This window comes from Lynx canadensis, chromosome D1 (genome assembly GCF_007474595.2).
Source record: "Lynx canadensis isolate LIC74 chromosome D1, mLynCan4.pri.v2, whole genome shotgun sequence".
NCBI lineage: Eukaryota > Metazoa > Chordata > Mammalia > Carnivora > Felidae > Lynx > Lynx canadensis.
The window spans coordinates 113,282,111-113,350,698 of record NC_044312.2 but is presented as its reverse complement, the minus strand read 5'-3'; the positions used below and the strand labels follow the sequence as shown (position 1 = coordinate 113,350,698).

The following is a 68,588-nucleotide window of genomic DNA, read 5'->3' as shown; positions in this document are numbered from 1 at the left end:
CGTGCGTGCTGAGACGTAACAGGCAGTTTGCTGTTTGCTGGGAACACCGGCCAACAGGGGGAACGGGGGGGCATGCTCCCTGCCTGCTGTCACTTCAGGTCCAGGCGGGGAAGGTCTGAAACAGACAGACCCTAATACGTGGTACATGATAAACAAAACATAACATTCCGTAAGGAAACAGGTGACAGGGAAGGGAACAAAAGGGGTCGGGGGCTCCGCAGAGGCGTCTCTAAGAAGGGAAAGGGGAGACTGCGGTTTGTACCGGTGATGAGGGGCGGGCGGGGGCGGGGGGTGCAGGGCTTGAGCAGGGAGGGTGTTTTCTGGGCCAAGGGGATGACGTTGGAGGCACACCTGGGGCCGCGCTCCGGGCACCGTTGCCATCCTGGGCAACCGAACTATTGCAGCAGGTGGAGGCCGGGGCGCCTGGCTGTGCTGGGCACAGGGGATCGGTTGGGGGTCGTTGTCGGAGACAGAGCCCAAGTCTGCTCATGGGGCTCAGCTGAGATTCCGGCCACGGGGGAGAGGGGCTGGTGACATGCGCCTAGTGGTCACGGTGGAGGGAAGGGGACAAGTGTGGGGATGCTCTGGGGCGGTGGGTGCAGGGGACTTGGAACCAAGGAACCTGGAGAAAGCGGGAACAGCTGGTCAACACCCCGCTTGGGCCTGGATTTCAGTTCCCCGAGCCAGACACGGCTTTCTTCTGATGCGGTCGTGTGATCCCGGCTTTCCAGGGAGGCGAGGCTGGGGAAACTGAGGCTGAGGGGGAGGCAGATTTGGGGGCAGTCAGCCCTCATCTGGGGGATGGGAGGGATGGGCGGGGTCGGAGGGGGCCAGAACCTTGGACACAGGGAGGGCGGGGGACCCGGGTCGCTGCTCTGCCTCCCGTCCCGCTCCCAGGGGGTTTCCCATGGGCACTGGGGAAGGGGGGGGTCACGGGGAGAGGAGGCGGCTGTGACGCGGTGGCCGCGAGAGCACATGCGGGTGTGGTTGGCCAGAAGAACGCGGCTTTGTGGCGGGGCCGACCCTGCGGCTGGCAGGGGCCCCCTCCCTTTATGCCTCTGTCTCACTCGGCAGGGCCGGAGGAGGGTCTTCAGGGACCCCGGGCGCCGTCTCCTGTCGAGGTGCAGAGCGAGGATGTAGACGGCCGGGTGAGCCGCAAGGGCCACATGGACAGCAGCCCCAGGACGTCAGGGGCCAGGCTCAGGGAGCTCGCGGCCGCCAGGAGACAGAGGCCTGCTGCGTTGGAGAAGCCAGCGAGCGTGTCCAGCACCACGGCCGCGTGGGCACGTAGCGCCAGGGTGTTGTCCGGCCGGGCGAGAGCCTCGCTGCCCAGGCCCGGGCCGTCGGCGACAGCCAGGTGCGGGAAGTGGGGGCCGCTCTGGACGTGGGGGCGGAGAAGCCGGCAGGCCACGCTGCTGCCCACCATCCCGCACGCGGCCACCGGCGCCTGGACGGAGAGGACCGCCTCCGGGTACAGGGCCCCCTGGCTCCCCGCCTCATTTGCCGCGCGCGGACGGCGGTCTTGGCCTCCCTGTGCGGAATCCACGTCCCAGGCGGAGCTGGTCCAGGGAGGGCCGGGCACACCCCGAGGAAACGAAGGTTTGCTACCTTCGCGAGCCTGGCACCTGCTGAGGGCCCTCCGCCCGTCGGTCACTCTCGGGGAGCTCTGGGGCCCCTGAAGGGGCCTCCTGGGGTCCCGAGGAAGACACACGCCTGAGCCCTGGGCCGCGTGTGCACCAGAGTGTGCACGGACAGGGAAGCCCCACCCGGCTCAGGACTGCCCACTGGGGGTCTCTGTTGGCTCTCTCGGGGAGGGTGGGCCATTTGTCTCGGCCTGTCTGGTCCTTCCCTGCGTGGAGTTCTGAACATCCCACATCCTGGGAGCCCCTACGGCCCCGGGAAAACCCGGACCCCGGCCACCCTGCTGGAAACCGAGGAGGGGGTCAGTGTTTCCTCCGGAAGCCGACGTCTGGGCTGGACCAGGTGGTCTGATCCAGGCTGAGGGTGTGGCAGTCGATAACCCGGGGGAGGAGCTGCCTGCTTCCTGCCTCAGGGTCCCCATCTGCCTACAGGTTGCTGTCACGGGCCGACCTGCGCCCCTCAAACTCATGTTGAAGTCCCAACACCCAGCACTTCAGAATGTGACCATATCCGGAGACGGGGACTTCACAGAGGTGATCGGGGTAACACGGGGTCACCGGGGTGGGCTCTGATCCCACGTGACCGGGGTCCTTAGAAGGAGAGGGGATCGGGACACAGACACGCACAGAGGGACGGCCCCGTGAGGACACAGCGGGAGGACGGCCATCCACACGCAAGGAGAGGGGCCTCGGGAGGCCCGGCCCTGCCCACGCCTGGACCTCGGGCCCCAGGATGGGGACAGTGAGTCTCTGCAGTGTGAGCCCCGTGTGTGGAACTGTGTTAGCAGAGCCTCAGCAAGCTGATACGGTTACGAAGTCACCTGCGGTCTCAGAATACTGAGAGCTTCCTGGTTCTTTCCAAGCCGCAGAGACCTTGTTTCTGGATCCCTGAAGCTTCTGGAATGACTCCCGAGAGCAGATAAAAGCCTGTGATATGCCTACAATTACCCCACGGGCGGCCCTGAGGGCTGCAGTCACACACGGTGCCCCGCTGGGGTCTCAGGAGGACCGGAGGGCCCTGCCCCAGATCGGCTCCGCGTTTGAAACTCCCCCCACCCGATCTCGCCGGGATTACAAAGTCCCCTCGGGTCAGTGGCCCTGCTTGTGATGCAACTGTCTGACCCCCACACCCCCCATCCCGCCCTGCTGCCGACTGTCTGACCCTCCCCCCCCGCCCCCCACTACCTGCCCCGACTGCCAACGTCCACCTCAGGGTCTGCCTTAATGAACCGAGTCTTAAAATCTGACCGCCAACAGGGGCGCCTGGGGGGCTCAGTCGGTTGAGCGTCCGACTTCGGCTCAGGTCACGATCTCAGTCTGTGGGTTCGAGCCCCGCGTCGGGCTCTGAGCTGATGGCTCAGAGCCTGGAGCCTGCTTCCAATTCTGTGTCTCCCTCTCTCTCTGCCCCTCCCCCACGCTCTCTCTCTCTCTCTCTCTCTCAAAAATAAAAATAAACATTAAACAAAAAAAGAAATAAACGTGGGCATAGGAGTTAAGCTGTTGAGTCAGAAGAACCAAGGAGGTCCAAGGTCAGCCCTGGGTATCCTGCTACTCTCACACCGCTTCTAAGGGACCCCTCCCGTCCTGTCGCTCTTCAGCCCCCCCCCCCCCCCCGGCACCAATCCTGAGGTTGGACGTTGCAGGAAAATACACCCCTGGGTTAAGAAGGCGTGAGATGAAAGGAGGCGGCTCCCTCTTTCCGGTTACCTGGGCCGTCTTCTCGAGGAGCTGGTGCCGCAGAGGCCAGGATCCCCGGAGGCCAAAGTCCCGCCGGGGGTCAGGGAGTGCAGGAGGCACCTCCGCTTTGGACGGCGTCCTGCCAGGGAGTGACCAAGTCCCCTGGGCCCCTTGGGTCTTCCCGCGTGGAGGCCACTTGCAAATCCGGAGCCAGGCCTTTATCTGAGACTTCCTATGTCTGCATCTCGTGACCCCCCGCCCCCCGGCCTGCCTGGCTCTGGGGCACTCCGTTCCCGGTGGCAGCCTCGGAGCAGAGGAGGGGCTCCGGGAGAAGCCGACGTCCATCCCGCGTCCACCTCCAGACGGGGGTCCGGCCGGGCCCCCCCCCAGCCAACGCGGGTCGGGAGGGAACCGTATGGCCTTCCAGCGGCTCCCACGCGCTCCTGTCCTAACTGCCGTGGGCACGATGTGGACGTCCCCGCAGGTCTGAGACCCTCACGCCGGATTCCCTGAGGCCGGGCCGAGTCCCCGGCGCTTTGCTGGGCCAGACGGTCTCAGTTCTGTTCTGCGGCCGCTGAGCCCTTACAGGCCGCGAGTAAAAGGCATCGTGCTCTCTTCCATTCATTTCCATGGGTCGATCAACTGGCTCGTTAATTTCAAGCAAGTCTCTTGGAGTCCACAGAGGCCATTCCAAGGGCACTTTCAGCGTTCGCTCGGCCGACGGCCCCGCGGGCACTTGGGTGTCGCGCCCGGCTTGCACAGCTGCCCTTTGCCGCAGGGGTGAATCCAGGCCTCGGGCTGCGTCACGCACGGTCAGGCTTGTCACTTGGTGGAGGGAGCTGGGGGCCACCCCTGTACGGGGTCCGGCTCCAAACAGAAGAGGCGGCAGGCTCTGCACACGAGGCCCTTCTTCCAGATGCCCAGCTTGGTGCCGTGGCGGGGACGCGGGCGCAGGACATGTGTGAATACGGTGACTTTAGCGCCCCTCCATCTAACCCGAGGGAGAGTCGCCTGCGGCTCTTTGGAAACCACCTACGAAGGAAGTTTAACCCAGAACCATCCTTTCAAAAAATGCGTCTGCCGTCTCTGCGTTGCTCGCTTTGGGCAGAAGCCCACGGAACGTCCGGACACGGTGGGTGGGTGATGAAGGAGGGATCCTGGGGTCAGAGAAGAGTCTGCTCTCCATCAGACGGTGCATCCCGAGCATCTGCAGAAGGGCCGTCACGCGTCCCCGTCACGCCTGCCCGTCCCCGTGGCTGGCTCTCTTCCTACGGAGCCCAGTGTGAGGACCGACTGTGTGTTCGTCGGCTCCCAATGCAGTGACACCACCCGCACCGGGGCTCGCGCGACAGTGACTCATTCTCCCCCAGCGCCGGAGGCCGGAGCCCGAGGTCCAGGCGTGGGCAGGCCCAGCCCTCCCGAGGCCTCTCACCCGGTGCGTGCAGAAGGGCTGCGCGTGGGGGAGATTTTCAGCAGAAGGAGCTCGGATCGGGGCGAATGCACAGGGTACGAGCGTCTGACAACAAGCATCGATCGGGCGTCCCCGGGGCATCCTGCGCGGACACGCCTACTCGCTTCTCTTCGCCACCGTTGGAGAAAAGGTTGAAATCTCAGGGGGCTGCTGTGCTCTTGGGTCTGAGACCTTTCTTCCTTACCTGCAAGGCAACGGGTGCTATGCATTTCTGTTTTCATGTGGGGACATCCCACAAATACTGTTCTCTGTTTTCATGTCTGTCCTGTTCAAAATACTTTCTAAATTCTCTGTTGATTTCTTCTGGGACACACGTACTGTTGAGACGTGTGCTGTTTCGTTCCCAAACACGGGGGGATTTTCTGGGGTGTCTTAGGTCTAGGGAGTTTGTAACTTGTCCTCCGCTTTGGAAACCTTTCCTTTTTGTCTCCCCCGCCCTGGCCTCATTCGGGGACTTGGCGGGGGGAGGGCGGTGTATATCAGTCCACCCACTTCCTTCAGTGCATTGATGCCCTTCTTACTTTTTCCAAGGTGAGTTCTTCTCTGCCCTTTCCTCAGGTTTGCTAGCTTTGCTTCTGCAGCATCTGATCGGCCATCAACCCCGGTCCTTTGCGTCTCACACATTGCCATTTTCATCTGCACCTTAAAAAAAAAATTTTTTTTTAATGATTCTTTATTTTTAAGAGAGACAGAGTGCGAGCAGGGGAGGGGCAGAGAGAGAGGGAGACACAGAACCCGAAGCGGGCTCCGGGCTCCGAGCCGTCAGCACAGAGCCCGACGCGGGGCTCGAACTCACGAACCGCGAGATCGTGACCTGAGCCGAAGTCGGACGCTCAACCGACGGAGCCTCCCAGGCGCCCCTGCACTGGGTTTTTTTTTAACTGTTGAGTTTTGAGAGTTCTGAATTCCAGGCACAAGGCCTTTGTTAGGCACGTGTCTTGCGGGCAAGCGTGGGATCTAGTTGACCGGCTTGCCCTTGGATGGATTGTGCTTTGGTGTTGAGTCCAAAATCGCTCACAGAGCCCTCGGTCCCCCGGATTTCTCCTCTGCTTCTCTCCTAAGAGATTTACAGTTTTTCCTTTAAAGTCTTTGATACATTTGGAGCTATTTTTTTAATCTAAGGTATGAGGTGGAGGCTAGTTTTTATTAATTTTTTGCCTACGGAGGTCTACTGGTTCCGGGGCCATTGGCTGAAAACACTGCAGGAAGTCAGTTGGACATACTTGTGGGTCTCTCACTGTCCTGGGAGCTATATCTATACGCTTCGCCCTCTAAGCAGCTGCCCTGAGGCTCACAATATGCATTTTCACCTCCACAAACCTGCTGTGAGCTCATAGCATACACTTTCCCCGCATTGTAAAAACCTCAGGGCAGCAAATCCCACACCTGGAGGAAAAGGAGTGAGACAACACATCCTTACGAGCCTTCTCTTATCCCAGCAACCTTGACAAGTGCCCCCAGTGCCCAGGAACGCGTGCGCACTTTCCCGTGGCCCCCGGGCTCCCTCGGCAGCCTCCCCGAGGATGTAACCGCGGGGACCCCCCCCTCCCCCATCTGCCTGTGCCCTCAGGGCGCTGCTGTCCTGCTTGATGCTCAGGGGCCGTCCCCTCTCACCTGTGTCTACCCCCAGTGGCTCTCATGGCCCGTGGCCTGGCTTTCCACCCCGCCGCGGTGTTTCCTCTCTCGAAGCTTCTTGATTTTTGCATCGTATTTAAGGAGGATGTCTTCCGACAGGAAACAGGCGAAGACGACCTCTTACGTCGTCGTTTTCTACCGTTCCGTGGTGCGGACACGGACGTTTATACTCTATCTGGATTGGTTTCCGAAGATGATGTGTCTTCCTTCCTTATTGTCTGTCTTCCTTCCTTATTGTCTGTTTCGATAGTGAGTGCTCACAGCCACAATTAATACAGACCCACCTAGTCCCATCTTTCTGCAGCGCAGTTTGTCAGGAACCAATACACTTTGCTGTTTTAAGGGAAGTCTTTATAGATTTGGAGCAAAAAAACCTTTGTTGCTTATTTGCACTATAAATATATTCTTGAGGTGCCTGGCTCGCGCAGTAGGAAGAGCGTGTCACTCTTGATCTTGGGGTCGTTGAGTTCGAGCCCCATGTTGGGTATAGAGCTTACTTAAAAAAAAAAACAACTAGGGGCGCCTGGGTGGCTCAGTCGGTTAAGCGTCTGACTTCGGCTCGGGTCACGATCTCACGGTTCACGGGTTCGAGCCCCGCGTTGGGCTCTGTGCCGACGGCGCGGAGCCTGGAGCCCGCTTCCGATTCTGTGTCTCCGTCTCTCTCTGCCCCTCCCTGCTCACCTCTGTCTCTGTCTCCGAACTCAACTAAACATTAAAAAAATAAAACTCAAATAAAAATTAAAAGACTCAAAAAAAGTATATTCTGGAACTACACAGTTTAGGGTTTCAGTTCATTCGTTGCGTCTTTGGTTGAAATGAAGCCTGCCCTTGACAATATTCAAATCCATCCACGCTTTTCTTCTCTTCTTAGGGTTTTTATATCTCGTGGAGGGCACCACGCCCTCCCCAGCGTTAGAGCTATGTCGTCATATATTTAGCTCTCAGTTCCTCTTGGAACTGAGTTCTGTGTATGGGGGAGAGGAGAGCCGTGTTGGGGTTTTCTCTGTGGAAGCCCAGAGTCCTGGTGCCAGGTACACAGAGCGTGTCCTTTCTGCACACTTGTTCTGTGAGGGAGTCCCGTTCAGCACTGGCCGTCCTCTGCATTGACCAGGTTTTCTATGCTTGTGAATAAACCATGCTGTCCAGGTTTCTGGAGCTTTACCCAGAGCTCTTTGAGAGGGCCTTAATTATGTCTGACCACCTGCATTTCCATATACATTTTTAAAGAGCTTTTCAAGGAGGGACATGATGTTTTGTGCAGAAGTACACAGAATCGGTTTGGGGAGAACTGGTACTTTGATGATAGGATTCAGTCTTCCCAATCACAGGACACTTCTGGTGGAAATCCTTCTAAGCACTTAATGTTTCTGAGGCGGTTGTAAATTTAGAGCTCTTAAAAATTTGCTTTCTTTCAGGGGAAGATACAGCAATAAAAGAGTTTCATGTGGCTGTCAGACTTGCTGAACTCTTGATAATTTTAAGATTTACCAGTTCCTTCTTCGGGGTACACTTAACCGTATCGTCAACAGTTTGTCCCATCCGGATTTTTTATAACTTTATTTGTTTTTTTTTTTTTTTTAATTTTTTTTCAACGTTTATTTATTTTTGGGACAGAGAGAGACAGAGCATGAATGGGGGAGGGGCAGAGAGAGAGGGAGACACAGAATCGGAAACAGGCTCCAGGCTCTGAGCCATCAGCCCAGAGCCCGACGCGGGGCTCGAACTCCCGGACTGCGAGATGGTGACCTGGATGAAATCGGACGCTTAACCGACTGCGCCACCCAGGCGCCCCTAACTTTATTTGTTTTAAAGCCTCCGCCCTGATTGGGCTCCCGGCACACTGTTAACCAGCAGCGGTGAGGGAATTCTGGGCTCGTAACCCACATTCAAGGGACCGGCTCTGGTTCGCACTTACTCTGCTCCAAGCTTTGTCTCCAGGAAGTGGGGGCGTGAAGTATTTACCGGGGAAGTGAGTGCAGTCAGCTGTCACAATGGAAGTCACCTCCCTTCCCGAGTTGCTGAGTTCCTCCCAGCCCGGGAGCCCTTCAAGAGGATGCTTGGTCTCCCGGAAGAGACGCCCTGCCCGCCACCCAGAGACATCTCTCCCTCTTCTCCGGGGGAGACACTGAAAATAGGAATGACTTTCCTCTTGAACGTTCGGAAACACTTAAAAAATTTTTTTTAATGCTTAGTTTTGAGAGAGAGACAGACAGACAGAGGGGACTCCCCCAGGGGACGGCTCTGTCTGGAGGTTAGCCCCATCTCTCCGCCTTCGTTACCGTCTTAACGAAGGTCAGGATGACTTTTTTCTTCGCCACTTCTGTTTGTCTCTTATACATTCCCCGGGAAGAATCACATCGCCACGTTCAGAGGTCCATTGGTTTTGCTGTGAGTATTCTGTTTTCCTAGCTACGCGCACCTGTTGCCTTCAAGGTCCACTTCGTGGCCTCCGCCTTGGGGCAGTTCATCACAGCAGCCACGGCGTGCAAGTGCCACGGTCTCCCCATCCCTCCGGAGTAGACGCCACCGCCCTTTCCGTCTCGGGACCGGGTAAACCAGACGGTCGGCAGAAAACACGCTGTGACGCGTACCACCGGAGAGCGTTGTTTCGGCTGCGGAGGGCAGTAAGAGCCTAAACGCACTGCGTGTTCGCTGCAGCCCTGTTCACAATGGCCAACACGTGGAAACAGCCTCAGTGGCCATCAGCGGGGCAAATGTGTAAGGAAGATGAGGGGCATACGCGAAACGGAAGCTTCTTCAGCCGTGAGGACGCAGGAAGTCTTGCCATTGTTGACAACCCGGATGGACCTTGAGGGCATCGTGCTGCGTGAAATCAGCCAGACAGACCCACACGATGACGCTTCTGTTTGGAATCTGAAAAAAAGATGAGCTCGCAGACACAGAAAGCAGAACGGGGGTGGGGTGGGGGGCCAGGGAGCACAAACTCGTTAGGATGTGAGCGAGTCCTGGAGACCTGAGGCACAGTGCGTCGATTCGAGTCAGCAACGCCCTATGGCACGCTTCGGGGGGGCTGCGAGACTAGGTCTTACACCACGGAGCTGCTAACGAGCGGATGGTACCCGTGAACAAGATCAAGTACTTGACAAATCTGAGAAGAAAAGTTTAGGTCCGGTCCACACCTCACACCATCCCCTAGCGAAAAATCCAAATGGATCAAATACCTAAGTGCTTAACAATGAAGCCATGCAAATATCATGATGAAAAAATATAGGTTAGTTTCTACATTGTCTTACGCATGTCAGACTTGCATAAATACAAGTCAAAACACACAAGCCATAAGTAAAGGTTGATAAATTCAAATATATCAAAATGCTCTGTATGGGCAACAGTAGTCATAGTAATGACAGGGGCACCTGGGTGGCTCAATCGGTGAGGTGACCGACTTCGGCGCAGGTCATGATCTCACATTTCGTGAGTTCGAGCCCCGCGTCGGGCTCTGTGCTGACAGCTCGGAGCCTGGAGCCTGCTTCGGATTCTGGGTCTCCCTCTCTCTCTGCCCCTGCCCTGCTCACACTCTGTCTCTCTCTCTCTCAAAAAAAAAAAAAAAAAAAACATGAAAAAAATTATAAGAACTAATAACAAAAAGCAAAGTCCAGTGAAGAATGAAGGCGGTACACGTTACTCACACTTCCGGCAACAGACAAAGAACTAATCCCCTCGAGTGTAAGGAGTTAATGGAAATGGGAAAGTGAGGACCTTCCAGGGACAGCCTCGGGGGCATTTCTCGCCCTGTCGCCTCCGCCAGGGTCTCCTCCACATACTCGTGAAATGTCAGCATCGCAGAATACACAGTGACAGACTGTGGGATTTGGGAATAAAGAGACAGCCCCCTGGTTTTTTGTTGTTTTTTTTTTGTTTTTTTTAAATTTTTTTTTCAACATTTATTTATTTTTGGGACAGAGAGAGACAGAGCATGAACGGGGGAGGGGCAAAGAGAGAGGGAGACACAAAATCGGAAACAGGCTCCAGGCTCTGAGCCATCAGCCCAGAGCCCGACGCGGGGCTTGAACTCACGGACCGCGAGATCGTGACCTGGCTGAAGTCGGACGCTTAACCGACTGCGCCACCCAGGCGCCCCAACAGCCCCCTGTTTTAACACAAGGTTTTAGCCCATCTTCCTTGCTTCGGACAAGTGCAAATTTGCGTAAGCACACGTAGGAATCAAACAGTATTACAAATGTGTGGATAAATTACACCCGAGAGGAGAGATCATGTGCTATCTTATCATCAAGGAGGACAGAACCCATCAGACAAACGCAAACCCAACGTTAATAAAAACGTTTTGTCGGTCCTGTGATTTGCTCACCGTGGAAAAAAAAAGATGCAGAGAGCCAGGGTTTATTATTTTTTTTTCTTAAATCTTTTTTTAACGTTTATTTATTTTTGAGACAGAGAAAAACAGAGCATGAATGGGAGAGGGTCAGAGAGAGGGAGACACAGAATCTGAAACAGGCTCCAGGCCCTGAGCCGTCAACACAGAGCCCGACGTGGGGCTCGAACTCACGGACCGCGAGATCGTGACCTGAACCGAAGTCGGACGCTTCACCGACGGAGCCCCCCAGGAGCCCCGAGAGCCAGGGTTTAAAACAAGGAACCAGTACAGAGAAAACAACACCCTGGAACGTCAGCTCCAGCCTTTACAGGTGCACCTGAATGGACACAGTTAAACGCGTTAAGGCTGAAATAAAGTGTACGTAATGACCCATCTTGTAAATAAAATCCCACGAGCTCACAAGGTTGATTCATCTTCACAGCAATCTTGCGTTATCAGGTGCCCGCCGCACCCTCCCCTCGGAGCATAGGCAGCGGAGCGGCGGCGTGATTACCCCCGGGGGCCACACGGCCTCGAAGGGCAGAGCCAGAGTTGGAACGAGGTCAGTCTGGCTCCAAAGCCCCGCATGCAGGGGCGCCATCTGGACAGAGAACCGGGGCGGGGGGGGGGGGGGGGCGTGGATGAGCCAAGCCTCGCGTCAGGGGCGACAGAAAGGAAGTCTGTGGAAGGACCGAGCCTGGCCCTTGGGAGACGGACGGAGCCGCGGTGCCTTTGCCCGTGATGCTTGGGGTCTGCAGGTGCCGGGAAGCCTCGCGGCCCCAGGACACTGGCGCTGCGGCCCGGTCCGATGAGCGTGGCGGGCGGGAGGGAAGCGGCCCCCCCACAACCGGCCGCCACCAGCAGCAGCACGGGCTTGTTCTGCAGGCCCACGGAAGCCGCACTCGGCGGTGACACTGTCTACGTGCTGCAGCAGCCGTGGGGGCAGAAAGGGCCGGGTTTGTGCGTGCGCCTTGCGGAGCACCCAGCTCGGAGCGGGGACGTCATTTGCTCTGCGGGAGGGGGGTCCCCATGCCGAGCTGAGCCGGTGTCTCCAGAGGGTCTGTGCCAGCTGCCCCTCTGTCCCGGGGCACCTCGGCCTCGTCTGCTAACGCCCACCGGAGAGGTTCCTTCCCCACTCCTCCCCGATGCTCCCCAGGACGAGCTGAGGACGGGGCTGGCCCTGCCGTTCACCATGGAGGGTGAGGCCAGGAGGGGCCGGAGACACAGAGGCCGCCCGTGGGGAGGAACGTGGTGGCCGAGGCCTGGGTCACGGGGAGACCCTGGCGGGCTCCCGCCGCCAGGACGGCACAGGATTGTAACGGGCCGGACCGAGAAAGAGACACCACAGGAGACGCCGAGAGCCTTTAGGAATACGGCGCATGCCTTTAAGTCTTTAAGCGAGTCGGACAGAGTGAAGTCGCGATGCTCAAGCGAAGGGACAGGGCCCAGACACCGACAGCCATGTGCCTCAGGCAGAGACCCCTGGACCCGACTGGGAAGAAGACACCCACGCAGCCAAGGGCCGCCAGGAGGCCCAGACACGACGCGAGGGAGAAGGGACACGCGTCAGGCAGGGAGTCGGGTGTGGAAACATGAGTCTGTGCTGAGTCACCACGGCCGTCGTGCAGGGAGGGAGGGGCACGGCAGCAGCGGCCACGCTCCAGGAGGGGATGTCACTCGGGTCGGGGCTCTCACAGCACGGCGGGCCAGCCAGGGGGCAGCGGGCAGGAGGGCCCGAGGCGGGAGGCAGCGCGGCTCCAGGGGGTGGTCCCCACACAGGCCGCTCTCTCCCCACCGCGTCCCTTAGCACGTCCGCACATCCACCCGTCCCGCTCTGAGACACGAATCCACGGACCCGGAGTCTCGGACGTCCCTCGTGAGCCGGCCAGGCCCCGAGAACCAGCTCTGATAACCCTACGTGTCCCACCGTGGGGCCAGAACACCGTGCGCATGTCAGGCAAGGCTGCTCGAGGAGTGACAACCCCCGGGCTCCTTCCTCCACCGGGCGCCTCACTTGGAGTGTGGTTGTCCAGCCGTCCATGACCCCCTCGGGCCCGGAGGTCTGGACAGAGGGCCAGGGAGCAGAACCGTCACCTCTCTAGATAGTAAAGCCCCTTCCTGTGCTGTCCTCAGGAGGGGTCGTGCCTGCAGAGACCGCGTGTGGTTGAGGGCCCAGAGCACGGCCGGCTTCCCCTGCGGAGGGACCATCATGGCAGGTGGCCCTGAGAGGGACCCATGGACGTGGTTTCAGAAGACAGCGAGGCAGCTGCCGGGGACAGGACAGCAAGAGGGCAGGGGCTGAGGGAGGGGTCGGACGTAAGGGGCAGTGGTGCCCCTTACATGCTCAGCAGGTGGGGAAACTGAGGCTCCGGGGGCTGGGGGGCTTCTCGGACACCCGAGCTGAGATCAAGATTCAGGCTCCTCCCGGGGCGCCCGGGGGGCTCCGTCGGTTCAGTGTCCGACTTTGGCTCGGATCGTGATCTCGAGGTTCGTGGGTTCCAGCCTTGCGTTGGGCTCTGTGCTGACAGCTCGGAGCCTGGAGCCCCCTTCGGGTTCGGTGTCTCCCTCTCTCGCCCTGCCCCTCCCCTGCTTGTGCTCCATCTTCCTCTCTCAAATATAAATAAACATTAAAAAAGGGTTTAAAAAAGATTGAGGCTCCTCCTCTGGTGAGATGCTGTCCCCCACCCCAGCCAACCTCCACGGCCACGGGCAGGTGCACCCCGTTTTTGAGGTTTTCTCCTCCTCCCACCTCCCCCGTTACAAAGACCTTAACACACCTACGTCTCCCTTACAAACGAGAGCAAAATACCCTGAGACCAAATGCCACAGTTCAAACATGTGTGGGACTCACCTGGCTCGACGTCTTCGAGATTTCATTAAGGAACAGCGTGTGTAACAGCAAGACGGGGACATGTCCCTAAGCGTGGCCTCAGACGGCCGCGATGCGTCCTCCCGGCTGAGAGTTCCGTGTGTAACGTCGGGAGGAAATGATGTTGAGAAAGACATGTGAGCGAGAACTCAGAACTCAGAGGCGAATGCGTGTTCACACACTCCGCCTTCTCCAGGATGTGCGTTTCCTGGCCCACGGTGACGTGATTGTCACCAGCGTGCCCCCAAGAGCACTCGCTGACCCTGATCCTGGGTTTGATGAATGGGGGACGTCCTGGGGGACGGGGGTGAGACAGAGACAGAGAGGAAACGAGAGAGAAACCCATACGGGGAGACAGAGAAAGAGAGAATGAGAATGAAAACCCAGAAGGACCATAAGACTCAGCAGCTTCTCTGTGGGGTATTTATCCAGAGGAAATGGAAATCCCCACCCAAAGGGATGTCAGTGTCTCTGTGTCCCTGAAGCACTATTCACGACAGCCAAGGCACAGGAGCGACCCAGGGGTCCACCGACGGACGAGCAGTTAAAGATGCTGCATACACACAACGGAGTAGTACTCAGCCCTAGCGAGAATGAGATCTTAGCAGAGCCCAGACAGAGCAAGACAAACTCCGTACGATGTCACTTACACGTGGAATCTGCCCCCACAAACGTCAGGAGACGTGAACGGACTCACACAGACAGGGAACACCCTGGTGGTTACCGGGGGCGGGAGGGGCTGGCGGTGGGCAAAACGGCGGAGGGGACCGACAGGTGCAAACTCCCAGTTACAAAAGAAATAAGCCGAGGGGCGCCCGGGGGGCTCAGTCGGTGGAGCGTCCGACTTCGGCTCAAGTCATGATCTCACGGTCTGTGAGTTTGAGCCCCCCGTCAGGGTCTCTGCTGACGGCTCGGAGCCTGGAGCCTGCTTCGGATTCTGTGTCTCCCTCTGTCTACCCCTTCCCCGCTCAGGCTCTGTCTCTCTCTGTCTCTCAAAGATGAATAAACGTTAAAAAAAAAAAAAAAAGAAAAAAAGAAGTCGCAGGGATGCACGGAGCCCCACAGGGAAGGAAGTCATTAATATTCCAGGAACTTAAAGGGACGGATGGCAACCATCCTTATCGAGGGGCTCATTCTGTCACGTATAAAAATACTGAGTCACTCTCATGCACACCTGACATTAACAGGACATCGTATGTCAGTTACACTTCAATATTTATTTGCTTATTTATTTATTTATTTATTTATTTAATGTTTTTTTCTTTTTTGAGAGAGAGAGAGAGAGATAGAGAGACAGAGCTCGAGCAGGGGAGGGACAGAGAGAGAGGGAGACAGAATCCGAAGCAGGCTCCAGGCTCCGAGCCGTCAGCACAGAGCGTGACGCGGGGCTCGAACCCACGAACTGTGAGATCGTGACCTGAGCTGAAGTCAGATGTTCAACCGACTGAGCCACCCAGAGGCCCCTCCTCTTCAATTTTTAAAAAATAAACAGAGACAGAGAGTGTGAGTTCTGGTGACCCGTACAGGCCAACGTTCCTTGAGAGGCAGAGCTGACCTCACTGAAAACTTTGGCCCGAGACCACCTACAAAACATATTCTTGACTAGCCTCTCGTCCCGCGAGTGACTGTGTTTGTCGGGGGTGGGTCTCCTTTTGCTCAGATGGGCTCGGAGAAAGCACACGTATGCCGCCAGCCCTCCCGAGGGGCGGGGTGGACGCCAGGAAGCCAGGCTGAGCGCCGTGGACGGGCCCCTGGGCTCCGGAGCCCTGCCTTCCTGGTCAGGCTGTCTGCACGATTTAGGGGACTGACCACACGGCCCCCGCCCCTTGGGCCCTCACGCTTTATCACAACGTTACGTCTCTTTGTCCCGGGGAAGAACTCTCAGATTAGGTTTTAGGAACTTAGATTAGATTAGATTTAGGAACTTAGATTTTAAAATACTGATGAACTTCTGCTGGGTGCCACGCAATGAAGGGGTGCCGGGGTTTCAAAGTCGAGCCCCGCCCTAGAGAGCCTGGTAGGGGACACACAGGGACGATGCAGTTTTAATAGCATACGAGGGTGCTTTCCAAACTACAGGTTACAACCCGTTGGGGGATCACGGAATCAACTTATTGGAACAAGGACAGCCTTAGAAAACAATGGAAAACAAGAGAAAAGTAACGGACTTTGAGGCAGTGAGTGTAACTATCTGAGTGCGATGGAGAAATGTAGGAAGGGGCTGGGGAGGGGGGACAGTATGTGGCTGAGGTGTCCCACACCTGCTTTAAAGTGCTGGTGGTCAGATTTTTTTTTTTTAATTTTTAATGTTTTATTTTGAAGACAGAGAGAGACAGAGCACGAGTGGGTCTGGGGCAGAGACACAGGGAGACACAGAATCGGAAGCAGGCTCTGGGCTCCGAGCCGTCAGTACAGAGCCCGACGCGGGGCTCGAACTCACGAGCTGCGAGATCGCGACCTGAGCCGAAGTCGGATGCTCAACTGACTGAGCCCCCCAGGCGCCCCCGTTGGTGGTCAGATTTTAAGATTCGGTTCTTTAAGGCAGACCCTGAGGTGGATGTTATGCACCACCCAGACCCCTCCCGGGATGAAGCACTGTCTCCCTGACCGGCCGTCAGCCCCTTACACACAGACCCAGCTGGAGAGGGCGCCGCCCCAAGGTCATGCCCGTCTCCAGGCGGCCTGCATGTGACCCCGGGGGCAAAGTCTGGCCTTCCTGCTCCAATCAAGGCACCGCTGAGGGGGCCACCCAGCTTCTGAGCTGCCTGTAGCTGTGGCCTCCGTGGAGACTGCAGAATATTCCAGCCCTCCTGCTTGCCCTCCCCTTCCCTCCCCTCCCTCTCCTTCCCCAGGAGCACCCCCTGAGGAACTTCCTACACGCTGCCCTTCTCTCACAGAGCCTGCTTCCCCAGGGACCCCAGGCGGCCACGGCTGGTACCAGGGCTGTGGCAGGGAGCCAATGCTGGGACAGGGTTTGGAGCAGGGTCGCCCGCTGCCTGCCGGCCAGACTGCAGCGTAATCGGGAGACCTCCCGGCAGTGGGTGGGACCCTGGACAGGATGGATTGTTGGTGCAGCGTGTCAGGTGTCTGAGAAATGGGGGGGGGGGGGGGGGGGCGGGGCAGAATCTGTACACAGTGTGGCCGGGGGGCTGTTTCTATCCAGTCATATTTGCGAAAGGCTGAGGGATAAACCCGCAATTAAATCCACAATCCACTTAAAGGAAGCATTGAAAGCCGAGCAGCCAAAGCTAGTTGGTGAGTGGAAGGCCCTCCCCTCTGCAGCCCGGGGCACAGAAGTGGGGGTCTCAGACCCAGGACCTTTGGCATCTGAGCTCCAGAGATGAAACTCCCCATCAGGGCAGGCCAGCCGTGCCAGGATCAGGGACCACACTGGGACAGAATGGGACTCTGACTTGGATGGGGACATTGGGGTGATGTGCCCCCAAATCTTGAATTCCCAGGTTCCCCGCACGCTCAGATCAGAGCACCGGGAGGCTACGCAGGGGTCTCTACCCTACAAGATAGCCCGGGCCCCCCCGAGTCCCCAGGATCTGCCCACACCTGCTCTCCTGGCCACCAGGACCACAACCAAGTTTGTCACAACATAAAGCCAGGGCCCTTCCGACCCACATTCAGGCAGAAGTCTGGAGAGACCGTGGGCCGGGGTGTTGAAGGTTCCCGATCACGGGGATGGCACTTCTGTCTGGAGAGGAGAGGGTGAGAGCATTTGCCCGGGACACGGGACGCGCTCCCAGCCTCACCCCAGGAGCCGGAACACAGGCTGTCGGGGGCCCCGTGAACGTGGGAAAAGGGACAGCTCCCAGAAGAGGCTCCCAGGAGACAGAAGAGGCGTGGAAAGCCGGTGCGCGAGCAGGAGCCATCTGAAGCCAGGAGCGCCCGGCGGGTACCTGTGCCCCAGGAGTGCGTGAGGGCACGCGCCCCGCCCCCACCCCGCCAGCAGCAGGGAGCGTGCTGGTTGGGGACAGCACCCGTGACACAGAGGAGATTGCGGGACATCTAAATTCTAGTGCCGACGGGGATCCCAGGCACGCAAAGACTGAAGGAGCAGAGAAAGTTCCTTAAACGTTGGAAGTTCTCACCTCCCTCCCTCTGACCTGCGGTGGTCCCAGCGACGGACTGCACGGGGGGCTGCTGGGGGTGCGCTGGGGACCTAGCAGGCACAGAGGACACGTCGTACGCGTGAAGGGCACAGGCGCTCCCTCCACGTCTGGGTTCAGATCTGCGGAAGCCGCCACGTTTCGCGGACCCGCGTAACCAGCAAGGAGGTAACGCCAGACCCGGGTCCGAGGCTTCCAAGGACGGACACACTTCCCCGAGATCGGCCAGCTTCAGCCCCCCTTCCTTCCCAGTTCAAGTACACACGTTTGGTTTTCCACAAGCAACGCACATTACGCGTCATGCTTTGCAACTGAAAAATATGTTCCGGAAACTTCCCAGTCAACCCTGAATCCTCGAGGAAGGATCGTTCAGGATGAAAACTGTAGATGGTCCCATACGCTGCCTCGCCTCTGCCTCTTGGAGCAGACAGAACGAGAGCCTGTGTGCATTTCTTAATAGTGGGTGTGGTTAGGGGCTCCTGGGCGGCTCAGTCGGTTATGCATCCGACTCCGGCTCAGGTCACGATCTCACAGTTCTTGGGTTCGAGCCCCGCGTCGGGCTCTGCACTCACAGTGTGGAGTTTACTTGGGATTCTCTGTCTCCATTTCTCTCTGCCCCTCCCTCTCTTTCTCTCTCTCTCTCAAAAATAAATAAATGGGGGCGCCTGGGTGGCTCAGTCGGTCAAGCGTCCGACTTCGGCTCAGGTCATGATCTCACAGTTCGTGGGTTCGAGCCCTGCGTCGGGCTCTGTGCTGACGGCTCGGAGCCTGGATCCCGCTTCGGATTCTGCGCCTCCTTCTCTCTCTGCCCCTCCCCTGCTCACACACACACTCTCAAAAATAAACATTTTTTAAAAAACTAAAAAAAAAAACAAAAAAAACGGGTTGATCAGTTTCACACCCTTTTCCTTGGCTCTAGAAGGGTCTGTGGGACTCTGGACATTACAGGGTAACCACTGCAGGTACAACAGTGACTTCCTGTCACGTGGGGCTCCCGTTTATTTCCCCTGCGGCTTCCAGAACCCCGGCTCAGGCTCCAGGTTCTGTGGCCGCTCGGATCTGGACCTCGAGGACAGAAACCGGAAGTGCGGTTTGAACAGATTAAGCCAGGAGTCGAGACAACTCTTGTGGCCCGTCAGCCATCTGGGCCTGGCAACAGCGGTCTTGATTTATTTGACGATGGGAAGCCCGGTCTCTTCCGTCTGTACGTGTGTGTCGCGCTTCCATTTTCAGATTACTGTTATTTTGTTTATTTATTGTGACTGTTTGAGTTGCAACCCGCTCGCTCCACGTCGACAGGCACCCCGCAGCTCTCCAAACGCCGCCTCACGGACCGCGCTTTTACTGCAAGTGTGAGAGGACCTTCGAGACACTTCCCTTAGCTTTGTGGACGACAGAAAACACGCCGGGTCCGGTCCTGCACGCGTGACCTCCGAGCCCTTCTCTGGACCGTCTCTGAGGCCACGCATCTGCTCACACGCCTTCGGTTTAGTGCCTCTGACAACGACGTGCTTACGGTCGACGGTGCCGCAACCGTCGGCCGCAGCTTCCGGGCGCCTGGAAGGCAGCCCCGCGTTTGTGCTCGGCAAGCCCCGTGTGGCCTCTGGCTCGGAATTCGCCCGCCAGAGTCCTGACCCCCCAGCACCCGAGACGGGACTGTATCTGGAGGCGGGTCTTCACGGAGGCGACTCTTCGAAGCAACGCGGGGTCCCCGGGGTGGGCCCTGATCCCATGTGACCGGGGTCCTTGTGAGGAGAGGGGACCGGGACCCAGACGCGCACAGCGGGACGGCCCGGAAAGGTTAGGGTTCCGTGCCTGGGCCCATCCCCCGGGACCACGCTTCAGGTTCCTGGCGGGCGATGTGGCCGGGTTTTTGTTTCTCAACAGCGTGGCCGCTGAACCCTGCACGCCGGTCTCTCCGAGGGTCCTGCTTCTGGATCCCTTCTGGAACAGTCCGCTCGGGCACAGAGTGAGGTGAGCCTGCCCCCGGACGGGGGGCCGCAGGCAGGGCCACATGGGGCTGGGAGGCGAGGTGGGGAAGGAGGGGGGTTCTCTGTGGGATGTTTCACTGCCCCCTTCCCTCCCCGTAGCACGCAGACCCTCTCGCCCTCCCTGGGCTCGTGGTCGGCTCTGGGCGCTGGGTCCCGCCCTCTGGTGCCGCTCTGAGAACCTGTCCCCACTTCTTTCGAGGAAACACTGCAGGTGCCTGTTCTCACCCGCTGGCCGCTGGCCTTCACCTCCCCTCCCCGCTCCCCCCACACCCTGCAGGATGCCCGTGGCGTGACGGGTCAGGAAGGGGAACCCTGGTGCTCCCCATTTTCTGGTGACACGGTAACTCACTAAATTAAAGATTTGGCCTCAACGTAAAGATGGAGTTAGTACCCGAACTTCACATCCATCTGGACAATTCTACAGATATGGCCGAATGTCTCGTATTAGTGTCGTATCGGCTGCAACTAATTACGGAAGAAGGTCCTGTTTCTATGAATGCTTGACAGCAAAAAAAAAAAAAAAAAAAAAAAAAAAAAAAAGGTGCTAAAATATTTAAAATGTCGGATACTCGCCTCAAGCCTCGAGGTTTCTCCCGGAGCAGCTCTGCTGAGCTTTGCCCCGACGGACACACACGCAGTGGTGGGTAAAACGGCCGGGGGACACGCTCTGGTGACGTGCTCCGTGTCACTGTCACGGCCGTGCAGCGATTGTTGAAGGAGCCGGCTTCGCTCAGGAACGTCCTGGATCCCTGATGGGAGCGGTGAGAAGTCTTCACGTCGTGAAATCAGGAGGACGTGACTTCCTGTGTTGGCCGTGGTCGAACGGGGCACATTTGCAGACACGTACACGTCCCACCGTATGTCCACGTGCGGTGGTTTTCCCAGGCGCAAGCACGGTGCAGTTGCTGGGGCCGACGACCCAACAACTCCGGCCCTGTTTATTCGATAGATCACCGTCTTTTCTGGACTCTTCAGGGCCGGAGAGCTGGAGGGAATTTTCTCAGGGGAGCAAAGTGACCTCGTCATTGCAAGGAAAACATCTAGCGGTTTTTATCACCAGTGGTACCGTGTGGGCTTTCGAGGAAACGGTTACGATTCTGAAAACCATATAAGCCTGCCGCCTACGTCGCGTGCAGCAAGTTCAAAGAGAGGGTTTTCTGAGGAGATTCGCGGTGACGTTAACAAACGTGACGTAGAGACAGACACGGACAGAGTTTATCGTGAGACGGGTCAGTATTTGAAAGGCCTGCAGAACTCCGTGAGCCAGAACTTGCCAAATAATTCACGGATGAGGTCACAAAACCACACACGAAGGAAAGATCCAATCAGAGAGCCATTTACATCAATGCATTTTCACCTAACAGTATGAGGAGTTCACGATACGGCGTCGGCTTCCACGTCGTAAATAACCTTTAAGCAGCTACAATTTCATAGCACGTGGCGTAATTTTGAGAAACAGTGGCTCCAATTTTGCAGAAGGGCGTCTACAAGGGCTTTCAAATTCCCCTTTCCCGTTTCTGCCGCATACACCCGTGTGAGGCCAGATTTTCCTCCTGGGAAAGGAGAACTGAGCAGCGGGAAAGCCCTTCCCGCGGGCGTTTGGGGAGCACGGCGGAGTGATGTCAGGGCGCATCTGTCCCAGGGGCTCAGGGGCGCCCGCCTCTCCTTCGCCCCCAAGAGCCGGGGGGACTGTCCTCTGTCCTCGCCACTCTCTGGCCCTCTCCGAGGACCGCCCGCCCGCGGCACAAACAGACGTGGTTCCCAGGAAGAATGTGTGGTCTCAGTGCCCCTGACGCGGCTGGAGACTTTGGACCGCGGGGAAGAAGCCCCTCTGCGCCCCGCGGGCCCACCCCGCCGATGCAGCATGCGGTGCTCGTGTGTGGGGCGTCCGGGCGGGGGCCAGCGCGGATGGGAGGCTGGGACCTGCCTGGGGATGCCCGGGGACGAACCGGGGGGGAAGACCCCACACGCAGCGAGGTGGCCCTGCAGGGCCGTCTCACCAAGCTCACTGCGAGGGGCCCCCAGGGACGGCTTCGCCTCCGACACACGCGCGCTATCATGAAGTCTCCAAGGCCACCCGAGATGATGGGCGCCCTGGAAACGTGTTGCGGAGGCTTGTAGAAGAGAAGGCATCGGAGGGGGACAGTGGCTCCGAGAACGCAGGGAAGGTGACGGTGAGGGCAGGGGCGAGGCCGCACGGGAGGAAACGCCAGGACACAGAACAGATACCGAGATACCTCCCGAGATGGTGCCTGCACCTGATTGGCCGTGGCCCCCCCCCCACAGGAAGACACAGGGCCTGCAGCACCTTGATAACACCGAGGCCGGCCCGCCCCCTCCCGCCGGCTCCTGCGCCCGCGTCAAGGTAAGAGCCCTCTGGCGCGTCCCCCTTGTCGCTGCGTATCCCCCCGAAGGTTGAGCCCGGGCCGCAGTGGAGCCAAGGAGCTCCCGTGCTTCCTACGGTGTCCCCTGCCTCTGCCCGCAATTTCCTCCCTGCTCAGCCATCGCTCGGTCCTTGAACCCAGCATGTCTCCCTGCGTCCGGGCTTGCGTCTGACATCTCAGCGGGGAGCCCCGGTGCCCCGGCCCTGCACCCTCTGGCCGGTTCTCCGGTGGGCTTTCCCCCAGTTTTCACCGATACGTGTCCCACCCTGTCCACCCGCCCCTGCCCCGGCATTCTCACCCGGTCACTTGATGGAGTGACGTGTGCCATCGCTGTGGCAGGACTACTCCACGGCACGTGGGGACTGAAGCTGGACAGCTACGGAGGCCGACGGTCACACGGCTCCTTAGACGGGAGGCCTAGGACCCAGGACGAGCATGTCACGGTGAAGGCGGAGGCCTGACCGTCCTCCAGCCACCAGGCCCGCCGACCAGCCTTCGGGAGCGGGTCCCCTCGGAGACAGCACCCCGGGACATTTTGGTGAGCAAAGTAAAAGTTTTCTTTGATGACATTGACGTATAGTGATATGTCCTCTGCTTGATTAGAATGTTGTTTCCAGCACATTATACATCTAGAATCAAAAACAACCTAAACTATGCTAAATTCTTCATGTCATTAATTTATTTTTTATAATTTAATTTGAAATATTTTTTTTTTTTTAATTTTTTTTTTTTCAACGTTTATTTATTTTTCGGACAGAGAGAGACAGAGCATGAACGGGGGAGGGGCAGAGAGAGAGGGAGACACAGAATCGGAAACAGGCTCCAGGCTCTGAGCCATCAGCCCAGAGCCTGACGCGGGGCTCGAACTCACGGACCGCGAGATCGTGACCTGGCTGAAGTCGGACGCTTAACCGACTGCGCCACCCAGGCGCCCCTAATTTGAAATATTTTAATGTTTGTTTTTGAGAGAGAGAGAGAGCGAGAGAGCGAGCAGGGGAGGGGCAGAGAGAGAGGGAGACACAGAATCCGAAGCAGGCTCCAGGCTCCGAGCCGTCGGCACAGAGCCCGATGCGGGGCTTGAACCCACGATCCGTGAGATCATGACCTGAGCCGAAGCCGACATTTAATCAACTGAGCCCCCAGGCACCCCGCCATTAATTTGTGTCACAAGTTCACGTTGTGGCTGCACCGGTGGTCCCCTCTGGGTCCGGGCTCTGCCCTCAGATCCTGGGATGTCACCCTCTCCCATTTCTTCCTCTTCACCGGGCTTCCATTGGTCCTTTTTCGGCCTCCACACCCAGTGGCGTTCTTCCCCAGCCCGGTGGGTCCCTTCCACTCTGGGAGGTCACCCTCCCCAGAGACTTTGGCCAACACTACACCACGATGCTGGCCAAACTCACACCTCTGGACCACGGCTCTTCCAAAATTCCAACCTACGTGTCCAACGGCCGCCGGGACAGGCTACCAACAGCCCAAACAACGTACCTAAGAACGAGCTCATGAGCTTCTCCTCACTTCCTTCCCTCAAAGCTTGCTTTTCAGTCTTAAAACACCTGAACTGAGGAATCTTTACCGACTCGCGTCACTTGCTGTCATGTCCTCCTGGTACCGGTCCGATGATGAAAGAAAGTGTTCTGGGAACACGAGCAGGGAGGCACTAAGGAAAGCTCCCTGGAGGAGACGGCTCCCAGGCTGAGCCTGGATGATGTGGCCGTAGATCCCGCAGGGCTGCAGGGAGGTATAGGTCGCGCATCATGCAAAGTCATGGAGACGGCAGGGAATATGGGACAGACGTGCACTGTAGGTAAGCCAGGGTGGCCGGAGCGCGGAGAGTGTGACGGGAGGGTCAGAACAGAAAGAGGCAGGCTGTGAGCGGGGCGGGGGGCAGTTGTTATCCTGAGGCCTCCTCCCAGGGTGTGACGAGGGGAAGGGCAGGACTAGGGTGCTGATGGGGGGAGACATCCGCGGGGGCGGGGTGCCGCTAGAGACGGCCAAGAGTGTGAACGCAGGACGGGGAGCTGGGAGTGGGAGGAAGGAAATCGTATCCGTCGGTGCGTGCCAGCTTATATCCTGGTAACAAACAATCCCCAAATCTCAGGGTCTTAAAACGTTTTTTTCTTTGTTTCATTTTCCTTCTCTGTTTTCTACTCACATGCCACGCCGGTTACAAGACACGGTTACTTAGAGCCCCGGGCGGATGGAACAGCCACTGTATTGCTGGTCGCCATGGGGGACGGTGGGGGAGCTCTGGAAGGTCTCAAGACGGGAACTAGGTCATCCGTTCAGAAGGGACCTTCCACTGAGGATTCTTTTTATTTTTTTAAATTGAGAGAGAGAGAGAGAGAGAGAGAGAGAGAGGGAATCCCAAGCAGGCTCCACACTCAGTGCAGAGCCTGACACAGGGCTCGGTCCCATGACCCTGGCACCATGACCTGAGCCGAAATCAGGAGGATGCTCAACCGACCGAGCCACCCAGGCTTTACCCAAGCACAACGGGCCCGGGAAGTGCGGCCTTACCACACGCAGTGTGACCACAGCATGAGTGACCACACGGAGGTGGACTGGAGGCGTCATGGGGACAATGCTGAGAAACGCTGGGTGCCCTGGATGTCGGACAGAGAGGGACAGGCGGGAGTCGAGGATACTGACAGCGGTCACAGTAACAGCTCTCGCTCACAGAGGACCTACTATGTGCCAGCCACTGCTCTAAGTGTCTTGTAAGGATTCGGCGGTTTCCGCCTCACAAAAACCCTGTGAGGAGATGACATCACGATCTTTATCACCACTGACGGGAAGTTGGAAACCTATTGCCTGTGGGTCAAATCCTGCCGCTTATCTGTTTTTGTACAGTCTGTGAGGCAACAATGGGTCTTACGTCTTTAAACGGTTGGGAAATTTTCGTTTCCTTTTTTCTTTTTTTTTTTAATGTGTATTTATTTTGAGGAGGGGGGAGAGAGCACAAGTTGGGGAGGGGCGGAGGGCGAGAGAGAATCTCAAGCAGGCTCCGTGCTCAGCGCGAAGCCTGACGCAGGGCTCGATCCCACGGGCTCTGAGGTCACGCATAACCTGATCCGTGATCGAGAGCTGGACGCCCAACCGACTGAGCCACCCAGGCACCCCGAAATGGCCGGGAACATTTTTTTCAAAAAACAGTATCTCGTGGCCGTGAAAATCACGTGCAATTCAACTTTCAGTGCACGGAAGTGAGGCATTCTCAGAGCACACACACGATGTGTTTGCCCGTGGCTGCTTTCTGCTACAAGGGCAGAGCCTCGTAGCTCTGCAGAGACCGCGTGGCCTGCAAAGCCTGTAATATTTGCTCTATCTGGCTCTTTACGGAAAAGGTTTGCCAACCCCCGCGTCAGGTGAAAACCCGAGGCACAGAGCGATCTAGTGTGTTGCACGAAGGCACCCACCGGCCGGGCGTGGGGGGTTGAGCAGGAAGCCAAAGTGCGGCCCCGCCCCCCCCCCCCCCCCCCGCACCGGGTGCCTCCGGCGCTCCCCACACGTCGGATCTGAGGGGCCGGGTTCCGTGTGGCTCCGTAACTTGTAGACCTAAGAAACGTGCCGTGAAGAGCGGGGGTTTGGGGGGATCTCTTATACTTGGTGTCATCGGTGGGCAGTCTGACGAGTCAGCTGGGGGGAAAAGGCATCTCAAAGAGAAAAGGCACTTTTTGAGGAAAGCGGCTGGGAAGACAGCAGCATTTGGGGGAAGGAGAGAGGAGAGGGGCCGAAGAAGCCTGAGCAAGGACCAAGGGAAGGCTGGGAAATCGAGGGAGGGGCAGCTGAGGAACCCGGCGCCGGGAGGCAGGAGCCTGCGCCCCCCCCAGCGGCGATGGGTCACCGCGGGCGTCCCGACTGCCCCGCGGCGAGTTCCCGCCGCGTGCAGCCGCCTCGAACAGCACACACGTGCCACATGGCGGTTCCAGAGGCCCCAGGTCCTCGGTGGGTCTCACGGGCTTTGCCCCCGCGAGGCCCACGTTCCTTCGGGAAGCTCCAGGGGGCCGTCTGCTCCCTGACGTCTCTCGGCTTCCGGAGGCCACTGGTGTCCCCGGTCTCACGGTCCCTGCCACCGTCTCCAGAGCCCGCAACACGGCCTCCTGACCCTCGCTTCCACGGTGCCACCCTCTCTGACGCTCCTCTTCTGCCTCCGTCCTAGAAGGACCCCGTGGCTGCCCTGGGGGCCCGCCTGGATGGCCCAGGACCGCCGCCCTACTTGAAGGCCAGTGGACCAGCCACCTTCCTTCTCTGTTGCCAACCTAACCTAGTCCCAGGCTCTGGGGATCGGGACGCGGGAGTCTCTGGCGGGAGCCGTTTTCTGTCCCCCACAGCTCCGGGGACACTAAAACTCACCGCCTTTGGGGCCCGCAGAGCATTTTCGGGTGGCTGTCTGCCTTTCTGGGGCCCTGAGGCAGAGGCGGTGCGTGAGACCCCCTAGGGGCTCGGGCACGGCTCCCACTGCCGACGACGGTGCGTGTGGGCCACCCGGGCGCTCACCCAGCTGGCCGCCTGGACCCAAGCCGCCCCGCCCACGTCCTCTCCCTCAAACCCCCGACTGCTGGGCCCGAACCGGCCATGCCGAGCGCTCCGTCCCCGGGCCTCTGGCCCTTCCTCCAGCGGTTTCTCTGCCTCACGCACCCTCCCCCGTCTTGAAAACCGCTGCAGTGCCCTCAAGTGGTCGCCCCTTCTTGCTCCCCAGTGAGTGCTCGGGCCCTTATCACACTGTCCCGTGAATGGTCGTTACCCGAGGTTCCTTGAGGGCAGATTCCAGGTTCCCCCAACTCCCTCTGCCCCCGCCCCTGCCCCTGCGTTCTGCTTGGAGCCTGACCCGGAGGGGACATCCAGCAAATCGGTTTCCTGGAGGCAGAAGTCAAAGAGGGGCGCACGCTGATGCTCAAGGGGCCGAGCCCATGGGGGTGAAGCCGAGAGCTTGTCCCGTCCGGGTCTAGGGAGAGCCGAGGACAGCTGGACATTTGTGGCTGGGGCTGTGTGTGTTGGGCGGGGGGGACAGAGGGAAGGGGAAGCAGAGACAAGGGGATGGAAGGCCTGGGCGGGGGAGCAGGGCACTTCCTCACGTGCCTGAGACTCTGCATTTCCGTCTTTGCCCGCCCAGGAGCGCCCAGAGCCCGCCGGTCAGGGGAGCACGGCGGGACCCTCCTGAGCTCCGGCCTCCCCAGCATGGACCAGTACTGCGAGGCCGTCAACCGTTCCGGCAACGACACCACAGGGATGTCTCCGGGGGCGCGGATGACCGGCCAGGTGCTCCTCCGGTCCATCACGGTGGTCGTGGCCCTCTGCGGGTTGGTGGGAAACGGGGCCGTAATCTGGCTCATCCGCGCGTCCGTCAGGAAAAACCCCTTCTCTGCCTACAACCTCAGTCTCGCCGCGGCGGATCTCATGCATCTGTGCTCGCAGATCGTGTTCTGCGCACGCCAAATCCTGAAGCCCTTCCTCCACCGCTGTTTTCACCTTCCCGGCATCCTTATGGTCCTCAGGTTCTCGTCCTACTTCACTGGCCTGGGTGTCATGACCGCCATCAGCCTCCAGCGATGCCTCTCCGTCCTCTTCCCTATTTGGTACCGGTGCCACTGCCCCAGGCACCTGTCGGCCGGCGTGAGCGCCCTCCTCTGGCTTCTGACCTTTCTGATGAACATTCTGAGAGGCCACGCCTGCGGCCAGCTGTCCAGCCCGACCACTCGCTTCTGCCCTGCGCTTGTGGCTATCACGGACGCGTGGGTCGCCGTCCTCTTTGTCACCATGGGCACATCCAGCCTGTTGCTACTCCGCCAAGTCCGCGACAGCGCCCGCCTTCACCTGCCCAGAAGGCTCTACCTGGTTGTCCTGCTGACCGCCCTGGTCTTCTTTCTGTGCGGCGTGCCCCTCAGCGTCATCAGGTTCCTGATATGGAAAGTGGAAAGCCAGGCTCTCAATGACGTCAGCGTCCTCCTGTCTTGCGTCAACAGCACCGCGAACCCTGCCGTTTACTTCTTCATCGGCGGCCTTCGGGGGCGGCCGCCGAAGGCGCCCCTCGCGGGGGTCTCTGGAGGACCCCAGGGGAAGAGACAGAGCCCGGGAGAGGCGCCGGCCCCGCCCAACGGAGAGGGCGCCCCCTGATGGGTGGCGATGCCCTGGTGCGAGTCACGCCTCCCCGGCAGCAGGAAGGAGAGCCCCCGGGTCAAGCCCCGGCGGGCCGAGTCCTGCGACAGCCTCCCCTTTATAGGAAAACCGAGGACAGACGGCCAGAGCAGACTCCCCGCGTGAAAAGGCGCATCTTCGGGCCCGTTGCAGCCCGCTGCCAACTTGACCTTCCGAAGTGTGTCGAGGGGACCGATGGAGTCACGCCTGGCCACGGCAGACAGTCGCTGCTTCCAGGCTTTGCCTGACCGCGACAAGACTGGAAGTTTTCAGCTTTGCGCAAGTAACGCGGCTAAAATTCTTCTGGGCGCGGGTCGGTCCTTTGCAAATGGCGTGCCCTTGTCCTTCGTCCATTGTTCTGGCATGTTCTAGGGTCTCACGACACTTTTTCTTCCCAGACTTCTGAGGGATTCACCCTGCTGGATGCAACGTCTTCCCAAACTCTGCTTTGGTCTTTAGAATTCCACTGAAACGAATCTTAGTGGACCGAGTTCTGCCTGGATGGGCCACACAAGGCCGGTCCTGGGCTTGGCTGCTTCAATAAACCCTTGGTGCCGGGAGACTTGTGTCTTCATGAGGTCCCTTCCATCGCTTTTGTTGTCGAGGCGCACGTTTGGCCAAGGCTTCAGGACCTTCTGGTGGCAAGAAAGGCTCCAGGGGCTCGTGGTTCTTAGGAGCGTCCCCGGGACGTGAGGAGTCTCCTGAGATCCTGGGTGGGCCCTGTCTGAGGTGAGGTCTCATCTTCTCTAGGAAGCAGGCTGGGTCTGGTCTGTGATGGGGCTGAAGAAAGCCAGCATCCCTCAGACACAGGCTTTTGGCTGCCGAGAGGGACCGCCAGCTTCTCATTAGCTGGGCTCTGGTGACCAGCCTATAACGGGGGGGGGGGGTCACTACCCTATAACTGGGGGGACACGACCCTACCTCTGGGGGGACGTGACCCTGTAACTGGGGCACGCCACCCCGTAACTGCAAGGACACTGTGACTGGGCCCGAGGATGTTCCACGGTGTGCCGTCCCCTCCCCAGGGAGTCAGCAAGGTGCCAGTCCCGCCCGCGACACCTGTGGGGTGACAAGGCCCAAACAAAGGGTGTCACCCTTGGTAGCCGTCCTCTCAGAGGGTGATGCCGTGACGTGAGGGTCCCTGCCTCAGCTGCTGACCCCACGCTCACATCTCCTGGGTCCCATCTGTCCCCACCCCCAGGGGCCAAAAGCGCCCGCTCACCAGCTGTGTCGGAAACTAGCCCCGGGCGAGGGCGACACCCACCGGTGCACGGAGGCCACGTCAGTGCCAAGAACAGCGTTACCGGCAGGTGTTTGTTTCTGGATCCTCCCTGGTGGGGGGAGGATCGAGCTCTCCCCGGAAACAAAACTGCCTCTCTGCTTTAGGAGAGTCACCTTAATGGTGTCTTGTTATCACCAGGCGCTAATCTCTCCCGGTTCTGGGGCCAGGGTGCCGGTTGATGCGAGGGGCTCTCCGCTCATGAGCCGATCACCTGCCGGAGGCCCCGCCTGCTAACGCCATCGCCTTGGGGGCTAGGACTTCAACATACGGATTTAAGGGGACTCAGACATTCAGAGCGGGGTTTGGGTCTCCAAGGCCAAGGCTTCTGGGGAATACCGATCAGATCACGAGCAGTAAACGGCTTTGCCTCGCTGTGTGAAAGGTCGTCTGTATGTTGGCTTACGTCACGAGATAAAGGGCCTCTGGGGGGTGGGGAGGAGTGGCTGTTTTGCTCCTCGGTCTGCAGGGGTCCTGGACTCCAGGCATGGACACCGTCTCACGGTGGCGGCCTTGGGAAAGGGGAGAAATGTGTCACCCCCTCTGCTGGGGCCCACACCTTCAGTGCAGCCTGATTAATATTTAGCGGCCTCGCTGTCACTGTGGGAAGGTGAGGGGAAGGCCCACCACCCACAGGCTTCGTGGGCCCAGAGCCTGTGGCAGCAGCCCAGGAAAGGTCCCCTTAGAAGGAGGTGAGGACAGAGACATCGGAGCCCAGGAGGGGTAGGTACGGGAGGGGCGTGTGCTGTTTGGGACTCTCTCCATTCATTCTTCCTACTTCTGTAACACCTCCTGGTCCTCTGGTGGCGGCGGGGGGGGGGGGGGGGGAGGGGACCCTGGTGCTTTAACTAACTGGTTCAGGGATGGGCACCTGACCCAACTGAGCAAATTTCCTGCTGGATTCAAACATGGGAGCTTGTGAGGCTGGGGCCAAAGCACCCTGATGGGCAGCATGAAGGAAGCCCGCGGAGGCAGAGAGGAGCCGAGCGGGGCAGCGGGGAGGAGAGAACCAAGTTCTAAGGACATGTGCACATCCTGGATCCAGCCAGACCTGAAGCCGTCCCAAGCCCTGCGCTGCTCTGCACGTTAACCAAAAAATTCCTTTTCTTGCTAACCAGTTTCTTTTCCCGGGTGAGGCTTTGGGCAGGGGCAGACCAGCACAGACCCCAAGCTGCCTCTGCCCCCTCCCGGGTGGTGTGGGGCCCCTCCCAGCCAGGCTTCGCTCTGCACCAGGGAGGCTGTGGAACTGAGGGGGGCCCAGGACAGGACCCTCACCCCACAAGGTAACGGACTCAAGTCCCAGAAATCACACGCTCTTTATTTGAGTCTTTTTTAAGGAACCAGAGCAAGATCCCGCCCTCTCGAGGCGTGGAGGGAGACGCTGGCACACCGTTCTGGGCGCACCGTCACCGGCGAGGTGGAAGCCTCGGGGGGGGGGGGCGTCAGTCCACGCCATCCAGGTCCTGACAGCCTCTGCTCTCGAGCCGCAGCACCTAGATGGAGAAGCCACGCGCACGTCCACGGCTGGACGCTCACAACCACGCCATGGAACACGCCGGTTCACACCCAGCTAGGGGGGCCGTTGCGGGACTAGACGAGCAGCTGCGAGGCAGTCCCCACGATGTGCAAAGACGTGGGAAGGGCGCAGAGCACGTGCACTGGGCAAGTCTGGCAGGACGCGCCTCAGCGCATCGCGGGGGTCCCTGCCGGACGAGGACGCCATGGAGAGTTGCATCTGCCCACACGCGTCCTCGGAGGGGTCTACGTTTGCCCGTTACTTGGCTGCATGGCCTCCAAACCCCATTCCTGATCTGGGGGACCCCACCACTGAGCGCCCCCGGGGGAGCCAAGCCCCGCCTCCCCCAACTCCTCGTCTGGAGGCTGGGCTGTCCCCGGCAGGATGCCAGCAGCGTCCCTGCACTCTGCCCGCTAGATGCCAGTGGCACAGAACCCACCCCGGGCACGACAACCAGAAATGTCTGCGGCCAAGGCCCGCTGTCCCTGGGGTGACCCCTCGCCCGCGGCCCGGACGTGCAGTGTGACCCGGGGTCCATCCTGCGGATACGTCATCTGCAGGGGCGCCTGCCTCGGCCACCCGGTACACAGCGTGTCCTTCCAGCCCGCCGCGCTCTCTGGCTCAACGCCGTATCATCACAACATCGTGTTCTGTGCACCCGAGGGCTCCCTGCTGGCCGCCTGTCCCTCCCTCGGGCCGTTACTACCTGTGCCCGAAGTGCCCTTGGCCCTGCTCCCGTGCTTGGCCTTGGAGAGGAGAAGGCGGGAAGGGCCCACACTTGCTTTTACGAATCTTTCCTCACTCTATCAATTAACCAGAAACAGAAAGGAGAGGCACAGTGGTTTCAGAAGGCATGAAACCATCTGGACCCTCGAGTCGTCCGCGAGGGGCGGCGACCGGCCCCAGGTGCCCACGGCTACCCACGCGAGGGACGCAGCACCAGGCACAGCGCCCGCCGACCCGAAACGTACTTGCGCTTCGCGAAGCCGGGGCCGCAAAAAGCGCGGCCGCGAATGTAAAGCGGCAGCGAGCCGGCGTTCCCCCCACAGCCGTGGCTCGCGGAGAAGCCCCTTCGTCGCCCGACGCACCTGGGCCTCTATGCACCGGAACTGCCAGGGCCAGCTGGTGTTGTAGAGAAACGGCCGCAGGTCGAACCTGTTGTCGTCGGGGCTGTAGCTTTCCGCGTGGTACGCGGGTGTGAGCGTGGTCATCTTGTGCCTGTTCATGGAGTACTTGCAGAAAAACCACCTCACCTTGTCAGCCACCTGGTAGGCAAGGAACACGCGGACCCTCGGGCTCGCAAGGCTGCGAAGGCCCGGGGCCCTCAGCCGCGTCATGCCGCAAGGCGCAAGCTGACGGCCCCACGGGACCCCCCCCCCCGCCCCCGGGGGCAGCGGACGCGCGCTGGTGGCCGCACAGCGCGGGTGGCTGAGCTGTAACGTGTCGGCTCCCGACTCTAGCGCCCCCGGACGCGGGGTCAGGAGACCCCGGCAGGGGCCCGGGAAGATACACTGCACGAGGCTTCCAGGCGGTTCCGTGGGAACCACCGCATGAGCCCCGACGGGCCTGACCGCGGGCGGGACAGCGGGCAGGGGCGTCGGGCCCTGCTCAGGTTAAGAGACAACTGGGGGTTGTCAGAGGGCTACCCCTGGAGGCCACGCTGTGCTGACTCACTCCCGCCAAACGGTCCCTGCGCGGGGACCGTCCTGCCGGCTTCCCTCCGTGGGACGTGCCCACGGTGTACCTGCCGCGGGGAACACACGTCTTTCCACAGGCTGACGAGCTTGCAGAACATGCCATAGGGCCCGGTCTTGGCGACCTTCCGGAGTCTGCCGTAGACGGACAGGTCCGCGTACGTCATGCCCATGTCTTCCTGCGGAGGAAGGGGAGAGCACCGCTGGGCCCGCGGCACCGGACGCCCGGGGGAGGGACGTGGCCCCAAAGGCCAGGGGCGGACGCGGGGGCTCGCTCCCCCTCACCGCCAGCGACACAGCGGGCCTTCGGAAGAAAAGGTCCAGACCGGGTTTTGAGGGCTGGGAGGGGCAGGAGAGCGGCCCCGGCTGGAGACCTGTGCGCGTTCTAGGCCCCGGGGGCGGCACACTGGGTGCGTATTTGGGGAAATAGGTCTGTGTAGACGCAACTAAGCGAAGGAGGCCGAGGCGAGATGGCCCCGGACGTGGGGTTGGAACAACGCTCGCGGAGGAAAAGCTGTGTGACGATGAAGGCGGAGGCTGGGGCGGCGCGACACGGCCCGGGAAGCCCTGGAAGCGGGACCAAGAGGCAGGACCGTCCCCCAGAGCCTCTGGGAGGAGCAGGGCTCTGCCGACACCGACGTGGTGCCTCTGTGTAAGCCATCCGCCCGCGGCGCTCGGTCGCGGCGGCCCTGGGGGGTGATGCCAGGACCCACGTCAGGCCCGACACCCCCATGGCCCCAGGGCGCCCCACGAGAGCCAGCCCCACACCGAGGCTCACACAAGCCAGCACTTCTCAGGTCCCCTGACGCTGGCATTTCGTGGCACAGCGGGACAGCCTCCCCTCCGACCGGGGCCCGCAGGACCCGGGACCAGGCCCTCCCTCCTGCTCCCCACTGCCCACCCTGGCCTTCCCTCGGGCCTCAGCTCCAACGTCACCTCCTTGGGGAAGCCTGTCCTGACCCCTTCCGAGGGACACTGCCACCATCGGGTCACGGGGGTCGACGGCAGCACTGGGACCACCGGGGACCATCATGGTTACTTCCCGCTTGTCTGTCCCAGGGACTCACATAAATGGCCACGTCCCGCCAGTTCACCACCAAGTCCCAGTGCTTAGCGGGTCTTTGCCGTGGACTTCTTTTACCGCTCTCTTTGGCGGGAGATGAGTATTTGCTGGCAATGACATTTTAATTCCTTAAGTTCAACCGTAATCATTGGAGACTTTAATTCCTCACTTTCCATAACGTACAAAACTAGACAAAGAAACCACCAAGGAGATGAAAACTTGAACGCTGGAAACCAACTAGACCTAAAAGACATCTCTGGAACATTCTGCCCAACGACCACAGAGCACACGTTCCACGTTCTCCTCGAGGCACATGGAACATTCTCCAGGACAGACCAAATGCCAGGCCAGAAAACTGGCCTCGATGAATTTTAAACCACTGAATTGCCCAAAGTGTGCTCTCCAACCGGAAAGGAAGAGAATTGCACGTTCAGTAACAGAAAGAAACTTTGGAAACTCGCAAATAGGCGGGAATTAAACCACACACTCTCGAGTAAACAGGGGGTGAGAGAAGAAATCATGAGGAAAACTAGGAAATACTTGGAGATGAAAGAAAATGATGTGGCTGGACTTATACAACACAGAAGGACAGCAGTGAGGGAGGAGTTTATAGTCGTAAACACCTACATTCGGAAAGAAAAAGATCTCGGGGCGCCTGGGGCTCAGTTGGTTAAGGGTCCCACTCTTGATCTCGGCTCAGGTCATGATCTCACGGTTTGTGGGATCGAGCCCCACATCGGTCGCACTCTGTGTTGACAGCTCGGAGCCTGCCTGGGATTCTCTGTCTCCCCCTCTCTCTGCTCCTCCCCTGGTCTCTCTCTCAAAATAAATATTTTTTAAGAAAGAAAAGAAGGAAGGAAGGAAGGAAGGAAGGAAGGAAGGAAGGAAGGAAGGAAGGAAGAGAAGGATCTCAAATCAGTGACCTAACCTCCCGCCTTCTGACAACACGCGGGAGGAGGCACACGCCAAGCCTCGAGCACGCGGACAGAGGGGACGTACGGACTGGAGGGGAGACCAGTGAGACTGAGACAGAAAGGCAGTGCGGAAAATCATTCCCGTACACTGGCAATGAGCCACCCAATGATCAAATTAGGAAAACAATTCCATTTACGATAGAATGAGGAAAATAAAATACCTGGAAATAAATTTTTTAACGTTTGTTTTTGAGAGAGACAAGCGTGAGCGAGGGAGGGGCAGAGAGAGGGGGAGACACAGAATCCGAAACAAGCTCCAGGCTCCGAGAGGTCAGCACAGAGCCCGACGCGGGGCTCGAACTCACGGACCGCGAGATCGTGACCTGAGCCGATGTCGGCCGCTGAACCGACTGGGCCCCCAGGCCCACTTACGCTCACACTCTGAGAACAACAAAATGTCGCTGACGGACACGGACGCCCGGGGCAAAGAGGACACCCCCGTTCGAGCCTCAGAAGGCCTAATGTGGTCACGGAGCCAACGGCCACCAAACGCAGCTACGGATTCAACACAACTGCCACAGAAGCCAAGCTGCGGGCGTGGCGGAAAATGACTCAAAGTTCGTACGGAAACTCAAAGGGCCCAGAAGAGCCAGAAATGCGCTGAAGAAGAGGAGCGCCGTCGGAGGACCCACACTTCCCTGGGTCACAGTTCACTGCAAGGCCGGGTGGCACCGGGACAGGGACGGGCGCACACGGCAGAACGGAGCCCGGAAGCACCTCTCCACGCCACGGGCACCGGACAGTCGGTGGGAGAGACGTCCGTCCGTCCGCACGCGCGAGGCTGCAGCCGGGTCCCCTCCGCACCACACGCGGCGAAGTCCGCCAGGTCGCAGACTTGAATACGAGAGCTGAAACCACAAACTCTTGGAAGAAGAGGCAAAGTCGATCTTCGTGACGAAGGCGCCGGCAGCGACAGGAGGAAGAGCGCGGCCCCGACCAGCCCCGACGGCTCGCGGGCCGGCACGGACAGAGGGGTCGGGAGCGCTTCTTTCGAGGTGGCGCCCCCGCCACCCGCAAGGGACCTGCCCCTCTCACCCCTCCTCGTGGGCGTCGGCCTCAAGGAGCCCGAGTCGAACGCACGTCAAAGGCCGGCGGCGGGACCGGCAGCGGGCGCGGGGCTCCCCGGCCAGGAGCCTGGAGATGGGAGAGGGGTCCCCGCGGCACAAAGGAAGCAGCAGAGGTGCCCGGCGGACACGAGGAAGCGGGGACACGGGGAGGGAGCGCGGTGACCGAGCCACCACTGCCACTACCTCGTCCGTCTGGGACACCCGTCCGTCGGCCAAGGGCTCCAGCTCTGCGGTGGCCGGTGCTGCCAGGATGCTGCGGCCGAGACACACAGACGTCAGTCCTGACGGCTGCCTGGGCGCTCGTGAGCCCCGCGGGAAAACCCCGCACCGGCCGTCCCCGGTGCCCCGGCCAGTCCCCGGCAACGCCCCCCCCCCACCCCCACCCTCGTCACATGAGCACGGCCGGGCCGGGGCTGGCGGTGCTGGGCTTCCCCAGGGAGACGGGTGTGGATGCCGGGGGGGGGGGGGGGCTCCACGCCCCGAGGCGGGAGCAGACGGCGGGAGCCCCCACACGGGGCTGCTCCGCTGAGCGCCCTGCACGTGGGGACGGGTCATGCTTTCTTGTGGGGCAGGCCTGGGCGCCGCGGGGTGCCCGGGAGCATCTAGCCGCCGGGATCCCCAGAACGGTCCCCAGGTGCCGCCCCACGGCCAGGGGGTCTGGGGGAGCCCCCGCCCGAAGGCGCCGGCCTGGCCGCGGGACCCCAGGTGCCCACTGAGGGCAGGGCTGTGGTGGTCAGGCGGCAGGGAGGCGTGGGAGGGGGCTGTGCCAGGCGCGGAGGGCCCGTCTGGAGGGTGGCACTCACCCCTCCAGGGCGGGGAGCTGGAAGTGCTCGAGGCAGAAGTGGACGAAGGCCCTGAGGTCCGTCTTGCTGATGCCGCCTATGGGGTTGATGTCTGCGCTGGAGCAGTCGTACTTGGTCAGGTAGCCGAGGAGGCTGCGGGGACAGAGCACACGGCGTCCACGCGGCTGAGCCGAGGCGCCGTGCGGCCCGCCTGGGGTCCGGTCCCGGGCGAACACGCCCGGAGCCAGAGCTCGGCGGGCTGGAGGGTCTCGGAGGAGGGTGGCCTGCTGCAGCGGTCGGTCCACAAAGGGCGGAGGCGGCAGGCGACCGGGGGAGGCACTCGAGCCGCCCGGGAAGGCGTCGGGGCCAGGAGACCGATTCGGGAATGGCCAGCATCCAGCCGGGAGGAGCGCGTCTGGAGGGCGGGGCCGGGGCCGGCGGGACGTGGGACCGAGGGGTGAGGTCCTTAGGAGGGAGGGCCCCCTCCACAGCTGTCAGCACCCCTCCCAGATACCCCTGCGGCGGGCAGAAGACGGCCCCCAGTCACCCCGTCCTATACCCAGAACCCGAGAACGCGTGACGCGTGGGCAAAAAGGACTTCGCACAATTGAGTCGAGGCCCCTGAGGCGAGATGGTGGCGGTGTTTTCGAGAGAGGGCGAGCGAGCGGGTGCATGTGAGGGGGGAGGAGCAGAGAGAGAGACAGGGACAGAGGGGATCCCAACCGGGCCCCACTCTGTGCCATCACAGGGCCTGACGTGGGGCTCGATCCCACAAAGCGGGAGACCCTGATCTGAGCTGAGATCCAGGGTCGGATGCTTAACCGAAGGGGCCCCCCGGCGCCCCTCGCGGGGAGGTTTTGACCTGGATTACCAGGTGGGCCCTGAACGAAGTCACGAACGGTGCTGAGTGGTGTAGGAGGGAGGCAGGGGCCAGAGCCAGGGGGCCGCGAGCAGAGGGGGAAAGACGCAGGGAGGCTGCCCGCTGGCTTTGCTGGGGGGTGGGGGGCGGGGGGGAGGGGGGAGCGAGCCAAGCAGCTGGGCGCCTCCGGGAGCTGGAGACAGCAGGGAAGGGATTCTCCCGCCAGCCTCCAGGGGGAACCAGCCCTCCCCACAACCCGAGGCCTGTGCAGCACGCTGTCGTCGAGAGTCCGCCGTCACGGCGGCCGCGGGACACCCTCCCTCCACTGTGTTCTCTCGCCTGCCCTCTGGACGGTGGCAGGTGTCCGCTGGCTCCCCAGGCCCACCCCCCCCCCACAAGGCCATTCCTCGCCCTGCCCCTCGCGCCTGAACCTCCTGGTCGTGGCCTCTGAGGGTCCCGCCCCTGCCGGTGTCGCCAGGCACACACGGCAATGCTCCCAAGCACACGCTCAACACCAGCACAAGGACACCCTTCCCCCACCCCGTCCGTCCTCCCCCTGGTCCTGCCGTCCTCCCCCTGGTCCTGCTGTCTTCCCCCTGGTCCTGTCTGTCCTCCCCTTGGTCCTGCCAGCCTCCCCCTGGTCTTGTCGTCCTCTCCCTGGTCCTGCCGTCTTCCCCTTGGTCCTGTCTGTCCTCCCCCTGGTCCTGGCGTCCTCCCCCTGGTCTTGTCGTCCTCCCCCTGGTCCTGCCGTCTTCCCCTTGGTCCTGTCTGTCCTCCCCCTGGTCCTGGCGTCCTCCCCCTGCCCGTCCTCCCCCTGGTCCTGCCGTCTTCCCCCTGGTCCTGTCTGTCCTCCCCCTGGTCCTGTCCATCTTTCCCCTGGTCCTGTCTATCCTCCCCCTGGTCCTGTCCGTCCTCCCCCTGGTCCTGTCCATCTTTCCCCTGGTCCTGTCTATCCTCCCCCTGGTCCTGCCGTCTTCCCCTTGGTCCTGTCTGTCCCCCCCTGGCCCTGCCGTCCTCCCCCTGGTCCTGTCTGTCCTTCCCCTGGTCCTGTCCATCTTTCCCCTGGTCCTGTCCATCCTCCCCCTGGTCCTGTCTGTCCTCCCCCTGGTCCTGCCGTCCTCCCCCTGGTCCTGTCGTCCTCCCCCTGGTCCTGCCAGCCTCCCCCTGGTCCTGCTGTCTTCCCCCTGGTCCTGTCTGTCCTCCCCCTGGTCCTGCCATCTTCCCCCTGGTCCTGTCTGTCCTCCCCCTGTCCGTCCTCCCCTTGGTCCTGCCGTGCTCCCCCTGGTCCTGTCATCCTCCCCCTGGTCCTGCCGTCCTCCCCCGTCCGTCCTCCCCCTGGTCCTGCCGGCCTCCCCCTGGTCCTGTCTGTCCTCCGCCTGGTCCTGCCGTCGTCCCCCTGTCCGTCCTCCCCCTGGTCCTGCTGTCCTCCCCCTGGTCCTGTCTGTCCTCCCCCTCGTCCTGTCCATCCTCCCCCCTGGTCCTGTCCGTCCTCCCCCTGGTCCTGTCCGTCCTCCCCCCTGGTCCTGCCCGTCCTCCCCCCTGGTCCTGCCGTCCTCCCCCTGGTCCTGTCTGTCCTCCCCCTGGTCCTGCCGGCCTCCCCCTGGTCCTGTCTGTCCTCCCCCTGGTCCTGCCCGTCCTCCCCCCTGGTCCTGCCCGTCCTCCCCCTGCCCGTCCTCCCCAGTCCCGGGAGCACTTGGCCCCTCCAGCTTCCACCCACACAAGTGACCTTCTCCTGCTGTTCAGCTTCTCCTGACTCCTACCAAGGAGCGAGGCCCCCAGGGCACCAGAGAGGGACGTTAAGTCCCTGGTGCTGCCCTGGGCGGGGTCCCTTCCCTGCACCCCAGAGGTCCCTCTTACTGTGTGCCTCCCCAGGGCCGAGGACCCCAGGGCAGCCCAGGGCTGATGCCTCCAGGGCCGGGACAGTGAGGCCCCCGGCACTTTCGTCAACTCCAGCAGCCGACCCCTTCTGCTCCCATGAGCGTAAGCAAAGCCCAAAGTCCCCCACCTTCCCGCCCTCTCTTGGCCCATGTCCCCGTGCCCCGCAAACCGAAACCCTCGGGGCCACGTCCACTGCCCGCCGCTCCCTCTCGAGCCTTCACCGCCAGGTTCCGGCCCGGGCCCCTCCAGAAGCCGCCCCGGCCCTGCAGCCGGCCCCGGGGCCCCCCACGCCTGGTCAACAACCCCATCAGCCCCCGAACGGCCTCTCTGCCTGGCTCTGGGTGCCCCTTCCTCTCCCGCCAGCTGGCTCCTCCTCTTGGGTGGGACCCCCTGATCGGCAGCCCCCTCGCATCGGAACCTGGGGGACCCCGGACCCACTCCTCCTCTGTCAACATTCAGTCCCACGGTGGCCCAGCTGGTCTCGTGGCTTTGAAGGCATTTCACCATCTGCACACTCCCCGGGGCAGGGGTGCGCTTCACCCCTGGGTTTCTCCAGAATCCCGTGTTAACTGCCCAGCACACACCTCCACACGGCTGTCCATAAAGCCGCATTTCCGACACTGGGCCTCGACCTTCCCACCCGGTTCTGCACCTGGACATCTGACCACACACACGCCCATCCCTTCAGCTGCTGGGTCGGCCTGGGCACCGCACCTGACCTGGTCCACCAGCAAAGCCCGTCGGTCCTCCCCCTGATGGCAAGACAACCAGGGGCCAAGCCCGCTCGCCGTCCCCCAGCCCCACCCCGCCAGGCCGCCCTGCCAGGCGTGAGCTGCATGGGTGGGAGGAAGCGGACCGCGGACCCGCTGCACCGGTTGAAAAACCCTGCAGGGTCGTCCCACCTCGTTTAGGGAAAGGAAAAGTCCCTACAACCTGCGTGCCCCCCAGCGCACTCCCCGACTAGACCCCACGCAGAGACCGGCCACGGGGGAACGGGGACCAGCCGCCTCACCTCCCGCAGCAGAAGGAGGTTTGAGTCACACGGCTTCCCACCTACTCTGGCCGTGGCAGGTGGTGGCGAGACCCCCACCCAGGGAAGCGGGGACCTACAGACGCGGGGGAGGGGCCGGTGGCACGCCCCCTTGTGGAGCCTTCTGGACTCACCGGCCCCTCCAGGACGGGCCACCCTCTCTGCAAGGCTGTCCTTACCGCCTCTGGCGGCTCCTAGAGCCCTCCTCTGCGCTCATCGCTGACCTCTGACCCGCCCCTGGCCATTCACGGCCCCGACCGGGCCCCAGCCTCCTGCTGTCGGTGACGGCGCCCCCAGACCTCAGAGCCTCCTGTCCGTCAGGCTCTGCGCACACACGTGTGAGCACAGCCGTCTCGGAAAGGCCTGCTTATGGGGCGGGTGCTCGGCCGGCACCAGGGATCTGGGGTGCTCCCGCCATTCCCTACTGGAAACCGTGGCCGCGGTTTCTAAATTCCTGGTTCAAACACCGCTTTATGCTGAGCACTGCTCTCCTTCCGGGAGCCGAGGCTTGGTCCGCGCCAGGCAGAGGGTGGCCGTGTGACCGGCCCTCAGCGCCAACGCTGGGCGCGGGGTCTCTGACAAGCTTCACTGGCGGTGGGTGCTGCCCACGTGCCGTCACGTGTGTTGCTGGGGGTCGGTTGGGGGGGGTCCACTGGGAGAGGATTCTGGAAGCCGGGGCCTGGTTTCCTCCATCCTCCGGCTGCAGTCGACCGCAGCCCCGGGTCCGCCCGACACGGAGTCCCGTCTGCCAGCGGATCGCGGGACAGGGACCGCAGCTCGCTTCCGCAGCCTCCGCCTCCCCTTGCCGCTTCTCGGCTCCCCTGCCCCCCTCTCCCTGCCGGGCTCGCTTGGCTCCCTGCTCCACACACGTGCGTGCGCAGCGGCACGACCCCGCCTCCAGGGCGTCCCCGGTGCCGGGCCGCCCGCCTCGTCCCCGACCCGTCCCGCTCGTCACCAGCTCCCCTCACGCACCCAATGCCCGCTGTGCGTCGTCACTCGGCCCGGTGACTCCGCTTCGTGCTTCACCGAGGACGGTCACGGCCCCGACCCCACGCCACCCAGGCCCGCGTCTGTGCCGTGCACTCTGCTGGACACACTAGCTGGGCTCCCGATAAAGCCCACCTCTCGCTTCGCCACCTGCTCTCACCTCCTCGGGACACCGGGACAGCTCCCCAGCCGCGTCCCCCCTCCTGCGTCAGCAACACTGTTCCTCCCCGCCACACCTCTCTCGTCAGCTCTTGAGGAAACACCTTCCTTCTCGCCCCACTGGTCTTGCCAGCTACCACCCTGTCCCTCCCCTCTCCTGTGGTGCGCACTTCTGGAAAGAACGGACTCCTGGTCCCTCATCCACTGCCCACTCTCCTCCAACCTGCCCCAGCTGGGATCCCGGCACCTCCTTCAGACAAGACAGGGCTTTTCAGGGAGACAACGACCACCCTCTGTCCCGGGGGGCTCTCACCACAGGACGTTTGCACACACCGTTATCTGGGCTACATCGCCTCTCCTGGCTCCTGAGGCCTTTGGAAGCCAACTTCTCAGACAGGCCTTCCCTGGCCACCCCAGTAACAACCTCAACTCCCAAACTCTCCCTCTGCCTGCCCTGGTTTTTCTCTGTAGACTTTCCCCACCCTACGTACACGATTAAGTGTTGTTATCACCCGTCTCCTTCCACTAGAGTAAAACCACAGTTACTTTTCTGTTGTGTTCACAGCACCAAGAATGCCCAACACGTGGCGGACGTTCAACATCCCTTGAGGAACAAGCACACCGGAATGCGACAGACCTGAAGTTAGCTTAGAAGCAGTTAAGACACAGAATCAGAAACCACTTTGAAAAAGAACCAGCATGACAGAGGGGACAGACCTGACGCTCTACCCTGGGATGCAGGCAACGGGGAGATCGTAGACGGGGACGCTGCATGGGAAAGTCGGCCCCACAAGTACAAGAAACACACACAATGGAAGAAACACCGTTGGCAGTAAAATACGAGAAAAGTTCCTGTAGCTGTAGACAGACTTCCAAATACCTCCCGGAAAGGGTCTGGCAGCGAAATGTGATGGGAAGAGACGAACACGAGAACCAGCTGTCAGACAGAAGTGTTTATTTTCTAAACTGACATCCAGGAACATGTAACACCCAGAAACACACTCCTACCCTGGAAAAAATTGTTATTTTCTGCTAAAACACGAAATGCGATGGACAAGAGTTGTGACAGGGAAAACGGTACAACGATACAATTACATAATAGATCACACTCTTCTTCAGAAGCAAACAAAACAGAACACACCCATGTTGTCAACTACTCAGGCTCCGAATACGCACTAGCTGTCACATCCGTCCTGAGACATCATTTCCTTACAAAAGCACCGAAGGCAGCAGAAAAGCGACGAAAATCGACAAAATGTTCACAGGAATGGCGAGAATTTTCACCAGCCGTAGGGTGCTAACTCTAAATTGTCATAATTAGGAAGCAGGATCCAAAAGCCCAATGTAATGTTTAACAGAAAACACACTTGAAGACAAGCAAGGATGTAGAAAGATTAAGACACTCATGCCACGGATAGAAAAACGGATGGATGGATGGATGGAATGATGGATGGGTGAATGGATATATGCATGTATGTATGCATGGATGGATAGGTGGATAGATGGATGGGTGAATGGACGTACGTATGGATAGATGGATGGACACATGGATGGATGGATGGATGAGTGGATGGATAGGTGGGTAGACGGATAGATGGGTGAGTGGATGGATGGATGGATAGATAGATGGGTGGGCAGGTGGGTGAGTGGACAGATGGATGGATGGATAGGCAGACAGACGGATGGGTGAATGGATGTACATATGGATAGGTGGATGGATGGACAGATGAGTGAGTGGATGGATGGGTGGGTAGACGGACAGCAGGTGAGTGGATGGATGGAGGGACATATGGATGGATGGATGGATGGATGGATGGATGGGTGGACAGATAGATGGATAGATGGATGGGTGGATAGGCAGATAGATGGATGGGTAAATGGATGCACGTATGGATAGATGGATGGACACATGGGTAGATGGACGGATGAGTGGATGGATGGGTGGGTAGACGGATGGGTGGGTGAGTGGATGGATGGATGGATGGATGGGTGGGCGGGTGGGTGAGTGGACAGATGGATCGGTGGATAGGCGGACAGACGGATGGGTGAATGGATGTACATATGGATAGGTGGATGGATGGACAGATGAGTGAGTGGATGGATGGGTGGGTAGACGGACAGCAGGTGAGTGGATGGATGGAGGGACATATGGATGGATGGATGGATGGATGGATGGATGGACAGATGGATAGATGGATGGGTGGATAGGCAGATAGATGGATGGGTAAATGGATGCACGTATGGATAGATGGAAGGACACATGGGTGGATGGACAGATGAGTGGATGGATGGGTGGGTAGACGGATGGGTGGGTGAGTGGATGGATGGATGGATGGATGGGTGGGCGGGTGGGTGAGTGGACAGATGGATGGGTGGATAGGCGGACAGACGGATGGGTGAATGGATGTACATATGGATAGGTGGATGGATGGACGGATGAGTAAGTGGATGGATGGGTGGGTAGACGGATGGCGGGTGAGTGGATGGATGGACACATGGATGGATGGATGGGTGGGTGGACAGATAGATGGATAGATGGATGGGTGGATAGGCGGATGGGTGGGTGAGTGGATGGATGGATGGATGGATGGATGAGTGAGTAGATGGATGGGTGGGTAGACGGACAGCAGGTGAGTGGATGGATGGGGGGACACATGGATTGATGGATGGATGGATGGATGGATGGGTGGATGGGTGGGTAGATGGATGGGCGGTGAGTGGATGGATGGGTGGGTAGAGGGATGGGCGGGTGAGTGGATGGATGGATGGATGGATGGGTGGGTGGGTGGACAGACAGATGGACAGGTGGATAGGTGGATAGATGGATGGGTGAACGGGTGTACGTGTGGACAGATGGAAGGACACATGGATGGATGGACGGATGAGTGAGTGGATAGATGGGTGGGCAGACGGATGGGCGGGTGAGTGGATGGATGGGTGGACAGACGGACGGGTTGGTGGATGGGTGGACAAACGGGTGGAAAGACTGATGCATGGATGATCAGATGAATAAATGACAGACAAGGTTCTTGAACCCCTTCCGTTAACAAGGAGCAAGTGAGAACACCCGAGAGAGGCGGGGATGGAAGCTGGAGAAGGAGCACTCCCAGCCTCCGCCGCTCACCCTGAAGGTCAGCTGAAATGTACCTGGAGAACAGGAGGCTCCGAGTTCTCCTCACCAGCAAAGACCACGGAAAGTATTTCCAGCCCACGTCAGAGACGGGGTCTCTGGCTGGGAGTGAACACTGGACGCAGAGCAAGGGTGGAAGATGTGGTGGGACTGCCCGGGGCGGGGGGGGGGGGGGGGGGGAAAGCGAGCGGGGTGGGGTGGGAGGGGTGACAGATTCCAGACCCGGCACCACGGAAGAGCCCAAGCCAGGCGGAGCTGGCCCGAGCGGGAACGGTGGCGGGGAGCCAGAGGGAGACAGTGTCGACCCGTCTCCATACCAGAGTCATCGTGAAGTTCAGAAGTGATGACGTCCTGGGGGTGCCAGACATGCCCTGAGCCGCGGGGTAACGTGACCCCCCCCCCCCCGCCACCGTGTGTCTCACAGATGCGGTGAGAACTGGAGGGAGCCTGGACATACCGCCTTGGGGAGCACTCACCCTCAGAGACCTGGGTGCTCGGGAGTCGGGCACACGCACCTCTCATCCACGTTGGCCGATCCGAGCACCAGCAGTCCACCGCGAGCGCCCCGGGCCCAGAGGCTCAGCTGAGCAAACAGATAGGCCACGACCATCCGTATCCGAGCCTGGGTGACACAGCGGGAAATGTCACCCCGTGCCGGGCATGGGGCACACACACACTGGCACCCTGCTCCCCGTGCAGCTCCAAAGAAAGAGTCCAAGTAACACGAGAGCTTTCCAGCGTCCAGAGGAAACAGGGTCCTGCGATAATTGTGTGCACCGAGCGGCCCCCGGATCAAAGACGGAAGGACCCGGAGCTGGGGTGCGGAGGGAGCTTCGGTGGCAGGATGGGGCTGCAAAGAACTCTCGGCCACTCGTTCCACCCCCTTCACAGCTGGCTTTGCTGGAGGAGGGAAAGCCACCGTGGCCACAAGAAAAGGGACAGAGATGTGACAGAGCCCAGTGGCTGGAGCCCAGGGTCCCTCTCTCCCTCCACCCACCGGCCAGGGCCCGGCTCCCCTGCGACAGCCCGATCCCTGAAGATGCAGGAACCTTACATGCACACTCACGCACACGCACGTGCACACACCCCACCCTCACGCTAACACACGCCCCCGTGCCCCCTTACGCTCACGTGTGTGCACGCACACCCCCCCCACGTTCACTAACACACTCTCATACCCGCACACACACACTCACATCCCCTCACGTATTTTCACACACCCACGCCTGTGCCCACACGCCTCCCCCCCCCGCCCGCTAACACACGCCGTCGTGCTCTCACAGGTGCACCAGCACGTGCACTGAGACGCACACACGTGCATGCACCCGTGCCACCGTCGCAGACACCCACAGCCGGTCGCTCTCGCAGATGCGCGCACCCCCCCGGCCTCCCCCGCGAGGCCCCGTGACGCCGGCCCGGCTGGGGGCGCACCTGCACGTTCTGTAGCGCGAGGTTTTCCCGGCGGCTTCCTCCGTGAACCGCGAACAGGGGCCTCTTCCCCGTCACCAGGCTGAAGATGCCCACGACGGCCTTGACCGCGGGGTCGATGTCAAGACCGATGTGGTGGCTGTGAGGGGAAAGGGCAGGTGTGCGCAGGGCCGGGGCACCCGGCGCGTCCACGTGCGGCGCGGCCACCACCCCTGTCGAGCTCAGGACTCCCCCCCCCGGCCCCCCCGGGGAGCCCTGTGTCCGGACGTGCCACGGAGATGCCCACGGTACGTGGTGCTGTGGCTGGGCTGTTTCCCTGGGCACCACGTTCTCGGGGGTCCTTCCGAGGTAGCGGGTGTCAGAAGCCCCTTCCTTTCTGAGGCCGAGCGACGTCCTGCCGTGGGCACGGACCGCATCTGCTCACTGCCTCGTGTGCCGAGGGACACCGGGGCACGGACCGCATCTGCTCACTGCCTCGTGTGCCGAGGGACACCGGGCCACTCCTACGTTCTGGCTGCCGTGCTCGACGCTGCCGTGGACACGGGGGCAAAACGCCTGAGTCCCCGCTCTCAGTTCCTCCGGGGACGCGCCCAGGAGCACTGCTGGGTGGGGGCCGGTTTGGGCTGAGAACAGAGGACTCTGAAAGGACCGAGTCTCCCTGACCGGAGAGATGCCCTCCCCGACCCTGCTCCGGCCCAGGGAAGAGGGGGGCGGGCCCTCACAGCGCCAGCCCACTCCCCAGAGCCGCGAGTGGGGTCCCGGGCTCCCACACCGGGCGGCACATCAGCCCCGGCGGCCGGTGTCTGGGATGCCGGGGGGGGGGGGGGGGGGGCGGGGACGGAGGCGTGGGAATCCGACGCGGCTACGGGGGGCGGGGGGAACAGACACGGTTTCCCTAAAACCGGGCTCGCGCCAGCGGCCCCTCTACCTGCCGATCTGCCGGGCCAGCTCCGCGGCTCTGTCACGTGTCTCCCGGGAGGAGTTCTCGCTGGCCATGTAGCAGGTCGTCAGCACGCGCCCGCAGAGCTCTCGGGGGCCCCGGGGCGTGTAGTCGAGCTGGTCCACGATGGTCCGGACGTCGGCCAGCACTTCCTGATCTGAGAACCCGCAGACAGCAGGCGGTGCTCAGGGCCCAGACCCTCTCCTCCGCCCCGGGGGCCGTCCCCTCCTACGCAGCAACCCCCTCGCTCCTCTGGCGCGCACGCCACGGGGATGTCTGACACAGAGCGCGTGGGGGAGGCTTTCGACCCGGGTTTGCCCGACCCCGAGGCCGTCCGTGTTCCTCCCTCCAGGCCACGCTTCGGGCACACGGCCACGGCCGCCCTGGCCCAGAGCCCCGGGAAGGGGCTTCACTGGCCTGCTGTCCCCAGGTCCTGTTGCCACATCTGAGCACATCGGCGGAGCCTCCCTCGCCCTTGACGGCCGGGACCCGGGGTTCCCCTCACCCCGTCCTCTGAGCCCCGGAGCCTCGCTCAGACCAACGGACGCCACCTACTTCCGTTATTCACGGCCTCGCAGACTTGGCGGCACATGGAGTAGACGAGGCAGGCGGTGGCCGTGCTGTCCACGCCACCACTCAGGGGCAGGAAGAAGCCGGCCTGGAACGGGTCAACCAGAGGCGGGTGTGGGCAGGGCCTCGGAGAAGCGACGCGCCCAAACCTCAGCCCAGCTCCACCTGCAAACCCTGACGGGCACCCACAGCGCTCTCGCCGTGGGCCGCGCGTTCCGGATGGATTATTCTAGAGGGAAAACAGACCTCGCGCTGCGATGAGCATCTAGGACTAAACCCCGGTAAGTTACAGACGTCACGACACAGAACCAGTGGGACGTGTATTCCGTTCCCTCTGGACGTCATCAGACGGGACCCCAAAGGCGGAGCCAAACCCCCGGGGGGGGCGCTCTGGCGTCTGGCTAACGTGGATTAAGCTCCTGACCGAGGCGGAGCGAAGCAGGGCTCGCGTCGGGGGGAAAAACCCACCAGCCCGCCACAGAAGCGAACAAAACACTGGCAATCTTACCTGCTGGCTGCGTCTTAAGAAATCCCAGAGCCAGCAGGCGGGTCCAAGGCTGCAGAAGAATGCGAAGCGTTAGGGCCGGGGGCTGCGGACCCGTCGGCAATCTACCCGGGGGCAGCTGGCGAGGCGGGAGCGGGGCCAGGGAGAACGGCCAGCAGCGGCTGGGCCCAGCGCCTCGTGAGAATTAGTGCCCTCTTGTCCCCAGACAGCCCTGGGAGAGGGGGGATGCCTTTGGCTCGTTTTAAAACAGGAAAACCGAGACGCAAAAGCAAAGGGCAGGGCTAGTGTGCCCAAAGCCCCCCGCACGAGGGAGCGACAGGGCCGGGAGGGGGAGGGGAAGCCAGGCCGTCCGGCTGCGGCATCGGCGCCCTCGACCCCGAAGCAGCGCGGCCTCCTCCTAACCAAGCAGCCGCCCCGGGCAGGCGGTGAGGCCCAGCCGTCCGCACTGGCTCGGGCCCCTGCAGCGGGCGAGGGTAGGGGCCGCGGGGACAGCACGACCCCTCCGCGTGCTCTCGGGCGGCCACCTGATCTCCTCGGCGGGACTGTGGTACTTCCACTCGAGGGGCTCGGACAGAGGCTCCAGCAGGTCCTCGCGGGACGAGAGGGCGAAGTCCACCTTCACTCGGGGGTAGGGGTTCGCCTTGCTGGCCTGCCGACGGAGATTCACGACAGTGATGCCCCCCACCGCCACGCCCTCACAGGCCGCTAGGGCCGGCCGAGGGACAGACTGTCAGCCAGCGGGAAGGCACGTCAAGCCCACAGCGGTAGCCCCAGCCCCGCGGGGCGGCTGGAGCCAGAGACGGGCAGTGGCAGGCTCGGAAGCCTCGTGCGCTGAGGTGGCCCCTCTGGGGATTAAAGCAGAGTGACCGTGCAGCCCGGCGGCCGCGCTCCTAGGCGCACACCCGGGGGAAGCGGGAAGAACGCCCGCGCAAAAACTCGCACGCACGTCGACAGAGCGAACTCCTCACAGACCCGGCGTGGGGACGATCTGAGTGTCCTCGGCGGATGGACGGTCACAGTGTCGTCCCGCCCAGGAAGAGGCATGAAGCCCGGACACCCGCCACAACGCGGATGGGCCCCGCAGACGGCCTGCTCAGGGACAGAAGCCGCACGAAGGCCCTCACGTTCATGGTTTCATCTCCGTGAAACGCCCACAGTGGGCGGGTGGGGGGCCCGGGCTGGGGGCGGGATGCGGAGTGGAGGTGGGCGGGCACGGGAAAGTCTCCTTGGGGTGAGGAGGTCCCCCGCTGCCAGGACACCGACGGGGCGATGGCTGTGCGGCCCCGTGAGCGTGCTACATCCCCCGAATCACGGGGTGCCGGGGAACATCCCAAGAAGCTGCTGTCACAAAAAACCACAAAGGGGTCCGGGGCCTTTGTCAAGCGTCCCGCGTGTGTCCACGAGAACTCACCGCCAGGTTTCGAGATGAAATCTCTGCCCTGTAGCTCCGGACGTCCTCCAAATCCAGCGTCGCAGTGAGAACTTCCTGGAGGAGGGGGTTTCGAAGGGAAAGCGTGACTGCTGGGTAACTGGGCGGTTTTCGCAGACGCGCCAAACTGCACACGACGAGTCCCACCTTCTGCGGCAGGGACTGGGGAGCTGTGGGCCCCTAGGGGCCCGGGGAGAGGGGACAGCCAGTGTTGTTGCTGACCTGCAGCCCCGCCCTCTCGCTGCTGCCCCCAGAACCTCCAGTGAGGTCGGACACCTAGCAGCGGTCCCCTAATCACGGCACAGGATTCTGCTGATCAGTATTGGCCGGGACCTCTGAGACAGCTTCTCTCTTCTTAGACAGACGCATGGGAGACAAGGGCCCCTTTGCTGCTTTGGACGTGGTTGTGTGGAGACGGGATGGCTGGAGCTGCTGCAGCCATCCTGTGACCATGAGAGGCAACCCAAGCTCCAAGCCCATGCAGGGGAAGGACAAGCCGGACAATGGCAGACGGGTAGGTCAGAGCCTCGGCAGTCCACACCAGTGCCCCTGCCTAGATGTGCTGCTGTGTGACAGCGGGTCACACTTCCCTGCCTTCAAGCCCAGGTGAGACAGGAGTATGAAGAGTCAAAAAACACCACAAAATAGGAAAAGAATAAGATTTCAAAAAAATCGCAAAAAAGAGAATTTTAATTTCATTTTAATTTGTCATATTATTCCTTTTTCTACAAAAATAACTCCTGATCAAATTATGTCACTGTGACGTTGTCTCTTCACGTACAAGTGTGGGACAGTGGGAGCTAACCAGCACAGCACAGGGGGACACAGGACGGCCGTGGCCACCCTGCTCCTGCACCGGCCCCGTGGGCAACTGTTGCTGTCAGCACCGGGCCCGGGCCACTCTGGACGTGCCGCAAAGACCAGCAAAACGGGGCTCGCGTTTCTCCTCCCATCATTTCCCGAAGTGAGAGGCCGCCAAAGCCACCCAAAGTGCAGACCCCTGGGGTCCCAGCCCCAAGGCCTGGCCAGGGCCCAGAACCTGCTCCTCCCGGTACAGGTGGCCCCCTCCACTGCCAGTCAACCCTGCGCAGGGCACCCGTGGCCCTGATGTCTGCCCGCCGTCCCGGCCACACCGACCCGGCCTGAAGACAGCGGGGCGTTCCCGTGGGACGCAGAAGAGTGGCGCCTTTTGCACGAACTTGACCCGCCTCTACCGTGGCTAATGCTGAACACCTGAAGGCCTGTGGGGGTGCTGCCACCTGGTGAGCACGGCCTGGAGGACAGCTGGGAGGGAGGGAGCGTCCCTTCTGCCAAACTCCCGCCCCCCTCCCCCCAGCAGGAGAGCATCACGGAGTTCACTCGCTCCGCTTTGAAACGTGACTTCGGTTTCACACCTGCTTCCCTCCTAACCCCAGCGGGGCGGCGAGGGGACCAGCGTCCCCTCAGCGAGCCGAGCGCAGAGGAAGCGAACGGGAGGGTTCGCGACCTGGTGTGAGCTCGCGCTGCCGCGTCCCTGCGGACCTGTCTTCCGCTCCCACCTGCCCCCGAACTAGCATTTCCACCCGACCCCCTGAACACAGGTGGTGCCGTGCGAGGACCCCTCGCGCCCGCACAGCCGAGGGTCACTTGTGGCGTCTCCCGAGAGAACAGCCATTTTTTTGTTCTGAACTTGAAAGACCTGTCGGCGCACAGACAGCACGGACACGCGCCCTCGCTGCAGAGGGCGCGTCTCCCTCAGCTTCTCAGAGGTCGGCCCGGTCAGGGCAGGATGGGACAGGTGTCTCAGCCTGCCTTCCTGGTTGTCCCCCGTCCCCCGGGCCCCAGGACTGCGGCGACGCCTCCTCTGAGCTCGCCCCACGCCTCCCTGCACAGACGTGCCTGACCCCAGCCCGCTCGCGTGTCCAGGGAGACCAGACGGCCCACGGAGGGAGGCCTGCCCCGGGGGAGCCTCGGGGCTCCCAGGACTCGGGGCCAGGGCGCTGTGAGGCCCACGGCTAACACACGTGGCCTGGACACGTGGGGAAGAGCCAGCGGGTTGTGTCAAGTGGCCTCACCGAGCTCCCCTCCACCCTGCTTCTACGGACGAGGCCCCTGCCGAGGGACACCCTCCTGCGGGGACCGGGCGGTGCCTGCTCACTCCCTGGGGGACTGGGGCTCACCAGCTCTCCTGTCACGACACAGCCTGCCCCCCCCAGCACCTGCCTGCTCGCCTGCCCCCCGAGGGTGACCGTGGGGCCGGGTCCTCCCCCCGGGCCGTGCACGTGTGACCCTTGCGCTGTGGTGGCCTCATCTGTCCGGGCGGGGCGGGTGCTGGCCGCGGGGTCGGGGGGGGGCCCGGAGACGACAGCCCAGCACGAGGGCTCGGTCACAGAAAGGAGCAGACGCCCCTGGGGTTTGCGAGCTCGCTCTCACCACGTCGTCCAGGGAGAACTGGGAGCCCTGCGCCAAGATGTGGCCGTTCATCGCTATCAGGGCACAGCCATCGTAGTATAGTCGGTCCCCGTCACAGCCCTTCTGATTGGCCAGCAAGTAGATCCCGCCGTTCTGGAGAATGCAGGGGGCACCGAGATCACCGTCCCTTCCTCGGCCCTCCCAAGGCCTTAAACAGCGCCCTGCAGGGAACCCCCCCGCCCCCCCCCCCCCGCACTTCCCCACAGAGAGAGTACCTGCACACGGGGGGGGGGGGGGCACAGTAAGGCCCGGGACAGTGACCCGCCGGCCTTCCGAGCCTCCAGGCATCACGCCCAATGCCCCTCCCCTCGCTGCCCCCCAGCACCCCTCACGCACTGACTGTCATCTCTGACACGGGAGGAGGGGGGTCACGGAGGACAAACCCCACAGCGTGGAACAGAGACCCAAACCCGCCCCTCGCGGGGTCACGCTGCCCAGCAAGGGCAGCGCCTCGGGACAGCTCCCTGCGCTCCAGCTCGGAACCGCTGAGTGTGCGGCCAGCGCGTCACTTGTCCCTCGATGGTGCCTCAGGCCCCAGGGGCCTGACGCCGGGGCAGGAGGTGCCCTGCTTGCCTCACAGGGTCAGGGGAGGTCGGGCGCATGAGGCCCCAGAGGGCGAGTCAGCGCCCGTTTGCAGAGCGCCGGCCGAAACTGCGGGCACCGATGTCCGTCGTGCGGGCCCGGCCCTGCGTGGGCACCGGGGACTCGGGGGTGTGCGGACGGACGCGGCACGGGCCCGCGGCACGCGTGCTCCAGCATGGCGGCCAAGCGCCTACCTTGGTGGTAGCCATGGTCACCAGATCCACCCTGGCGTGGGCTTTGCGCAGCACGTGGTGGCTGCCCGAGGCGTTGGTGAAGATCTCCACGCCGTCCAGGCCCATGTCCACGTGCGGGCTGCGGGCAGACGGCGGTTGACGGCAGGATGGGCCCCGTGCCCCGCCCACCCAGCCCCGCTGTCTCCACCCGCGGCCACCCGCCAGGCCGGGGCCGGGGCTGACCTGTGGGGCGTCCAGAGCTCCTCACAGATCTCGCTCCCGATGCAGGTGTCGCGGGTGGCCAGCACCGCGTCTCCAAAGGGCACGGTTTCCTGCGGTCAGAGGACAGGAGGGCACGAGACCCCTTGGCCGTCCCGTCTGGGCTGCATCCCGACCTCACTGCCCTTTTACTTCCAGCCCCAGTGAGTCCCTGCGCAGCTGGGGAGCACTCCCCACCCAGGCGGCCCGGCATCTCCCCTGCTGACCCCCGGGCCTCTGGTCACAGCGTTCACTAGGCAGGAGCTGTGCTCTGAGCTGCCACAGGGCCCTCTGTGGCCCCGGCAAGCCGTCACTCCACTCCGGAAGTTTCCATTGGCACAAATCCCCGTCGCCATCATCGTATTAAGAATAAAGGGTCTTGGGGCGACTGGGTGGCTCAGTCGGTTGGGCGGCCGACTTCGGCTCAGGTCATGATCTCGCGGTCCGTGAGTTCAAGCCCCGCGTTGGGCTCTGTGCTGACAGCTCAGAGCCTGGAGCCTGTTTCGGATTCTGTGTCTCCCTCTCTCTGACCCTCCCCCATTCATGCTCTGTCTCTCTCTCTATCTCAAAAATAAATAAACGTTAAAAAAAAAAAAAAGAATAAAGGGTCTTGGGGCGCCTGCGTGGCTCATTCGGTTCAGGGCCTGACTCTTGATTTCAGCTCAGGTCATGATCCCAGGGTCGTGGGACTGAGCCTCATGTCAGGCTCTGCACGGAGCATGGAGCCTGCTTTTCTCTCTCTCTCTCTCTCTCTCTCTCTCTCTCTCTCTCCCTCTGCCCCTCTCCCCTTGTCGTGCACATGCTCTAAAAATTAAAAAAAAAAAAAAAGGAAAGGAATAAAGGGTCTCGTTTGTCCAGGGTCACTCCACGCCCGTCAAGGCCCGAAGCCCTTTCCGGCATCATCCGTGCTCCCGACAGTGTGACCGGATCGTCCCACCCGTGCCAGGAATGACCCGAGGGTCATGCGAGAAACCTGACAAAAGTGACCCCACTCCTGAGTGGCAGGGCCAGAAGCAAGCGTGTCTGTCACCAAGAGCCACGTTAACAAGCCACGAATGGCGGCCTCCCAGGGCCGGGGCAGAGCCTCCCCCGGGCCGGCAGACGAGGCGCCGGGGCCTCCGTGTGCTGACCGGTCAGGCGGGTGTGGGACGCTCTCAGGCACGCGGACAGCCCTGACTTGCTGTCTTGGTCCAACTTGGCTCCCTCTCCTGATCCCAAAGCTACAGACGCGGCGAGAACTGATCCCGAGACAGGGAACACGGCCGAGCACGCTGGGTCGGGTTCCCCGATGCGTGTGCCTGAGTCCGACACCCCCGGCTGCCGAAGGCAAGAACCACGGCGTAAACCTGGCCCTGCTCCCCGTGGCCGCGAAGAAAGCCCTCACGCGGGACCCCATGCTGGCCGCCGGGCGCCTGGCAAATAGCCCACGGGGACGGCCGGGCCCCACACGCCATCTTGCCGTGGGGCGGCCAGGGCTCAGGGCCACGGGGCCCAACGTGTCCACGTGTGGCAGGTCCCGGGCTGCCCTTCCCTTGTTCCCGAACACGCCCCGGAACTTAAATCCGCGGACGGTCACCGGGGCCGATTCAGGTCACCGCCCTCGGTCAACCGCCAAGCCAGAGCCCTGCAACTTCAACCACACCCCACAAGGGCTCAGTCGTCTCCAGCGGCAAGGCCTCCAGGACGTACTGGGACCCCGCAAGGATGAAACGGGGTGCAGCTCCCGGTCAGGGCTGTGCCGACATGCTTCAGACACGGGCTCCCCGCCAGACACACACACGGACACGGGGAAACGCACTCATGGGCGCGTTCTGCGTTCTGGGTCAGGAGGATTTTCAAACTAGCCCGCTGCTACAGTTCACGGTCAAATGAGTTTCCGGGACACGTGGGAGGTGACCGGACCCGGCTGAGCGCCCCTGCCCAACCTTGGCTGTGCCCGTCCCGGAGTGTCCACACAGGGGGTGCTGAGCCCAAGCCGGCCCCTCGAGGAGCCTGGCTCAGGAATCAAACCCAATGGCGGTGACGGAATCTGGCTCCTGAATGGGGGCAGCCGCCCAGCGGCCAGGCAGCCGCCGTCCTCCAGGGAAGAGGCAGAGACGGTCAAGAGGCAAATGGAGCTGGAACCCGGGAGGAAGGAGGGGAGAGGGACCCCCGGTCCAGCTCGGGTCCGTCCCTAAGGTCCAGCTGAACCCCTGCCGGGCCCCCCACTGAGGGAGTCCGGACCCTCGTGAGCTGCCGGGAGGGCAGTAATTAGGGGCGCGGAGAACCTGGCGGCCTGGGAGGAACTGCGTCCCACTCAAATTTCTGTGCTGGGGTCCTGACCCCCAGCACCTCTGAATGTGACTGTATCTGGAGCCGGGACTTTCCAGAGGTGATCAAGGTGACCACGGGGTCCTTGTAAGAAGAGGGGATCGGGACACCGACGCGCACGGAGGGACGGCCCCGCGAGGACACAGGGGGAGGACGGCCGGCCACACACAAGGAGAGAGGCCTCGGGAGGCCCCGGCCCCGCCCACGCCTGGACCTCGGGCTCTGGCCGCCAGGACCCGGAGTCAAGTATCTGCTGTTTAACAACAACCCGCACCCCCTGCCCTCCGTCTCTGGTGCTGCGTTATGCAGCCTGAGCAAATTAACACACTTCACACCCGAATGGGACCTCAGACAGAAACCAGACCAGTCAGGCCTCCCCCCGACACCTGCTCTGTGCCCCTGGCTTCCAACCACCCGTGGGAAGTGGCCAGAACAGGGTTTCAGCTGTCACCCCAGCAGCTGCCAGTAGGAAGAGGCTGGACGAGGCCCCCCGGCTAAGGCTGGAAGATCAAAGCTCTAAAGGCCTGGCCCAAGCCAGCTCCAAAAGACAAGAGATTTCTGAAGCTGGGCCTTCACAGAACGAGCAGGCAGGCAGGTAACGTCTTGCTTGGATTTTGTAACTAGAACCCTCACACCACCCCCCCACCACCCCCCACAGCTTCCCGGGCGACCCGGAGGCCCAAGCACCAGCCCCGGCAAGGTGGGGCGGGGACCCCTCCCCCAGCTCCCCCGGGGCCCCAGCACGGTGGGCCGGGCGGGAACGAGGCAGCAACCGACAGGCCAGGCTTCGGGGGCGTCACCCTCCCTCCTCGTGCAGGAACCTGTCCCCGCACGCCAGCCAGGTGCCGCTGTGGCCTCGGCCCACAGGGGCCTGCCCCCACGGCACACCACGGCCTCCAAGAGCGACAGGTTCTGTCCCCAGAGACTCACCTGCTTTGTCAGGCTCTGCAGCATCCGGGGGAGAAAATACTCCTCTGTTTGCCTGGGAGGGAACAGCACAGATCTGAGGATGAGCATCTAAGCCCCGGGGGAGGGATGGCATCCGAACGGGGACAAAAATCGGCCCGGGAGCTTCCAACCGATGTGGCAGCAAAGGACTGCAGGGCATGCACAGGTGCCCCGAGCGTCCGTTCAAGATAAAAAGGCGAGGACGGGCGTGTTGGCGAAGATGCTGTGCATTTTACTCGGTGACACCGTGGCGCCCAGTGAGCTCCCGCCGGCTGGCTTCCCGGGGCCTTGGTGCCCAGCACTCCCGAGACACGCGTCACGGGCATGATCTCCAAAGAGGGGGCGGTCCGGGTGGAATCCCTGATCGGAGTCTCTGAGTCAAGATCACGCCGCACTCGCCCAACACGCAATTACAAGCCTAAACGATAAAGTTACGCTCCAAACGGAGTAAGACGGATGGAGTCTAACACCTCCCACGCCGCTCCTGGACAAGACATCCCCAGGTGCCACGCTGAAAGGCAGAAGGCACGAAGCGACGCCTCCCGAGTCCGACCGCAAAGGGGCTGTTACGGGATGCCGCCCGAAGACGTTCTGTGAGCTGCGGCTCTTGCTCCCTTCTCAGAATTCACGGGAGCCTCCCGCGGTGACCTCAGTGGTCGTTGCCTAAGTAAACCACAAAGCTGGGAAGCTGGAGGGCGATGCCTTCTGTCCCGCGCTAAGGCCGGGGACAGGACCTCCCAGCCGCCTCGCCGCCCCACAGTGACTCTGCGATCCACCATTCGCGGTTTGCCGTCACGGGTGTCGCTGCGTCACGATGAACTTTAGAGGGAGGAGCCGGCCGAGGCCTGTCCCTTCCTCCGTCTGCACCCCCCGCAAGATGCACCGAGCACCAGCCCGGAGCAGGACCGCCAGGGCACAGGCGTGCTCACCTCCGCTCTCCTACTCTCTGCCCCGAGGCCCGCCCTCACCCTGTACCCGGCCGGTGCGTTTCGCAGGTTCACCGAGAGCCAAAAGACGCCACGTAAGAGTCCCGTGCTGCTGCCGTAGCTGGTCACTCGAGGCTCGGCTCAGGCCGGCCCGGGTCCCCGCACCTGACTGTTCGCACAGCCTGCACCTTTCTCCGGCTGGACGCCCCTTCTTCTCAGCCAATGCCGTCTGGAAAGATCCCAGCAGCGCACTCCCGCCAGGAAACCATCCTTGGCCGTGCTGAATACAAGTCTTCTCCGCCCCCCGGGGGCAACAAGAGCCCCTGCAACCCCTGTGCCTAGATCTGGGGTCCGTCTAAGAACATAATGAAAACGAGTAGGTTCTTAAAGTCTCTGCAGTCGAGCATCAGGTTTTTGTTTGTTTTGTTTTCTTAAGAGGCCTGGAACTGCACTTTGAACCTATCGTGGGTCCATTACGAGGGCCGGGCCACAGTAACCCGGCCGTTTTATCGTTTTATCGTCTGCATTTTGGCATAGCTCCCAGGTGGCCTTAATGTTGCCAAAACGCGAGCTGGTCGCTCCGGCTCGCCGCCCCTTCCACAGGCTCGAGGAAATGCGCGAGGCTGAAGGAGTCACCGTGAGACCCACGCGCCCGCCCCCCCCACCCCGGGCAAGAGCTGGCACGGTCCCAGTAAATTCAGAGACAGCACGACCCCATAAAAAGTCTCAAACGAGAGATGATCGGATGCTGGAAAAAGATGAAAAGTGAGCTTGTGAACTGGGAAAGGAATCGGAAAGATGTGCTGATCTGGGCAGCCCCGAGCAGCACCAGACCGGAGCCTCCGGCAGACTCCTGCGCGGGGCGGACTCAGGGGGATGAACCCCGGAGGAAGTACAAACAAAGGGGCAGAGAAGAGGAAAGACACGTACGATATCCAGGGACACGTGACCCGCACACAGCGGAGGCTCCTGGACAAGAGCGAGAGAACGAAATCCTTTGAAGATGGGAAGTTAGAAAATGTTCCTGAAATCAAAAACCTGACATTCACGTCCAAGACACTCACGGCTCAGGGCGCCTGGGGGCTCAGGCAGTTGAGTGTCCGACTCTTGGTTTCGGCTCAGGCCGTGATCTCCCGGTTTGTGAGTTCGAGCCCCACGTCAGGCTCTGTGTTCAAGCCTGGAGCCTGCTTCAAGTTCTGTGTCTCCCTCTCTCTCTGCCCCTCCCCCGCGTGCACTCTGCCTCTCTCGTTCTCTCTCAACAATAAAATGAACATTAATAAACAAAGAGAAATGATGCTTGATGTAAGGAAGTATGAGAAAATGAAAAAGAGCTCTTAGAGAATAGAAAGTAGAGGGATGGAATCTTCCAGGATGTGGGAAAGAAAGGTCACGACAATTAGAGAAGCTGGTCCGGGAGAGTCTGATCTCCGATCAAGAGGCATTTCAGAAACAGAAAACAGGGGCGCCTGGGTGGCGCAGTCGGTTGAGCGTCCGACTTCAGCCAGGTCACGATCTCGCGGTCCGTGAGTTCGAGCCCCGCGTCGGGCTCTGGGCTGATGGCTCAGAGCCTGGAGCCTGCTTCCGATTCTGTGTCTCCCTCTCTCTCTGCCCCTCGCCCGTTCATGCTCTGTCTCTCTCTGTCCCAAAAATAAATAAACGTTGAAAAAAAAAAATTAAAAAAAAAAAAAAAAAAAAGAAACAGAAAACAGAGAAAACAGAGCAGAAATCGCCCAGAAAGGACACGACGTTCACCCAAAACACGGGGGCCCTGGAGAGCCGAACACGGGAGCCCGGACACCCGCACCACGGCCCACAGGATACAATTTTAAAACCCCAAAGACGAAGAGAAGCTTCTGCGAGTGCCCACACAGAAAATAGCCCCAAGAGCGAAGAAGAATCCGCACGGTGACCCCTCACCGAGGGCACAAGCCTCCAGGCAATCCTTCACACAATACCTCCAAAACTAGGAAGGAGCATTATTTCTAACCTATAATTTGTTTTCCACTCTGCAAAACTGCTCATCACATGGAAGAGACAAATGAAAACACTTGCAGGCAGGCAAAGTGCCAAAAGTCCACCTTGCGTGGATCGTTACTTAGAGAAGTGCGACTTTGTGATTTATGATGAGAAGGCACATTTGGTCTTTCTGGAGCTGAGCTCCCGAACCCCTTAGAATTTCCTGCGACAGGAGCCACCCGTGTCCTCGTTACGTCGTTATGTCGCTGGGGCTGGAGTTCAGGGGCCAAAGGCCAACGACGTAACCAATCAGGCCTGCGTAAGGAAGCCTCCGTAAAACCCCGCGGGATGAGGTTCCGGGTTCGGGGAGCTCTTGGGTTGGTGACCGCGTGGAGATCCAGCGCACCTCCGTGCTCTCCCACCCGGCTGTCCAGAGCATATCCTCGTGTGTTAGAGCCGTGATCTAGGAATTGAACCCAAGGTGGGGACGCGGAACCTCGAGAATCTACTGGAAGCCGTGTCCCAGCGAACGAGCCACTTGGCAGAGATGAGTGAGGCCAAACGCCCACCAGCCCGGGCGAGAGAAGCCCCACATGCCCGTGCCGGAACGGGGTGGCAAGTACAAAAATCCCCTTTTCCCACATAAAAATACTGACCATCCGAAAATCTAACGCTGAAGTTCTGTTTCAGCAGCAGCAGCAACGATAAATGAAAAGCAGCAATCATAACAGGAGGACAGGGCAGGGCTGCTCAACCGGGGACGGTCTTGCCCCCGGGAGACATCTGGCAACGTCTGCAGACACGTGAAGTTGTCACAAAGGGACGTATCTACCGGGAGGTCAGCCGCTGCACAGCTTGCCACACGGACGGCAGTCCCAGAGCGACCAGTTGGGGCCGAGAAAGCCTGGCACACGGGGTAACTGGAGATACAAGGTGCCCCGCGAGATTTCTGTGGTCTGTGACAGGTCATCTGTATAGCAGCAGCATCAAATAGCGGTACTTAGGGGCATCTGGGGGGCAGGGCTCAGTTGGTCAAGCGTCTGACTTCAGCTCAGGCCATGATCTCACAGTCCGTGAGTTCCAGCCCCACGTCACGCTCTGTGCCGACAGCTCAGAGCCTGGAGCCTGCTTCGGATTCTGTGTCTCCCTCTCTCTCTGTCCCTCCCCAGCTCACTCTCTCTCTCAAAAATAAATAAACAAAGGCGCCTGGGTGGCTCAGAAAGTTAAGTGTCCGACTCCGGCTCAGGCCGTGATGTCACGGTTTGTGGGTTTGAGCCCTGCATCAGGCTCTGAGGAACCTGCTTCGGATTCTGTGTCTCCCTCTCTCTCTGCCCCTCCCCTGCTCGTGTTCTGTCTCCCTCTCTCTCTTAAAAATGAATAAACATTAAAAAAAAAAAAAAACAGCAGTACCTAAATGGCAGGAACTTGTCCCAGACTCTCACGTCTCTCCCCCCGTGACCTGGGCCAAGGCCACACGGAGGGAAGACCCGAGACAAGCGTCCACAGGGCGGTCACAGACCATGCCCCTTGGTGCCGGGCACCGTGACTCACCGAGTCCTGGACCAGGGGGTAAACCAGCGTAGCTCCCGATAGTTGCCCTCGTTTGCCAAGGCCATTTTGGGCCTGATGAGCAGGATCCTCCTACAGGCGGGAAACCGAGGCGGCCCCTGAGATGAACACCCGGTCACGAGGGGCACCCGTGGGTCCACCCGCCCCGGACGGTGGACGGACGACCACAGAGCAGCCGAGGCCCGGCAGGTGCACGCCGTGCGAGCAGCCGACGTCCAGGGGCCTTTAGGGGAACGTGACAGATCGCCCTCCCTCCGATGACTTCTGGCCAACAGGGCCACGTGTCCCCAAACCCCACCCTGAGGTTTCTCTCCACCGAAGGTGGCAGTGCTGGGCAGAGGCCAGGGGAAGCAGTGACGTCACCTGCCCGAGGCATCGGCCCCCACCAACGACCGGGCATTTCCAGAAGACGCCTCCTAGCACAGGGCTCCAGGGGCCGTGTCTGGGGTGGGGCGTGCGGGTTCCCCTCTCCCCGCGGCCACCTACCTGTTGAGAAATATCACCCTGCAGTTGTAGCGGACGTTCCGGTGCATCACGGGCCTGCGGAGAGAAGGCACACACACGCGTCCGTGAACGGCAAAACCACACGTCTGTTTTAATACGAAGCCTCCTCGGGCCCTTGAAGAGGGTCACAAGGCCCCTCTGTGGCTTTTCTCAAAGTTAAAAACGAGCCAAGGGCTCTGCCACGGTTTAGGCTCTGAGACAAAAGAGGCTCTTCTAATGTTTATTTTTGAGGGAGGGAGGGAGAGAGAGTGTGTGCCAGCACATGGGGGAGGGGCAGAGAGAGAGGGAGACAGAATCCGAAGCGGGCTCCAGGCTCCGAGCTGTCGGCATAGAGCCCGACGTGGGGCTCGAACCCTCGAACCCGGAGATCATGACCTGAGCTGACGTCGGCCACCTAACCGGCCGAATCCCCCAGAGCGCCCCCGGGGCTCTTCTAAAGGAAACACAGTCAACCCCTCTCGCGGCTGTTCCTCCTCCTGGAACGTTCTCAGACCTGTCAGTGGCCTCCTCCCTAGCTCTCTGCACACACCCGTCACCGTTTCACCTCTGTCCCCTCCCGGCCTCACGCACCAGCTCTGTGCCTTCCCACTTCTCCTTCAGACCACTCCTGACCTGCCACCCACACCCCTTTTAGAAGGTGGGTCTCCTAGGGGGTGAACAGATTCGCCCGCCGCTCTGACTGGACCCCGCCCCGACCACCTGGGGTGTTCCCCTCTGGAGGTCAGGGGCAAAGCTCCAGAAGCCCGTGCTCTGCTGGCCCCGGGCGGGGGCGCGGCTGCACAGATCAAGGATATGAACGTTTTGTTCAGGAGCTTATAGGCCCAGATAAATGCTAGATTTCGAAGGAACACATCTCCATAAGTTGGTGGTTAACGTTTTAAGAGCGAAAACAGGATCATAAACGCCAAGTCAACAGAAGAAAGCAGAGCGCAGAAAACCAACCTCAGACAAGGGAAAACAAGAGGACGACAAGACGGCCAGGCCACTTGGCACAACCGGAGGGACCAGCCCCCGTGGCGGCCGGATCAGGAGCCCAGGGACGGCCCAATTCCTCACCTTCCGTGGCGAGGGGGACTTTGCAGAAGTGATGACTAAGTGCGGACGCTGAGAGGGGGAGGCGGCCCGGGACCACCCGGGGCTGCCCAGGACAGTCCCAAGTCCTTACGCGAGGGGGGACGGGTCAGAGTGCAGACACGCGCACAGAAGCGGAGGTCGAGGCGAGCCTCCGCTGGCTTCGAAGGCGGAGGAGGCCCTGAGGGTTGCTGGCCTCTCTCTCTCTGCGAGAGCCTCCGGGCTGACCCATATTTAAGACTTCCGACGCCCAGAAACACAAGACAAAGTGTTTGCGTTGTTTCTGTGTTTCGCTGCCACCATTTGTCACGGCAACAACAGAACAGGGAACAAATACAGTCCACGTACCGCCACCAATCGTGATAAACGTGGACACAGCGGGTTAAAAATCCCATCTGTGCGCTGCTTATGCTAGGCCCTAGGTCGTGTCACAGCGACGTGGAAAATGAAGCGGTGGGTTCGCGTATGGTGCACCTGCACCCCCCACGCCTGCACCCCTGGAACCCACCCCCCGTTCACCTGCACCCCTGAAACACACACCCCTTACGCCTGCACCCCTGGAACCCGCCCCTCGTTCGCCTGCACCCCTGGAACGTGGCCCCCGTCTGCCTGCACCTCTGGAACCCGCGTCCCATGTACGTGCCCCATATACGCCTGTGCCCCTCGGAACCTGCGCCCCACGCACCCGCCCCCACGTACGTCTGCGCCCCTGGAACCAGCACTTACATTCCCACGTCACAGATGATATCCTGAGTGACTGGAGACTCCAAAAGGGCAGCCAGGACTTGGAGCGAATGCAAGAGGGTGTCCGACTCGTAATAATGATCCCAGCACCCGTAGCCGCTGCAGAGGAAGGGAACGGCCAGGTGAGACCTGGAGACATACCAGGTGAGGGCGGGGAGGGGGGCCGGGGCCCATGGGCCAACCGGGTCAGACGTGCAGGGGCGCGACCAGGCAGTGGGATCTTTTTAAAGCCTCCCGGCTGATTCCACTGCGCAAGCAGAGCTGGGACCGCTGCTACAGAAGAGGATGCATTTCACGGGAAATGAAGAAACCCCAGGCCCTTTCTCTTCACTTTCAGTTACTATGAGAAATTCTCTCCCGTCAAGTGTCTGCCCGTGGATTTTTTTTTTAAACTTTTAATGCAGCCCAAACCACACCGATCTACAAGCAAAAGAAACAAGGCTGGGTCCACAGGAACGTGTTTCCAAGCAGCTAAGATCGTTAATATCGTTCCAAACACCATTCACAGAGCGACTCCTGGTTCTTGCTACAGACACTTGTGCTGGAAGCAGGCCGAATGGTGTCCCCTCCCCAGAAAGGTGTGTCCGTGATCCTGGCCCCCAGAACCCGTGAGTGTGACCGTATAAGGGAAAAGGGTCTTTACGGAAGTAGTTAAGGATCTCGAGATGAGCCCAGATGGCCTGGGCAGGTCGTGTATCCAACAGGAGGACACAGAGAAGGGGGGCGTGTGTGGAGCCAGAGCCGGAGGGACGCGGCCACAGGACAAGGCGCTGGGAGCAGAAGCGGGAGGAGGCAGGACGGATCCTGCCCTGGAGCTTCTGGAGGAAGTGGGGCCCCGCCAGCACCCCGAGTCTGGACTTCTCCCGAACCGCGAGAGAACAAATTTCGGCTGTCCGAAACCCCCCTCCCCCGGCGTGGGGAGCTGCGTTACAGCACCCCAGGAAATGCGTGCGGCGCTCCGGGACGTCGTCGAGGGTGAAGACGGGCGTCAGGGCAGTTTCCGGGAGCCAGGCGGGGGGGGCCCAGTAACAACGCACGGAGTGTCTGTAAACTGCTTCTAGGCGTTCAAAGGCTTTCCTGCCTACCACGCAGCAGCCTGGAAGCGACGTGCCAAGTGCTGGGCAAACTGCGCACACGGACGCAGACCCCCCAACTGGCACTTGCATATTGAACGCCTGGAAAGCATGCCTCCCCGCCTCTGCTTCCGAGAGGAAAAGCCACGGTGGTGAGATGAGGACGAGGTTGACGAGATGTGCCGTGAGGGCTCAAGCCCTGGGCTGGCCTTTCCTTTCCAAGGGCAGAGTCCTGCTCCACGGGATTCATGGCCTGGCAGCTCCCGGGCCACACAGGCTACCAAACAGCAACGCGATGCCAGAAGTCACGTGCCTGGTGTCCAGCCATCGGTTGACCCTCGCCCCTTTGGCCAGCCAGCAACTGGAGGGGCATCTCGTAGCGGGGGCTGTCGGCAGGTGCCCCCGGCCCATTCTGGGTGGGCAGCCTTCCATCCGTGAAGCCTGTAAAACGGGCCCAGAGGACACAGCCAGCCTCTGGGTCCCACGAGTCAGCCTGCCACAGTGGCACTGGCCCCTCATTCTCCTTCCAAGTGCCCCTCTGGGGTGGGAGCTGCCTGGCACCAGAGACAAGAAGACAGCGTGCCCAGTGAACGGACTTGGCTCGACTCCTGCCCCAGCTTCCTCTCTGCAGACTGTTGCAAATAACTGTGAGCCTGCTCGGCAGGCTAGAAACCACTGGAAGCCCAGCTCAGCTGGGCCCTTATCCCTGCTTGATACAAGTATGCCGCCCTGGGGTCCTGTAGCTAAACTCCTCCCCCTTTTAAAATGACAGGTCCAGGGCGCCTGGGTGGCGCAGTCGGTTAAGCGTCCGACTTCAGCCAGGTCACGATCTTGCGGTCCGTGAGTTCGAGCCCCGCGTCAGGCTCTGGGCTGATGGCTCAGAGCCTGGACTCTGTTTCCGATTCTGTGTCTCCCTCTCTCTCTGCCCCTCCCCCATTCATGCTGTCTCTGTCCCAAAAATAAATAAACGTTGAAAAAAAAAAAAATTAAAATGACAGGTCCAGATTTGGAGACCGGAGGGTGGGGTGGGGAGAGAACAGGGCAAAGGAGGACATAACCTGGAGGTGTCTGGGCAGCGACTGCACCCGGGGGACAGGGCCGTCGAGGACAACCCTCCAGTGGGAAGAACAGACCGAGACAGGAGCTCAAGAGCAGAAGTCACTCGGACAACGTGGGACCCCAGGGCTCTGGCCGCCGGCTGAGAAGCATCTTAAAGACCAGGTCCAGTGCAGGTGAAAACGCTCTTGGGTATTATGGGAAACACCACCCGAGCTGAAGTCAGGAGTCCGAGGACAGAAATCAAGCTAGCTAGAAAAATGACAGGCGTGGCCTCAAGGACTAACACAAAGATGCCTGCGAAGAGACACTTTCTGTCTACACAGCCCCCAGGAGGGACTTCTGATTCCACAAGCGGCGAGGACCTGGACACACAAAACGGGAACACAGAGGAGCACGGAGGGCGGCTGACGTGTGTCACAAACGAACCGCGACTTGCAGTGTGGCAACCAGTTGCTTCCTTTTGAGGAAGGGACAAGGAGGAACCAGCTTCCCGATCTCTGGAAAAAGGCAGGGCAGAAGGGGTCGCCGGCACCCGCTTGTGGAAAGATGCGGAGACAGCGAGCGAGACCTGTTCGTGGCCGGCTGTGAGAGTGAGGACTTGGGAAGGGTGGCGGCAGAGAGAGCGGCCCAGCCCGGGCGGCTGAATCTCAGCTCCTCTCATGACCCGACACGGGGCTCCAGGTTTGCCCGGGCCCCCTCGCTCGGTGACGTGAAGCGGGCCCGCTCACGGGTTTCTGACGCCCCTAAACAGCCCTGCACGTCCGCACCTGTCCACACCCGCCCCCTTCCTTGCCTTTCTGCTGCGGGGAGCTGATGTGGATACCTCTGCCTTCCCCGCCCTGGGAGTCTCTGTGTGCCAGTCTCACCATATTTCCAGTTCTGGTCCAAGCCTGTATCTTGCTCCTTTGCATTTGGCAATTTCGATACCTACACGTGGAGGCAGAGACAGAAAGATCTCAGTACCCGCAACGTGTTCAAGGGCACATAAAACACAGCTGCAAGCCAGACAACCACCAAAAAGCACTCGGTGATCTCTCTGACCCCAGGCAGCCAAGGACCAAGGACAAGGACGAGACCCCCCCCTGCACACCCTGCTTACACCCTTTGGAAGCAAGATACTGATCCTTAGCCCCTTGGGGGAGGGGGAGGAGGAAGCAGTCAGTCCCTGGTAGTTTATTAACAAATGGATGCGGAAGACCGTGTGCAGGGAGGAGGCAGGCCTCCAAGGAGCACAGCCTATGGCGGCACCAGCAACCTCTGCTTGGGGACAGCAGCGCCCAACTGCACCTGCGGACAAGAGGCCAAGAGAAAGGAGACCCCGTTCTGGCCACCGATCGCCTTGCTCCAACCCGATATGCTCTGAGCCCCGAGGAGATGAAAACGGGTAGATGTTGGGAAAAAAGAAAAAAAAAAAAGGATGACGGTCTGGAGGCACGTGGCCGAAAAGATGCTGTCATTGGTGCCATTCCGTCGTGGCTGTTCTTAGTGAGCCCTCTCGCGGGAATCGACTCAGAATAAGACGGCAGGGGTAACGTGAAGGACGGCCCCTTCACGTGCAGGTGTGGGCCGCTGGACCTTCCACCATCAAAGAGAAGTTGGTGCCGAGGCTAACGAGATGCTGGCCCCGCGACAACCACACCCTAGTCTCTAAGCTTGCAGGCTCACCCCTTGCTCTGCTTGCCTCTTGGGGCCGGCTTCTCCCCAAGTGTGCCCATCAGGAAGATCTGTAGGCACCAGAGACCGAAACAGCCCTCCCGCTGGTCTTAAGGGTTGACTGGCTTCAAGTTCATGCACTCCTTGCTTGCGACCTAAGTCCTCGGTCTGTAGCAGAACTGACCCACTGTCCTGAGACCTGCAGACCACTGGCCTTGAGGAGAAAAGGACCGGACTCTCCCAGAAGTTAAGGCCTGACTGCGTTCGGAAACGGCGGCCGCAGATGCCAGCAAGTGTGCCCAGGGTCATGTCCACATGCGACTGCCCCTCCCCCCCAGGCACCTGCTTCTCCCGCACCTTCCCCTTCAAAACCCTCCGGCTCCCCACCCCCATGGGGAAGATGGCCTTTGACACATAAGTCCACCAGGTTGCCGGGTTCCTGAATAAAGCATACTTTCCTTTCCCCCTGTCACTTGTCTCTCAGGCAGCCAACTGCAAAACCTGAGTTTGGAACCAGTTGGGTGCAGGCTAAGCCGCACGGGACCCCAGGATCATCTGAGGACAGGCAAGCCTCATCTCTCTCATCCCCACCTCTGCCTTCCCGGTGACACTTTTCCCAGTGCCCCTGTACAACACGTGTTCCCACCAGGCATGACAGACCACCCCCAACTCACGAGCAGCCCTGGGCACTTGCGGGGTGGTCCTTCTGCATCATCTTACCTGTCCCCACGCCCACCCCTACGAGCTTCCACAGAGCAAGGATGTGCGTGTAACAGAATCGAGCCAGCCGGCAAGCCTGGACCTTGCCCCCGCCCCATCCCGCCGGCCCCCAACCCCGTCCCCCCAGTTCCACCGAACCCCCAACCCCGTCCCCCCTCCCCCCCTCCCGGTTTTCCCGTCAACCCCCGTCCCCCCTACCCCGGTCCCCCTCCGCCCCCCTCTACTGTCCTCCCTCGCTCCCCCAGTTCCACGACCGGCCCCCACCCCGCCGCTCCCAGACTCACTCTTTAAAATCCTCTGCAAATTGCCCTCGAAGTCCAGGGCCCATTGGTTGAGCGCGCAGGTGGCCACGGTCACTTTCCGACCCATCCCGGCGGCAGAGTCCCGGGCACTTCCGGGCGCCGCGCGGGTCCGGCCGGGACTAGCGGGCTCTGGACGGCGGAGCCCCGGCGGCAGGCCCCGCCCACGCCCCGCCCTCCCGCGGCCGCGCCTGCGCAGAAAGGAGGCCCGCCCCCTCCGCGCCCCGGGTTGCAGGCCCGCGACCCGGCGCGGGGGGCGGTCGCTGGGTCCCGGCGCGCGGTTCCCCGTTTCATTCCGCACCTCCCCACGGAGTGCAGCCCGGGTGCCTCGGCGACTCGGCTTTTCCCTCTCCTAGTGTTAGATGCGCTGTTTTCATGGTTTTTCTGCGGCGCGGCGCTGCATGGTGGGCCCGGAGCACGAGCGATCCGTTGCGTGCTGGAGGCTTCCGCACCGTTCGCGGCCCTGTGCCAAGGCGCGCGCGGTGTCTCCTTCGCGGCCGCCTGGCCTTTCCCTGGGTCTACGGGCGGCTTCTGGGCTCAGCAACACGCCGTTGCCACATTTCTCGCCTGAAGCGCTTGCCGCACATTTACCACCAGCCGGCTTTCACTTAACGCATTTCCTTCTTGAATGCCTTTAGGGTACGAATCCAGTTGGTTTTTTCCTTTTCCGTGTGAATAAGTAACTCTCACCATCACTGATGGGACAATCCGTCTTTTTCTCTCGACTTCCGTTGCTTCTTTGTCATACA

The 68,588-nt window shown here is 61.0% G+C and overlaps 2 protein-coding genes across 7 annotated transcripts; one reads left to right on the top strand and one right to left on the bottom strand.

The window, feature by feature from the left end:
* The first annotated feature begins 22,141 nt into the window (after window positions 1-22,141).
* Window positions 22,142-28,813, top strand: LOC115524804 (mas-related G-protein coupled receptor member X2-like). 4 transcript variants are annotated; one of them, XR_003972218.1, is made up of 3 exons: window positions 24,526-25,004; window positions 27,232-28,536; window positions 28,652-28,813. XR_003972218.1 is itself a non-coding variant. In XM_030331453.1 (2 exons), exon 2 carries the CDS (start codon window positions 27,297-27,299, stop codon window positions 28,230-28,232), a length of 936 nt encoding a protein of 311 aa, XP_030187313.1. In that variant the 5' UTR covers window positions 22,142-22,656; window positions 27,232-27,296; the 3' UTR covers window positions 28,233-28,813. The 4 variants fall into 4 exon arrangements, 3 of the variants coding, with proteins under 3 accessions (XP_030187313.1, XP_030187314.1, XP_030187311.1); XM_030331453.1 differs by lacking the exon at window positions 24,526-25,004 and adding an exon at window positions 22,142-22,656 and having other exon boundaries at window positions 27,232-28,813; XM_030331454.1 differs by having other exon boundaries at window positions 24,526-24,931; window positions 27,232-28,813.
* Window positions 28,814-30,832: 2,019 nt separating this feature from the next.
* On the bottom strand, window positions 30,833-67,969 carry NADSYN1 (NAD synthetase 1). Of its 3 annotated transcripts, none has more exons than XM_030331446.1 (21): window positions 67,825-67,968; window positions 66,034-66,094; window positions 63,018-63,134; window positions 61,203-61,256; window positions 60,699-60,788; window positions 56,248-56,299; window positions 52,993-53,081; window positions 52,771-52,888; window positions 51,956-52,087; window positions 49,526-49,600; window positions 48,639-48,763; window positions 48,118-48,166; window positions 47,595-47,697; window positions 47,028-47,196; window positions 46,103-46,238; window positions 45,187-45,293; window positions 36,650-36,781; window positions 36,030-36,099; window positions 32,793-32,921; window positions 32,137-32,313; window positions 30,833-31,025 (listed from the first exon to the last, which is right to left on the bottom strand). In XM_030331446.1, the coding sequence occupies exons 1-21, from the start codon at window positions 67,907-67,909 to the stop codon at window positions 30,975-30,977; spliced, it is 2,121 nt and encodes a 706-aa protein (XP_030187306.1). In that variant the 5' UTR covers window positions 67,910-67,968; the 3' UTR covers window positions 30,833-30,974. The 3 variants fall into 3 exon arrangements, with proteins under 3 accessions (XP_030187306.1, XP_030187307.1, XP_030187308.1); XM_030331448.1 differs by lacking the exon at window positions 30,833-31,025 and adding an exon at window positions 31,040-31,235 and having other exon boundaries at window positions 67,825-67,969; XM_030331447.1 differs by lacking the exons at window positions 51,956-52,087; window positions 52,771-52,888; window positions 52,993-53,081.
* Between the last annotated feature and the right edge of the window lie 619 nt (window positions 67,970-68,588).

Bases quoted from the DNA above. Each gene is read 5' to 3' on its own strand.
- LOC115524804 (XM_030331451.1), top strand. From the start codon at position 24,983: ATGGGTCTTACGTCTTTAAACG. The intron at 25,005-27,231 runs GTTGGGAAATTT...TTGCCCGCCCAG, and splicing joins GGGTCTTACGTCTTTAAACG to GAGCGCCCAGAGCCCGCCGG.
- NADSYN1 (XM_030331448.1), bottom strand. From the start codon at position 67,909: ATGGGTCGGAAAGTGACCGTGGCCACCTGCGCGCTCAACCAATGGGCC. The intron at 63,135-66,033 runs GTGAGACTGGCA...CTTCCTCTGCAG, and splicing joins GGACCAGAACTGGAAATATG to CGGCTACGGGTGCTGGGATC. The intron at 49,601-51,955 runs GTGAGAGCGAGC...CCCCTCCTCCAG, and splicing joins AGTTCTCCCTGGACGACGTG to GAAGTTCTCACTGCGACGCT.